The 72,089-nt window shown below is 36.7% G+C and overlaps 2 protein-coding genes across 3 annotated transcripts in view; both read left to right on the forward strand.

Annotated features, from left to right (window-relative positions):
• Positions 1-212: 212 nt before the first annotated feature.
• DCN (decorin) lies at positions 213-36,588 on the forward strand. 2 transcript variants are annotated; one of them, XM_047788304.1, is made up of 8 exons: positions 213-569; positions 4,404-4,650; positions 17,819-17,931; positions 22,513-22,726; positions 23,690-23,803; positions 28,002-28,095; positions 31,981-32,119; positions 35,880-36,588. In XM_047788304.1, the coding sequence occupies exons 2-8, from the start codon at positions 4,437-4,439 to the stop codon at positions 36,072-36,074; spliced, it is 1,083 nt and encodes a 360-aa protein (XP_047644260.1). In that variant the 5' UTR covers positions 213-569; positions 4,404-4,436; the 3' UTR covers positions 36,075-36,588. The 2 variants fall into 2 exon arrangements, with proteins under 2 accessions (XP_047644260.1, XP_047644261.1); XM_047788305.1 differs by lacking the exon at positions 213-569 and adding an exon at positions 3,458-3,631.
• Positions 36,589-71,331: 34,743 nt separating this feature from the next.
• The window catches only part of LUM (lumican), a 7,711-nt gene continuing 6,953 nt past the window's right edge, over positions 71,332-72,089 (forward strand). Inside the window, exon 1 of the mRNA XM_047788307.1 lies at positions 71,332-71,726. The gene's annotated coding sequence lies outside the window, so the exon portion shown is untranslated. The remainder of the gene's footprint in view (positions 71,727-72,089) is intronic.

A 72,089-nucleotide genomic window follows, 5' to 3' on the forward strand; every position in this document is an offset into this window, starting at 1 on the left:
TATTTTCACAGACCACACTTAAAATGATTTCACTCCATTTGCCGGACTTACAGATCCTGAAAGCAAGAAAAACTGTCATTTTGGAAGTATGATAAATGTGATTTATAAACAAGACTGGAAAGGGTGGGTAAAGGAGTGGGGGTGGGGGTGGGGAAAGAAACCCTTTAGTTACAATTTTAGGGAAATGAATCCACACAATAAAACAAATTCCAAGTCGTTGCTCCACTACTATACTCCAGAAGCAGTTTAGAATCTTAAGCAGATGCAAGAGGAATAAAGCACTTAAATAGGGAGAAAAAAAGGCCGATAAAGTTTCTGGCTACAATACAAGAGACATATCATTACCATATGATCTAATGTGGGTGTCAGCCGGATTGCGTTCATTGAGGGAAACCTTATTTTTTAACTGTGCTATGGAGTAGAAGCAGGAGGTTTTCAACCTAGTGACAGTCAGAGCAGCACCTACCCCCTCCTTCTTTCCACACCTGCAAACTCTTGCTTGGGCTGAATATTTAGTGTAATTACATCTCAGCTTTGAGGGCTCCTGTGGCAAATCCCCGGATTAAAAGGTATGGTTTTCAATAATTGTCCTGAACTCTGCAACAGACTAATAAAACTTTGATCAAGTTGAGAAAAAGGAATTATTTGGTGAGAAAAAAAAAGGAAAAAAAAAACTGTGCTAAACTTTGAGTAATGTTTATGCAGCATTTTAAACAAGAATTGCTTAAAAACAGAAACTAAATATTTGGTAAAATGATTGAATGTGTTGTTTCAGTTTTTTCTCTCTGTTCTTGCAAAGATGTTTCTTAAAGAAGCTATAACCTAACACCCAGACTTTCTCTATGGATATATTTTGTATTTGTACTAATTAAATGTTTAGCTCTTTAGGAAATGTTTATAGAGAAGTATTCTAGACTAACATACTACTCATCGTTGGATTATATCATTTAAGGATTGATTTTCCTCCTGAATTCTTGTATACTTTAAGAACTTTTAAAAGCTCAGAGAAGTGAACTCTGGTGATTAACTGTAGAAGTCTAATGCATGTTTCTTCAACCTAGAAAATAAGAAATTATCACCAGAGAGGTGAAAATAAACACTGAAATATTTATGCTGATTATTAAAGACCTAAAATAATCTCACGTTCAGCTGCATAACTCCTTAAAGGTAAAGCAGAGACCCTGCCAGCATTTTTGTTGCAAATGAAATTTTATTTTAGGATATGTTCACTATAAAATGAAAGTGTGGATTATCTTTCTTTCTAATTTCAAAACTGGGTAATATGATGACCACTGGTTAAGTGGACTCCCAGTGATGTAAATATTTGTGGCTTTTTCTCTGAATTGCTATTTTGACCAGAAAAATAATCAAATGCCTCCTACAGTAGCCCTTACTTATGGATGAATGCTGCTTTGATTGTTTATTTTAAAATTACATTACTATTATTGAGATTTTTTTTCATTCACTCAGTGCTGGGGGATTTTAATTTGCTCTGTTTTTACAGCTTCTCTCATCTCCTGAGGATTAAATTTTGACTTTGAAAGTCATACCAAAGGCATAAATGACATCATACAAATGTTGATCTGAATGATATAGTTAATTTAAAGGAGTGAAGTAGTTTGAGAAACTAGAAATGATTATTTTTGATAGAATACTGATAAATTATGGCATGAGCTTTACTGGAGTAGTGAAATTCTTAGCAATTAGCATTTGAGAAAGAAGCATGCATGTTGAGGATACTTAAAACAGCTGAAATTTTAAAAGTGTCTCATCTCAGTAATAGTCTCCTTGGTTTCTACAGGGGCAACGGCTGGGTTTTGTTTATTTTTCTGATTTATTAAGATAGGAAGGAAATGACTAAAGAAATCATCAGTATCAACAGCCCACATTAATTGTTTTAAGATGCTGAGTCTTCAAGTGTTATGGCACGAATTTTAAAGAAGCTATTTCATGGAGGAATTTTTATAAAGTACCTGGACATATTATTCTTTCCCAGGGCATTCAGGGTTAAAATGAACACACACACACACACACACACGAAAGGGATAAGTAGTGGAAGCTAAAAGCTGTCTGAGTTCAGCTTCACGGAAAAAGAATATCATGAAGAGAATCTGCACCATTTTAACCAGAGTAAACAAATATAAATGAAAATATTCCTCTGAGGTCATGTGAGTTGAGTTGGTAAACCAGGCATTTTCTGTTCTGCAGAAAAGATCAGAAAATGACATCTGCATTAATTCTGCTTGCTATTTATTAAATCTGCAATTACTTTGCTTCATGTTTCTCTAAAATTGTAAGACATTAAATATGCAAGGCTAGCAAACCTGTGGTAGACCGTAAACATTGCATTTTAATGTGAAACAGACAGAGAACCACTCCCTTAGAGCCAATCCAAGGGAACAAGGCCAAAACAATAGGGTCTCCTTTAAAAAGCAATGTGGTAACTGAGTGGGAATGGGTTTCTAAAGAAAACCTGATACTGAATTTAAAGGGGCAGTGCAAAGAATAATCTTTGTGGTATTATTTAAATGAAAAGCCATAAACCTGTATTGCATATGTGCTGCCTTAGACATGCTTCAGTAATAAATATAAACGAAGAATAAAAGTGTAAAAAAAATGTGAAAACATTTATTTCCCCTCTAGTGGCTCTAGGCAAACATTTCCAGAAGATACTCTAAAGTGAGGGCATACAAAGAAGTTTTCTGTATACACTACAATTGGATCATGACTGAAAATAATCCTCTAATTCCAGTTATGAATGTACAACTTTAATATGAACTCTTGCAAGTATACAGTTCAAAGCAGAGATGATGAGACTAAAGATAATGCCTATAATGTGTTATGGGAATATTCTGGCAGCTTCCATGGGGTTTGAAAATATAACAACTCAAAAATAGACTGTCCTCTAATGATAAACTGCTTTTTGTAATTCTGACTTACTTAGTTTACTTCAGCCAACGAAACCCACCTACTCAATAACATAGCTGTCTGTATATATCTATGTGCTTGTTGAATGAGTGGATAAATACTGTACAGATTTGTTGAAACCTTACTTTTTGTTTGTCTGTTCACAAAATATTCCTATTGGGAAAACTGGATAACACATAAATCATACAAAAATCAGATAAAATTTTCCATGCAAGTTTTTTGGTTTATGAAAAGGGTTTAGTTTGAGAAACTAGCAATAGATTTATTTTAAAAACTGAATCTTGCTTATTCCAAGTTGAGATTTTCAATGTAATATCTTTCTTATGCTATAAATGTGATATTGAAAAGAGATAATTGTATGATTAAAAATTAAGACATTGGTTTCCTGGAACAAACGGAATAACTCATATTGTTAATACATTGATAGTCAATTGAGTCATTTATGCACAAAATATTGTGCAAGGTCTGGGTACAGAACAAAGAATAATAAGACACGCCCTGAAGGAGTACATCTTCTAGTGGGGGGGGCAAACTAAGCACGCAAAACAAATTACAATATAATGTGATAAGTTCTTTAAAAGAGGTAAGAGCAACGTGCTTCGGGAGCACAGAAGAGGGGGAAAGCAGCATCCTGCCTGGATGAGCCAGGGAGTACACAAAGGAAGCCCATTATCTCATTTAGTCTTCAGGACACTCTTACAAGGTATGTATTTTAAATGGCCCTGAGCTCTGTGTGTCAGAGTTGAGGTGGGGACTGGGAGTTGAGAGGAAACAGAGAGAAATATGGCTTGAAACATCAGTGGGTATCAAATTATGAATGGTCTTATATGCAGAAAAAAAAGGGGCTGTGGATCTTATTGGCAAGCATAAGAAGTCAACAAAGGCTTTGCAGGAGAAAATTAACACAATGACTTAGTTTTTAGAAGATGACTAGGGCAGCAGAGTGAAAGATGACCTGGAGTAGAGGAAGTATTCAAGGCTGAGACCATTTGGAAGCTCTTGTTTAGGAAGTGATGAGAAGGGTCTGGACCAAGATAAATACAGTGGGATGGAGAAATGAGGTTGGCTTACAAAGATATTTCTGAAGCAGGAGTTGGAGATCTCTCATGTGTACAGACAAAACTGTAACTGTGGCATCGCTCATGTAGAGTGAGCATTGAAAATCCCAAAGTGATTTGTCATCATAACAGTTTTTCAGGTGGCTTGAATATATAATCCATGGTCTTCATTCGGACCCCAAATTCAACCAAGTAGATTTAAATAATATTGAAATTTCTCTTCATAAATAAATGTGTGATTTAGTCTCTAATGTACCTGATTACCTTCCAAATATATTTTTAATGTTCTGTTTCCTAACAATAAATAAAATGTTACTTTTTATGCTTTGCTCTTGTCCACTCTGCTGTGGGTGTTACATAAGAATAACACATGAACTAGGTCATGCTACTCTCCTAAACCTTTCGTTCGTTTTCTAGGTTCCTTGGTTGTGAAAATACATGAGATAAATCATGAAGGCAACTATCATCTTCCTCTTGCTTGCACAAGTTTCCTGGGCTGGACCATTTCAACAGAAAGGCTTATTTGACTTTATGCTAGAAGATGAGGCTTCTGGGATAGGCCCAGAAGACCGCTTTCCTGAAGTTCCTGAATTAGAGCCTCTGGGACCCATGTGTCCCTTCCGCTGTCAATGCCATCTTCGAGTTGTCCAATGTTCTGATTTGGGTAAGTGGGGTGTAGGCTCTCTTTACCTACCAGTTTTCTTTATGAGAATGGCTTCCCTGGGAGAGTAGCATTTTCAGTTTTAACTTGTGCAATTGCAAATGTGAGAGACAGCGCCACCTAATGAGGAATAAGGGAAGCTGAGGAGGAGAGAAAGAAGCAGCTTTGAAGTTAGGAGACTTTTTTTCTTTCTTTTAAGTCAGGGCTTAATCACTTTGCAATCCTGGCCAAGTCGCTTTAAAAAACAAACAAAAAAAGTTCCTGAGCTTCATGGCTCCCCTTCTGTAAAATAAAATCTCGAACAAAATAATATCTTTTGCTCTATGATTCCAAACTGATAGCTTATTTTAATTTGATGATTTGTTCTGATGAAATCTTACATATTAAGAAAATCTGGGTGATCTTTCTACTCTTGGCTTAGCCCAGATAACAGAGTTTGAACATTGCTAAATTGTAAAGTATGCAGAGTTATCAGAAGCAAAACAAGTAAGCTTTTAGAACTAAAATTTATCTTTCAAGTACCAAAATACTCCCTTAATCCCTGGGTCTTAATTTTGCCTCTACCTTTGGAATTTTGCAATGTAGCTGTTTTTATTCTTTAGAAAGTTTCAAAGGAAATCTTTATAACTAAGATATGGTGTAAATATTCAGTATAATCATGAAGCATATATCTTTAGCCTAACACAGTAAATACAGTTTGATTTATCATCTTTCAAGAAAAATTTAGTCTGGGAATTCCAAGAGCAATATACTCAGAAGATAAATCTCCAGAAAGTTTGAAGCCCCAGCAGTTGGGCCAAAGGGGAATGGATTTAGTTTACATGGCAGCTGATTCACATTCCTCTTTTCTTTTGGTTCGTTTTCTTGCTGGAAAGAAAAACAAACAAACAAACAAAAAAACCCCTCACAGAATGATTCTGCCATAGTGCATTTCCTTATGGCAGAAACCCCATAGCTTAGTAGAGGACTTCTTTCAGAAATCCTATATGTAGTTAGAACATGCTTTCTAGGAGTCTTTTGCAGGAAAATTTGCCACTAACTCCTAGAGTGGGAATAAACTATATACAGGAACTCAGGAAAACATAAAACATGTTAAATAGCAACAAATGAAAATAAACACTTCAAGAAAGACTCTTCAATGCTTGACATTTAAACCCAAATAAAAAGTATACAGAAAGGCTTTGAAGAGGCTATAAGATAATTCCATTTAATTAATTAACTAACTCATTCATTCACTGAATATACTGAGATCACACAATGGGTCAGATCTGTTCTTGGCCTTGGGGAGAAAGGGATGAGGAAGATAAATATGGTCCCAGTTCTTTTGGGTCTAATATTCTACTGGTGGTGATTATTGCTTTTTTGAATTGTATATTCTTGATAAGGGGGGTTAAATTACTCTTAAATTCTACAGAAACTTTTATAGAATCTAGAGATTACCTCCATTACTGGTTTAGACAGGAAAATATTAAAAATATCTGAACAAGGGAATCACCATATGATGGATATACTAGTGATAAAGTTTTCAAATGTTGCAAAAATGGTTGCGTTCCTAAGTAATGTGATGCAAATTGAATGTCACTTTACCTGAGCACAAATTTAAAAGGATTCACAGTTATCCCCACTGCATATATTATCAGCAATAATGAGTTGATATTTTTAAGAAAGTCTTGTCCAGTCACTTAAGCTGAAGTTTTATTTTTCTAAAAATATAGTCTTACTGTGATTTCATGATAAATAGTTCATAAATCTTGACTCTGATGAAAGCATTGGGGCAGTTTTCTAGTTGTCTATCATGAAGGAAAAAAAAAAAAAAATCCCATGTCTGTTGCCCAAACCTAAACAGAAAAACAGCCTTAGGACACATCAAGTTCATGGACATAGATGTCTCATGATACAGTTTTTTGGTTGTCCCTGTTACTATTTTGTTTTGTTTATTTTGTGTTCTTTCCAGATATGAAAGTTTTCCATGTTAACTCTCTTTTCTAAGAGTCCAAAGTGTATATTAATCCTTTGGGCTCACTGATCTTATATAAAGAAGCAGTGGCTCAGATTGTAATAATGATTCATTTTGGGGAACCATATTTAAAGAGGACCACTGAGTTCCAATGAATGATGGTCTCACCCAAGTTACTTTTAGACTTATTAATTCAAAGATGCATGTGTTTAAATATATAGTGTCCAAAAAATTTGGACAGATATTTCTAAAACAGAAAATGCAGTTTTCTTGGGCTTATCAGACACAACTTAGAATAGATTTACAAGGAGATCCTGCTGAATAGCATTGAGAACTTTGTCTAGATACTCATGTTGCAACAGAAGAAAGGCTGGGAGAAAAATGTAATTGTAATGTATACATGTAAGGATAACCTGACCCCCTTGCTGTACAGTGGGAAAATAAAATAAAAAAAAAAAATAAAATAAAAAAATAAATAAAAGGAAAAGCAGTCCCCTTGCCTTTAAAGAAAACTCTGTTAACATTTTCAACTCTATAGCCCCTGCTCACTTTATGATCATGACAAGCTGTTCAGAGCCTTGACATCTTCATCCGCAGAGAAATCACAGTCAGTCGTAGAGATGCTATCATCTGTGTGAGGTACCTGGCTCATAGTAGATGCTCCATATGTTTTTTTCTACATGATGATTATGTGGAGTAAAAGATGGAAGAAACACAGGAAAAAAGCAAAGAAGGGGAAATGGGCAACCTCACTCATAGCAAAGGCAATGCAGTGATTTTTTTTGTTCTAAGTTCTCTAGAGATCTGAACATGAAACTTGAGTTATTATAACAAAGAAAACAATGCAGTGCACTTTGAGATGAGAATTGTGAATGTACCACAGCCTAGTGTTTTCTTAAGAATTTTTCTTGCCAGAGCTTTTAATGAGCAGAGTAACCACAGTGTTGAAGACAGTAGTGCTTTATCATTTTATCTAAGCAATGTTTAATATAACAAACATTATTAAAATGTTTGGGTTCTTGCCACTAAGAAGTATTTCTGATGAGTTAAATAACATCACATTTTAAAATAGTTTCTTCAAAGCTAAGATATAAAGACTGTGAAACTGAAATTGAATAATTAGTCTATGGGAAACCCTGCCATGTTCAAGAAGATACATTGACTGTTTTAGTCCCCCTAGTTCCAACTTATCGGAACTATTATAATACGTTTTTCTAGAGCACAGGGGTTTGAAACACAAACATATATTTTAGCCTGTCTAAGAAAGTAATGAATTCTCCATTAATATTGGCCAATTTGGCTAAATGTGTAACTTGTAATTTAAACCAGAATTTTATGAGACCCATATCTTCTTTTCTTTCTTCATCTATCCTCTTAAGGCAAAAAACTCACCCTTAATTATAGCATTTATAAAAATTAACAATATAAAAATAAATGTAGGATTAGCAAATTCAGCAACCTTTACGTTTCCTTAAAATAATAAACCCACAACATAACTCATTCTTGCCAGATCTTTAAAAAAATATCCTAATATTAATCCTGTGACTGGATGATTTGTTTTATGTGCTCAGTGTCTTAAAGAAAGACAGTTCCCTTACTCGTGTACTCTGGCTCAGCCATCCATCTTTGGGTCAGGTGTCACCAGGAAGCATTATTTCACATTGACTTTCCTCTCATCAAGTAAAAGCAGATCAAACCCTAACAGCTGAAATAAGCATAAGCAAAGGTTTCTGACCATGCTCCCAAATTGAAATAATAGGTATTGATACATTTCTTATAAACAAGTTTCAAAAGAATTGAGATGCCCTTTAAAAAGATTTAATAGTGGAAAGAACTTGAGTCACGCCATTCAATACCTCTGAATTCAAGTCCTTCTTTATCATTTATTACCTTTAACCTTGAAACTTCTAAAACCTGTTTCTTCTCTGGGTAAATAGGACTATGTCTTATTTCATTAGAGAGGAATAGAAAATATTTGTAAAAATGTTTGTCATAGTATCTGTTATGTTCAGTTCACCATTGTAGACAAAGTCAACAAATAACATGTGGCTGTTTCTCATAATGTTCTTTATGTCTATATGAAACTGAGAAACACCAATAAGCATATGGCTTGCCAAGCTGGATACAAAATAGCACCTTCTCTCCCCTCCCCCTAAAGAAGGCGGTGTCACATCCAAATATAAATAGACAATAATTAGAAAGCTGTATAATTAGCCAAATAGAGTTCTCCAAACACTATTCCTTTGAACAAAATTGGTTTGGCTGAGTAGAGAACACAAAAGCATTTGGCTATTTTATAATTATAAATGACTCACAACCTGCATAGTTATCCCTCCAGAGATGATGCCAGAAGATGGAACATTTTAATTTGCCAAGGAAAGGTGTTATACGTAACTAATAGTTCCTAAAATGTACCTCATAACGCCAAGGATATTTTAATTTTTAAAAATTTCAGGGAAATATATAGCCCTTTAAATTTCAAAGAGTTAGTTTTCCTCTTTTTAATTATTTTGCTTCAACTGGTGAAAATTTTGTCAGTGGACACCGCTTGGGACATAAATGCCACAGCTTGTCTCTTATTTGGGGAAATGAGTTTTCCAGAAGCAAATCTTACGCATGAGGTAAATGAACCATTAGACTTCTTCCATGAAATTATCCCAGAAGAATAAATTAGGGCTATTTGTAGAGGGAACAGAGAGAATGCTGGAAGCTCAGTTGCTTCCACAACTTATATCTGGCTTCACAGCAGCAGAGATGTGAGGTGACCCTCATTCAGAGTTTCAGACGCATTAAACGGGCATCTTTAAGGTGTGGTACAAGGAAGCGGTGCACAGAGCATGCTGTGGATTGGGTGAGGTGGAATCTGACAAATCTCAGAAGCAGCAGGAGGAAAGCTCAGGTGGGATCCAGATAAACAAAGCCCCTGGCTCAAGGGGTTACAGATGAGGAGAGAAAGAGGGGGGTCAGAGAAGGCCAAAGGAAGCATCTGTCTCCTTGACCTGACTGACAATAGACATATCCCTGGTTTCCTTCTCAGTCCCAGAAGGGAGAGAAAGGCAGCTGTGTGGGATCAAGGCATTAGGTTAGACTGCAGCTGTGGTGCATTCTCTTCTGGAAGATCATTCCTGGCTCCAGAGGACAGGATGAGAATAGGTTAGCCAGAATACTAATTTCCTGGATAAAAGAGGAAATGCAGGAGACCCTCTAATCTTAACTTTTCTCCGGCAAAAGAGTAGCAGGAAAATTATACATTTCCTGGAAAATAAGGATAAAGAAGAATTAACCCAGTTTGCCATCCAATCTCAATAAAAGGAAAAAAACCCTATAGCAGTTGCACTGTTAACACTCAAGATGCAATTAACCCTTGACTTAGTCTGAAGATTGCTTTGAGGCAATTTCTGCACCTTGTCTACTGTGCTCACACTGTCATCTATATTTGCCTTGATGATTCTATAATAATCAGTTATAGATACATGTATAATAATTATTCATTTTAATTACCTACTTAAATATCTAATTTCTCTACCAGAAGAAAAGCATGGTGATCATTTATCTCTTGGCTCTCCACTCAAAAATATGCTTTATACTTGGTAGGCAAATATCAATAAATACTTGATAAATGAGCAAATGAACATATGCAGGACTCAGTGCTTGAATGAGTGCATAATTCTACAAATACTCTTGATTCTCTTGAAGAGAGAAAGAGGATGGATATTGGCTGACTTGGAATTAGGAGTTATGGAGCTGTGGAGTATCCTTTCTCATTCTTTTTTCAGGGTGGCTATAGAATCAGGAAGCTTAAACCTTTCTTAAGTTACTTGGAAAGAGAATTGAATTAAAGGGAAGATCTACTATTTCTGAATCCAACTGCCATTACAGGCAAAGCTGAAAAGCTTTTTGATGGAGCTGGGACGCCTACATATTATCTTGGTCATGTGCCAAAAGCCGAAATGTATCACTATTGTCCTAATTATGAAATTGAATACAGAAATATAAAAAAAATGTTGGAAATCAACAATAAATCTTGGAGTTTGGACCCCTGCCACAGGGCAGAAACCACTAAAAAAAAAAAAAAAAAGCATGATGTTTTAGGACAGCCTGGCCTTTGTCCAACATGATGTTTACCAGATTGCTGAAATTTGCTAGCAGAGAGAACAATACTATTCATCACTGAGAAAACCAGAAAGAAAGTACAATTCTTTTGAGCCTTTATTTCAGAAATGATTTTCTGGTCATGTCTTAAGTAGAGTTTTATTTACTAAAATAAATAACCCTATTTTAAAGAAGATAAAATTTCCTTTCCTGAATTTAGAGGAGCAGCTAATTCCGTCTAACCCTGAAAATAAATTGCATTTTAAAGGAAAATTTAAATTTATATTAAAGAATGCTCATTGAAAAATAATTACATTTGGGAAACTTCTTTGTTCCTGTTGCTTTTGCATAATAAATACTTCCTCAACACTTGGTGACTTAATAAATAATTTTATTTTGTTCCTGATTTCAGGGAATTTGAACCAAGATCAGAAGGGCTACTCTCACTTCGGGTCTCCCATGCAGAGACTTGGTGTCTCTGCATTTGCAGTCAGGTGTTGCCTGAGGCCATAGCCATGGGGAGGCTGGCCCAGACTGGAGAGCCAAGATAGCTCACTCTCAGGACTGGCCCTTGGTGCTGCTGTTGCCGGAGAGCTCAGCTCTTCCATCATCTGGAGAGCTTCAGGTGGCCTCTCCATCATAGTGGGCAGACTTTTTACATGGCTCCTCAATGCCCCAAGAGCAAGCATCCCCAAAGAACTGGGTAGCAGCTGAACAACCTTTTCTGACCCAACTTCAAAAGTCACACTGTGTCCACCTTCAACACATCCCATTAGTTCAGAGACACATGATAAGGCCATGCCAGATTCAAAGGGAGGGAGATTTGATGCCATCTTTTGATGGGGTTGGACAATTGTGTTTTTAATAAGATCATGTAGGATGGTAGATATAATTAATGCCATCTTTGGAAAAGGCACGTATCTATGCACTCAAGTTATTTTTAAGTGAGATCAAGTTGATTTAGAGAGACACACAGTTTGTAGGCAGAACGTGGTCCATCTCAAAAAGTACCTAAGTTATTATAGGCATTTCTAATGAGAAGTGTTAAGCACAAGTCCTGTATTATATATACAAGGCCCATAAATGTTACCTGTCCCTATGAAGTTCATTATTTAACAACTGCAAACTACTTAAAAGATCAAATCAATTATATTCAAGTAAATTTACAAATTTACTTCGTAGTTACTTAAACTTTCTTCTGTTGGTTGTGAGAAAGACCTTGAATCATATACTTGTGACTTTTTTTCCCATTGCAGAATATCTTTTTTTAAACAAAAAAGATTAATTTACCTGATTAAGATTTCATTTAAATTGCCTAGTATCTTACTAAGGGAGGGTGGGAGGAAGGAAGGAAAGAAGGGAAAGAAAAGAACAATCTAATACACAAATTTGCAAGAGAGTAGGATTTGCCACCATTAAACTAGGTTTAAATTGGCCATGAAACAGCTTTTGGGAGGTCTAATTATTTTTTGGGAATATGCGCTTGCTAGACTGAGGGGCTATCTTTCAAAGGTGGAGCTTGATGGACAAGCTGTCCAAATGTCTTGAATGTCAGGGGAACACTGATGATTGTCAGAAGACCTCAAGATGATCGACAAGAAAACCCCACACAAGGTCAAGAGATTTAGGTGAAAAGTCTGTGTGTGATACAATTGAAAAACAAATGGTAGCTTCCAGGATAATATGCATTGTAATTGTATTGAACAGAAAATAAAAACCAGTCATTTGTCACAGACTCAAAGACTAATAATTAGAAAGATAATGACAGCTTCACCCTCTCTTCTCCTTATTGATAATAATTAGGTACCAGTAATGGGGACCCTGCTATGCACTATGGTAGGAAATTATGTTATAGAATAGCTTGTTGAGTTCTTACAGAAATTCTGTGAAAAATGCAGAAAAATTGAGGCATAGAGAGCTTAAGCAACTTGCCCAGTGATTTTCAGGGTCAAGAAGAGGAGCAAGGATTAAAATTCAAATAACCATCTCATAAAATTGTCATAAAGAAACATTTTCAAATACAGAAAGTTTACAGAATGAGACTCTCCTGCACCCATCACCAAAATCCAACAAGTATCGATTAAGACCAGTATTTTGCTATATATCCCCTTACCTTACCCCCTTCCTTCTTACTTTGAAGGAAATTCCAGACATCATATCATTTTATCCAATAATATATCAGTATAGTTCTCTGAAAGAATAAAACTTTTAAATAGTTCCCATTGTGGTGCAGCGTAAACGAATTCAACTAGGAACCATGAGGTTGCGGGTTTGATCCCTGGTATCACTCAGTGGGTTAAAGATCCAGCATTGCCCTGAGCTGGGATGGAGTTTGCATAAGTGGCCTGGATTCCACATTGCTGTGGCTGTGGTGTAAGCCAGCAGCAACAGCTCCAATTAGACCCCTAGCCTGGGAATCTCCATATGCCACAGGTGTGGCCCTAAAAAGACAAGACAAAAAATACAATAAAATTTTTAAATAAAAACAATGACAACCAGATTGCATCTAAAATTAAAGGTAATATCATCAAATACTCATTCAATATACACTTTCAATCATCTCATAAATATTTTAAATGTTTTATTTTAGTTTCTCTGTATGATTCAGGATCCAAATGAAGTTTATATATTGCAGATATTTAAAACAGGTCTTAAGTCTCCTTAAAAGTATAGTTTTACCAACATTTCCTTTTTCCTTGTAATTTATTTGTTGAAGAAATTCAGATTTTGTTGAGTTCATTTCATTGATAGATTTTAGCATGTTCCTCCTTGACCTATTCCTTATAAATTGGGAGTTCCATCTAGAGGCTTAATTAGATTCAAGATTGTTTATTTGCTTGATTGTTTTTGACAATATTAATCAATAATGAGGATCTGAATCTACCTTCCAAAGGTTTATAATTCATCCCTCCCCATAAGACATTATCTGTCATGCAAAGAAATGGTTACACTGAATCCATCACCATGTTGGACAGAAAAGCCAGCCTTTTTAGAACATATATATGACAGAAATTTCCTCACAAATATATAAAAGACGCAGAGAAAAGTGAGAGCAGTTTTTAGGTACAGATAACTGGGATGGTATATTTAATGGTAGCATTCACATCTAAAAATATTCCTGGCCAAATAAGAATCAAAAAGGAAAGTATTATTATACCCAGTTGCATCCTAATATTTCTGGGGATGTATTGTAAAAATACATATCCTCATGAGAGAAGGATGTGAAGAGATGAAGGATGTGAAGAAAACAGCAGAAAAGATCTTGAAGCCATGACCATGAACTTTTTAACATTGATTATCAGAATAGACTATGATTTTAAAACTAATCAAAAAGCCACCTAAAATTATTTGTCCCTACTTACCCAGAAATTACCAAAAAGAAAGAAAATTAAAATACAATATCATACACAATAAGTTGATGCCTAAGAAGTCTGGAGAAGTTGGTTATCTAGAGGGGTTATGACAAATATTTTAGAGGGTGTGTGGGGGGAACATGGGTACACTTGAAAACTTTGTACAAATGGAAGAAAATGGGTGGAGTATTCCATAAAACACAGATTATATGCATAAAAATGAGTAGCTGGGACTATGCACAGTATTTTTCAAGGGACAGTATGTAGATCAGCATATTTTTTTAAAAAAATAGTGTTTACACACAGACATGGCACATCAGGTCATTCTGGAGTGGGATTCATGCCATCATGGTTTAGTTTAACCTTGTGGCCACTGCGTTTCTGTTTCTTTCTTTCTTTCTTTTTTTAAATCTATCTTCTTTTCATAAAGAGAGTGTTGGACCAGCTTAGAAGTTCCTGTGATCTGGGACAAGTAAAGTTTTTTGAATGTTGAACAAATTACTGTTTAATGAAGGTCGAAACTAAATCCAACAAAATAATGACAACCTGCTGTTTGTTATCAAAATCACTTTTTAAGAAGGTGTACTTAAAATGGAGGCAGAGTTCCCGTCGTGGCTCAGTGGAAATGAATCTAGCATTCATGAGGATGCAGGTTCGATCCCTGGCCTCACTCAGTGGGTTAAAGATCCAGCATTGCCGTGAGCTGTGGCATAGGTTGCAGATGCGGCGCGGATGTGGCGTTGCTGTGGCTGTGGTGTGGGCCAGCAGCTGTAGCTCTGATTTGACCCCTAGCCTGGGAACCTCCATATGCCGCGGGTGTGACCCTAAAAAAGACCGGAAAATAAAATAAAGTAAAATAATAAAATAAAATGGAGGAAGAAGCCAGTCTCAGAAATGTGTGTGTACATGTGTATGTGTGCCTGATAATTTATCTTCAAACCAACCCAGCTGCCCTCGTATCTTTCTGATTTTGACATAGACTGATAAGAACCTCATCACAGGAGTCTACTTGATCAGCATTTGGGAACCATAGACAAGCTGATACTTAATGGTCCTTCCCTCTGTGACATTCTGAGAACTTATAGCTGGGATAATATCCCCTTTTATGTTCTACTTATCATTTCTGAGTGAGCTGCTTAACACCCTGATGGCTGTCTAGCCCTTAAAGAGACATACAGCATGCTATTGGACCTGATGTCAGAACTGTTCTTGCTGGGAAGTGCAAATAGATATGACTGGGAAAAAGTCATCCTGTTGGGAGCCAGGAGGATGGTCTTTTCATCTGTATTTTCTCACTCCTAGCCGTGTGAGCTTGTTTGTGTCATCAAACTTTTTCTAAAAAATCATCTGGAAAAATGAAATTATCATACTGCCTTACCTATCTCACTGGATTGCTGTGAGGTAAATAACATACTTTCAGTTTTTTATACATGGTAAAGCTACATATATATACAGTTTTAATGATACAATACTGATTGATATATGAAGTCCCTCAATTAAATATGAATTTTTTAGTAATTCAGAGAAGATTATAGGGTTATGATTTTAATCATTATGACTCTAAGAACTAAGTTGCAAATACCACATGCCTGATGGTTGTTTTTTATGCTAAATCTTCAGGGGAAAAATGTATATACTTCCCCCCAGGCAGTTCCTATTATTATGAAATTCTTGGATGAGAGCATAATCAAAATTGTCAGCCATGCACATATATCATTCTTTTCTCTCAACAGCAGAAATTTATCTGCTCTTTGGCACTGAACAAATGTTAAGGGAGCCACTAGAATTTAGGTTTGACAACGTATATAAAAGTAAGCATAAATGGGATTTAGGACTTTGACAAAGAAGCCAAGGGAGTAATGATGAAATAAATGTAGGCAGTAACACTTTTCTAAGTAAAAGGCAATGTGCGTTTTCTTCATTGAAGAACACTAATTATCCAAGATTTGGCAACGTCTACCACTCCTAATTGCATGAAATTAACAAACTGACATTTCTGAAAATGGCAGTGATCATGACAATACAGTGCAGTGAAATATCCTCCTGCAGAGTAGCTGTTCTGGTGGTCTGCTGTTCATCACTGAAAACACGTCATTTTTATTATTTCTCTGTGAACTCTTTCTGTAATGAGTTCTTGGAATTTATTTATGCAGGTACAGAATTGCCCGCATTTTGCTATTCAAATTTATAACCCTAGATGGTCACTAAATTAGGAACTAGAATTTTTTCTACTATCAACAGAGCAATGATAACGTGAATAATTTTTTGGGGGGTGGGAGAAATCACAAGTAGGTTATTTCAGATACATTTTCTCTAATTTTCATGGACAACATGAAGATAGGAATATGGCTACCACGATAATTTACCTGTAGAGGCTTAAATAAGAGTCAAAACTGAAAACTTATCTTCTCAACATAGCAGCCATTATACACCCTCTTATAATTTACTTTTTAATTGAAAGCTGCAGATTGAATTCTTTTCTTCCCCATTGGATGTAGGCAATTTCTAGCCTGTTCCTGCTGTATCCCCAGGACCTAATAAAATGATGGTGTCTAGGAGGTATTCAATAAGTCTTTACTGAAAGTATGATCTTTTGCACTTCAAGTTTCAGACATGATGGAGAGGTTGAAAAGCATTTATGATTTATGTTATATAGTCTTAAAATACAAAGATGATCATATGAATTAGAGTTAGTAAAATATCAAATCTTTTGGCCACGCCCACAGCATGAGAAAGTTCATGGCCAAGGGTCAAACCCACACCACAGCAGTGACAAGACCAGATGGGTAACCACTAAACCACCAAGAAACTCCAAAATATCAAATTTTTGCTTAACATATTATATCAGTAGGGAACAAAGCCAGTGGAAGGGGGAAAGACAAAAGATTATATAATTTAATATTTTTCTCCATTAATGTTTATATGATGATTTGTTTTAAATGACATACCTATTGAATAAAAGCAGTTTATCCTTATACATCTAGTTGAATGACTATTAAAATTGTTTTATGTTTTCTAATGTTTTTTAGAGCATTTGGTTATTCAGTGTGTTTACATTTATAAACTAAAAACAATAACTCAGTTAGATCTAAATTTAAATTCCAAAAGTAATGGTTCATATAATAAGTTTTAGAGATATTACATTAGCAACTTTTATTCATTTCCTTCTGATTAGCTACATATATATTGGTCATAAACATTCCAATTAAGACTAAAAGAACTGTTCTCCCAAAAGTTTGGATAAATTTTCAGATTGTTGGCACAACAACACGAATGCATACTCATATAATTTTAATTTTATATGTAGACCTGTGACAGTGCTAGGTTTATCAAAAGGCTCTTTTGATGATTTGGCTAAAGTTCTTCTCTACTGAAAGGCTGTTTATGTAGAAAAGTATATAGCTTTACAGATCACTCCCACTTAATGCTTACCAAAGGAATTACTTTCTAAAACAAGAACAATGAGGTAGAACACACTGGCTACTGAAACATTTGAACACATCTTACAAAATATTAATTTTCCTTTTATGCAGAAAAGTAATTACATGGGGGGACATAACATGTTCTGTTTATGATTTTAAAAAAAATCATCTGACTTTTTTCACAAAGATAAAACAGATATTTTAAACTGCAGTTAATATAACTCCCAGAAGAACGAAAATATGGTGGTGGTAAAACTACCTCTGCAACAACACTGATTTCTTTGTAAAAATGTGTTTACACACAGTTCCTTTTTACTGACTGTACATTGCTTTTACTTTTATGCTAGGTCTGGACAAAGTGCCCAAAGATCTTCCACCTGACACTGCCCTGCTGGATCTGCAAAACAACAAAATAACTGAAATCAAAGATGGAGACTTTAAGAACCTGAAGAACCTTCATGTAAGAATTTTTATTTTTTGAGTTATAATAAGATCTGACTCAAAGTGTGTTTCAAAACAAAGCTGAGGTAAGGCCAATAGTACTACATGGTGATAAATAAGCACATAAGTGTTTATTAAATTCTCTTTTTAGGGGTAATGAGAGCAAAGCATCATATTCATTAACCCCTAAAAAACAGCCAATTTTCTTACATTTACCCCCCCACATAGCTTTAGTATTGGCTTCCTAAAAAAAAAAAAATACATTTTATCCTAGTCTTTTCACATGTTTTATCAGTAAAAATCTCTCATCTTCCCTATTAGATTATACTTTGATAGTAGAACAAAGCACAAAATCGACTGATGTTAGAATTATTTTGTTTTGTTTTTTGTTTTGTTTTCTTTCATTCATTTTCCAAGAGATGCAAATGACTTTCTAAAGAATCAAAGATTGGTACCAAGAGAAAAAACAATTATGTATCTTGTATATATATGTATCTATATCTTATGTATCCTGCTTTGCATTTAGGATGATGCATGCTGCATCCTTATATGTATTCTGATTTTTCACTTACCTCTACTCTGTTACAATCTAACACATCCAATCTACCAGTCAGGATTCCAGCAGAACAGAGATGGCATAATAATCAAGACAAGATTTAGTTATCAACCTTCTGACAGCCAAAATGAGGAAAGCAATAAACACTTATCCTTTAGGAGAAAATTTAAAATACCAGATTTTTAAAAAGAAGCAAAGAATTTTTCCTTGAGACTTTAAGGTTGCCCATGGAACAATTAATAAAAATAATAGCACATAATAAAATGGCATCATCAAATTAGTGAAGTATCCAACATTATGGACATTAAGTAATGAATGCTATGGGCGCCAAGTAGAAGATAAAAAAGACATGATCCTACATCATGTTACCCAGTTAGTACTTTGAGAGAATATGGGACAAAGGGGTTACAGAGGATTAGCAGAATTTTGAAAAGAGGAGGGTTTTCTGTTCAAGAGGAAAAGAAAGGTAGAGGAAAATAAACAGCAGGCAAAAACAGAGGATAGAACATGGCTAAAGTGAAAGATACAGGCTCTTAAACAGTGGAAGATAGAGCTTGAGCTAGAGATCTCAAACCCTGGACTAATAGGATCCTTCTCCACTGATAGGATACTAGATGGGAGTGAGCTGATGGAGATACCAACAAAGTTTGTCAGTGATTATCTCAACTATCATTGGAACAAATTAAAAGAGGGGATTGTTTTTAAGTGATTGTGCTAGTTTCAATAGACTGACATACTAAAAAGCTTCACTTTATTTGCATAAACTTACACTAACGCTGCTTTTATAGGAAGGAAAATTCTCTTAATCTCAACTTCCTATATGTTTAAGTATAATTTGAATAATTTGTTTAAACTCTTTATACTCTTAAGTAATAGGTATCTAGTCTCTGTGCCATCCTCATTAACTCTGGCGTTTGTAATAATGTGTTCTTTCTTTTCCATGTTTCCTCCTAAGTACGGTTTTAGGCAACTTATCATCTTGGTGGTCTCTTCCTTTCTTTAAAGTGTACACTGGAAGAAAAGAGAGTGTATTAGAGCTTCTAACCACTTACAGAATGTTAAACAGCTATTTTTCCCTTACCCACTCATGATTATTTCTACCCTTGTTATTATGCAAATAAACACTATAATTTTAGCCAGAAGAGCTATACTTGAATGAGAAGAGAGAGAAGTGAAAATTTACCAAGGATTAAAATAGAAAGAAATTAACATGGAAAATGTTCCTTTTTTCTCAATAATTTTATCGGTTTACAACTGTGACTCACTGTAAGTGATACATAATCCTTAAGAGTAGTTATATACTGATATATAGTAGAAAAACAACATAATTATCCTGTAAAATAATGTAACATTAAGTATTATAATGCCAGCATTCAACATATTTCCTTTAAATTAAAGTGTAATAAATATAGTAAAAAAGTTTTTTTTATTAAAAATAAACCAAAATTGGCAAAGGTTGAAAAATAGCAAACACTTTTTTAGCAATTACCATATACTAGGCACTATTCTTAATATCTTATATACATTAACTCACTCAGTTCTTTTTTTTTTTAATTTTTTTTTTGTCTTTTGTCTTTTTAGGGCTGCTCCCCGCGGCATATGGAGGTTCCCAGGCTAGGGGTCTAATTGGAGCTGTGGCCGTTGTCCTATGCCAGGGCCACAGCAACGCCAGATCCGAGCTGGGTCTGCAACCTACACCACAGCTCATGGCAATGCCAGATCCTTAACCCATTGAGCGAGGCCAGGGATCGAACCTACAACCTCATGGTTCCTAGTCAGATTCATTTACACTGTGCCACAATGGGAACTCCAGCTCACTTAATTCTGATAACTATACTCTCGATAGCACCGCATACAGATGAGTGTGCTCAGGCACAGTAAGGCTAAGTTACTTGCTTATTGTTATACAGCAGATAAGAGCCGGAGCTTGAGATCTAAATTCACGAACACTCTGACTTGAGTCTGTGCACTAATAATTGCCTGTACATATGATGGTAATGGAAAAATCCCTTAAAACAACACCTGGTACAGTATGAGTGTTACATAAGTAGCTTTGGAGAAAATTATACATATTAGGTCAAGTTTCAACATTTTCTCTTTCAGTGTTATGGAAATATAATTGATATATAGCACTGTATTACTTCAAAGTATACAGCATAATGACTTGGAAGACATGTACTGCAAAATGATAACCTGTTGTTTAGTGAACATCCATCATCTCATGCAGATATTATAACAAGAAGAAAAACAAATGCTGTCCTTGCGATGAGAACTTTCAGGATTTACTCTCTTAGCCACATCGAGGCTCACCGTCGAGCAGTGTTTGCTGCAGCCATCATGTTGTACATTACATCCCTGGTACCTGGGGGTCTGGAAGTGTGTGCCTTTTGACCACTTTGATGAAGGTGGTGAAAAGCTTTTACTCCTGATTCCACCCTATTTCTATTGCCAGTCACTTTTCATCACTTCTCCCGTACCCACCAGGCCAGCTCACTTTTTCTTTAGTTACCAAGGAAGTCAATGTCCTATGACTTTAACCCTCACGAGTTTTTGAACTTTCTGTAGCAGTCACTGACATTTTGTTTTAATCAACCGATGGACCTGTTAGGATTAGTTAAAAGATCATGTTACTTGTAAAAAGTTTCAATTAGTCAACTAATGTGAACTACATGAGGATGGACATGGGTTATAGAACCAGCTGTTCCCTTCAGAATATAGAGTCTTGAATTTCTGAAACTAAAAGTTCTCACTGTTCTGTTGCTCTAGTTCCTCTTTTGCCCCTCTGCATTTTCATCTGCACCTAAAAATGTACTATAGTTGAAAATATAACTTTATTAAACCTTGATAAAATTATCCTAAATTCCTTAGGATTGGTTAATAAATGACTTAAAATAACAACAGTAGTTCTGTAGACATATAGATCAGCAATGGAAGAGAATGAAGTAGTCCAAAAATAGGTTTAGCAATATCTACAGTAAAACAATAATGGATTGTAAGTAATTTTCTATATTTGGATAACTCAGAAACACAAATTTTAAAATTACCAAAAAATTAACATATTTGACTATATAAAACCCTTGTATATAAAAGGGCAAGTAAGAGAAAAAACCATAGTCTCTGCATGTCATATTATTATCTTTTTTCTGTAAACCAATTATTAAAATACATGAAAATTTAAGGAAAATGAGAAGTTTTGTGAGCAGGCACTCCTTTCCCTCCAAAAAAATGAAGTAAATGTTAGCAAAATAAAAGGAAATTTGTTTAACTTTCAAGAGACAAGGAAATGCAAAGTAAAGCAATGAGCTACAACATAATGTGTTCATCTGGCAAACTTTTGGAAAATGATTATATATACATTTATGAAGCTGCAAGAAGATTTCACTTTCTTGCATTGTTGGGATGGTATAAATTAGTGGTACCCTTTTCTAGTGGAATCCATGACAGTAGTCGATGAAGATGGACTTTTAGGTTGAAAGCTGACTAGGGAATGGACGTCTGTGGCACTGAATTCTTTTCATGTCACTAGTAATTTCGATATTTAGCAGTATTTATTGTTTAAAAATTAAATATCTAGCTTCGGTATTTTATCAAATTCCCCTCCCCCCCTTTAATCTTTTTTTTTTTTTTCTTTTTGGCTTTTTTAGGGCTGCACCCATGGCATATGGAAGTTCCCAGGCTTGGGGCTGAATCAGAGCTACAGCTGCTGGCCCACACCACAGCTCATGGCAATGCTGGATCCCTGACGCACTGAGCAAAGCCAGGGGTCCAACCCACAACCTCATGGATACCAGTAGGATTCGTTTCCATTGCGCCACAACAGGAACTCCCTGTCCCCTTTACTCCTGATGTTCAGGTCCTCATGTGCTTTTAGGTAAAGGATTCGTATTTGTTTAATTTTTTCTGTTTTCTTATAATTTCACAGATTGCTAGTCCCATGAATTAATAAACTACACACTTGTTTTATATACATATATATATATGTGTGTGTGTGTGTGTAGAAGGTTTTGAAATGAAGATGATGTTCCTTTTATTGACTCTCTATAGACACTGATTCTCATCAACAACAAAATTAGCAAAATCAGCCCTGGGGCATTTGCACCTTTGGTGAAATTGGAACGACTTTATCTATCCAAGAATCAACTGAAGGAATTGCCAGAGAAAATGCCCAAAACTCTTCAGGAGCTGCGTGTCCATGAGAATGAGATCACCAAAGTGCGAAAGGCTGTGTTCAATGGATTGAACCAGATGATCGTCGTAGGTACAGACATTCTTATAACTCTAAGGCCAGGATTCAAGGTTCACTTTAAGAGATTACAAGTGAGCTTCCGTTACAGGAAGGTACATTCACTAGAGCTTACATGTCTTAAGCCTATAGGAATAACAGTAGCAGGGCCAGGAGAAATGGGATTTTGAATCTGTGCCTTACGGCATTTTAATTCTTGTCCTTGAGGATCTGTGACTGTGGAGAAAGCTCTAGAGCTGATGTTACACTACTGCATTCCCAGGATATTCTAATTAAGTAGTGTTTAATTAGAGACATTAGGAGGACAGCCTTCCACCGTGGGAATTAGTTCTGTTCTGAACATCTGTAAACTATTTGCTTTAAAAATGAATTCCAATGTTTTTCAGATATTTGCAATTTTATAGTTGGTTTAAAAATGCTAGATTCAAATTATTTCACAACTTTTTTTTGAACAAGCTATTTTTTTAAATTATTTCCCCAATACAATTTTTTTTTTTTCTGCAGTACAGGCATGGTGACCCAGTTACACATACATGTATACATTCTATTTTCTCACATTATCATGCTCCATCATAAGTGACTAGACATAGTTCCCAGTGCTACACAGCGGGATCTCATTGCTAATCCAACAACATCTTAATGTATCTTAGTGGAGTATTGCCCCATCATAAGTGTGATTTGCAAATACTTGCTTTTGTTGATTTCTAGGCAAACTTGTGTGTGGACCTTAAATGAATTTCTTATTTCTGTTTTTGCTACTGTTGCTTTTTCATTAATCTTGTTGTTGTTGTTTGCTTTAATAAGGGAAACTTTTACGCTATTTTTCTATCCCTTTGAGAAACATGTCCTTTAATTTTTCTTTGGTTTTTCAGTCAAGTTGTTATTGACGCACATTTCTTCTTGTTGAAATAGGCAGTATTCTGACGTGCGGTATCCTAAAATTGTCCTCTAAAAGCTTTGCATTTATTGCATGTGTAGAACTTGGCACCAATCCGCTGAAGAGCTCAGGCATTGAAAACGGAGCTTTCCAGGGAATGAAGAAGCTCTCCTACATCCGCATCGCTGACACCAACATTACCGCCATCCCTCAAGGTGAGGAAAGGTCTCCAGAGCAGTTTGGTTACCTAAGGCTTTGACACTTAAAAAATGACTTTGGAAATTTACATGGTGATGACGCAAGTGGCCAACCTCATTTCCAGTAAATTCGCTATCACTCAAAGTGTTTCTGCAGAATCTGGGTGACCCCTGGGCCATCCAGGCTCACTGAAGAGACGGCTAGACTCTTTCACCTATAAAGTCTGTTCTAAGATGCGAGTTAATGCACAATGATTTCATATTATAGAATCATGCTATCACAAAGAAAAAAAGTAGTCATTTAAAAAATATTCTGAACATCTTGAGTGGTACTTTGTTAAAAAAAAATGATACATGGAATACCTATGAAATTGAGCCAAATTTTACTTGAAGTCTCCAGTCCCTTAGTGAATTCCTTTCCATCGTAGGACATCCCAGTCATCACTGTCTGAATAACAGGATCCATAGTGGCCACACTTGTAATTAAGAGTGGTGGTTGTGTGTTGTTAGTGTGGACTTTGGAGTCTGTTTGCTTGAGTTCAGAGTGTCTCTCACTGGCTCTATGATCTTGGACAAGTTATTCAATATCTATGCCACATTTTTAAAATCTGTAAAGTGGTTATAATACATCGCTTCACTGGATTATTTTGAAATTAAATAAAAATTAGCGAAATATCTGACCTTTCAAAAAGTAATAGATTAATATTACCTTCTATTATTCATTAAAAGTGTTTAAATACTCATTTTACTTAGGCAAAGTATCAAACACTGGAGAGAGGGCAGAGAATAGGACATACACCTGCCTTCAAGGAGCTTGCTGCCTGGAGGTAAAGCTTGGCAAGTAAACAGCAAGCATCCCACGGTCACAGGGCTAAGCTGACCATGCAAATAAGGCTTAGCCAGGAGAAGCAACATAAGCCAGTCCTTGTGACAGAAAAGACATCGAATCACCAAAAATGAGTTTCTCTAATTTCCAAATGTTTCTGGCCCCAGATTTTTCAGTCTCTATTCTCAAATTTCCCCCTCAGTCTGGGCCTTTCTCAACTTAGATGTCTTGTTCTTTTATATTGGATTCAAAATGTAGGCACACGTCCTCCGAAAACAATTATCCTTTATTGTGCTTCCACAGAAAACGCTTCTTGAGAGTACATAGTCCATAGACTGGTTCCTTTCTACCCCTCGCCCTCTCCCTAGTCCCTTTGCTATAGAGATGGTTTTGATGCCCATTCATAGCAGTTACTGCTACAGATGATGATGGATGGATGGAAGGAGACTGACTGGTAGTTCAAAAAGCAGTTTCACATTGAGCCTCTGACTCGTTAACATGTTAACAGTGACTTTTTTAATTCCCCAGTGCAGAGGTTTCATATTTTAATATATTTTTATTTATATTCACAATAGCACATTTTAAAATAAATGTATTTTTTACATTGTCTAAATATATCTTGCCTAAAGCTTTAGAACTTCAGGAGAAGTAAAGTAGCTGGAATTCAAAGTCTGTATGTTTTTCACTACTTCATGCTACCAGGTGAGCTGCAGTGAGCACAGTCTTTGATTTTGCTGTCCTTTTGCTTATTTTAAATATCCCTCAGTAACACATTTCCTTACTTAGTGATCTGTTTTCCTTGACTTCTTATATCTTCTCCCCATACTAAGTGCTCTTTTCTCATCTTTTCTAGCTTGCTTTTATTTACCAAACTCTTAATAATATTAAATTTCCAGTAACTCAGTTTTATTAAGCACTCAGGCCAAATGCTCTTCACAGATTCTGTCCTCCTGTGCCAGATGCTTTTGGCATTGTGCCACATACTTGTCAGGAATTTTGCTGTGATGAGTCTCAAAACAATCCTGTATGTAATATTATCACACCTGTTTTATAAATGAGGAAAGTAAATCTTAGAGCGAGAAAAAAAATAAATCATGCCTAAGGCCTTGGCTCTAGAAAGTGGTGCAGCTGAGGTGTGTGGGGCTGACATCAGAGCTCAGTGTTTGACCATTTCACGCTGCTGCCATCTTAAATCCTTCTCCGCTGCATATTCACACCGATGTCTTATACGAGTCTACTTTGCCAAGGCTGGGCTCTTATGCCTGAGCATCGCCACCTTTCCAGGAATCTTCACTTCCATAGATTATCTCCCATTACTGATGGACGTGAAAAGACAGTGGAGTGGACGAGAGAGATTCTAATCCACACTCTAGAGGGAGATGGGCCTGGGTGAGAGGCCTCACCCAGTGATTTAGCTGTTGGAGACTTTAGGCTAATTGTTCCTCATCTCTACAACTTGAGTTTTGTTATCTATAAAACGGAGGGACTGGTGATGCCCCTTTTCTAGGACATTTGTGAGGATTAATAGCTATAAATAAGACTTGCTGTGCACACATAGTACTTGGCCGAAAAGTAAGCTCTCAATATATTTTATCTTAAGTATGGAAAAGGAAAAGAAAATTAAGTAACGAGTATAGAGTCTTCGGCTAAAGGTTATGGTGGCAAAGGCTAATAATGGTCTTTATAAATTTGCTTTTCTGCATCCTATTGCAAACTTTTCTTCCACAGTCAAATTTTCCATAACTTCCCTTCTGGGAAACTGATGTCCCAAAAGGGGAGACACTTAGAAATGAGGTAAGAAGGATGGATGTGATGATAACTGGTGTTCCTGAGACACTACATGTTAAAACATGTCTTTTCATAGTGATTGGGAGGAAAGGATGTACATTCACTGCTTTGGAATATACTCCCTTGCTTTAGTTACAGGAGCATTTTAAAAATCTACATTTATTTATTTTAAGGCGACTCAAATGGTTGAAATCCCTCATTCCAAGAGTCACTGTGATTTCCTGATATTTATTCTTAAGAATAATGCCATGGGTATTTCATTTCCTTCAGTTAAGAGCATGCTGTTTTAGCTCTCTGGCCATCTGGGAGCATATTACATTCCCGACTTAGTAACTAGATAACCTACAAAATGAGTGATTTTGAATCTCTGTTTCTTCATAAATGAAATGGTATTAATGAAAAATAATTCATACATTGGAAAAAATAAATTAGCTAAGTAAGGAAAAGTGCTAATCTCAGTTTTGGAGACATGTTTAGTAAGTAGAAGCTCCCTTCCGTAGCATCTCCCACATAAATCATACTACGCCTGAGAAACTAATAGTTATTTTCAAATCACATATGGAATAAACTTTTAAATTAAATAGATGATCTTGACAGAATGCAGTGGGATGCAATGAAAATTTCAGATCAAACATAATCTGTGATTTTCCAACTTTGTTCTTTGTGGACAACACTTTCTGCTGAGCAGATGTTCCTGCTACATGTAACCAATTTGCTATTTTCTTTGTAGTTGTTGCTGTTCTTGTAAATGGAACAATATGTGGTTTAAAAACTCTGTAGAAATGTAACAGATCCTCTGATGGCAGGAGGAAATGAAAATAAAATATTTAAACTTTTATATATAGGTTACTAAATTTTTAGAAGTCGTAGCCACTCACGAAGTACTATCCAGAGGTTTAGAGGATACTTTGGATTTAAAGTTATTTCCCCAGGTGCCCTACATATGGCCGATCACTTGATTATGAGCCTCTGTACTCGGCTTATATAAAGAAACAGTCTTGATTTAAAAGGAACAGTAAGATTAAGCTCTTTGTACACACATGTTGCAAAGGCATTTGATGTTTTTTTATGGAAAAACTGATTAAAACTAAAGCCAACATGGTGTATACATGTTAGTTATTAATGATGCTTATTAATTAAATACCTGATGAAGTTTGTTTATAGGTTGAACTTATATATATAATCATTCTATTATAGTTCAAAAGTTCATCTCTTTTTTAGACTTATTGCGTTAGCCCATTAACAAAGGTGTAAGAAACTAATGAGATTCGGAGCTTGATTTCAGTTTTACAACTGTATCCTATCAGTTTCTAAGACAAAAACCTACACTATGATTAAAAAAAAAAAAAACAGTTCATGGTTTTTTTAAAATTAATCTCGGAGAAAAACAGACAGGACTTGCAGTACTTCCACAACATTTATGATTATAAAAGGGATGAAGGAGAAAAAATGAAAAACAAAACTGATGAATAAGATGAAGAACAAATCCTTTGAAACAGTATGTCTTTTGGAAAATTGATGGCATATGTCCTCATTAAGTCTTTGCACATTTTCTAATTGCATTTATCTGCTAATTTAACATCTTATGTTTCCATGTTGCAGGTCTTCCTCCTTCCCTTACTGAATTACATCTTGATGGCAACAAAATCAGCAAAGTTGATGCAGCTAGCCTAAAAGGATTGAATAATTTGGCTAAGTAATAATATTCTTTTATAACATTTTATCTGTAAAATGCTAGATGAGTGCCTATATATTTAGAATTAGAAACATGATGCTTGATTTTTTTTTTGTCTGTACATTTTTTGTTGTTTCTAACAACCTCAAACTTCATCTTCCCCAATTATTTCTTTAGAAAAAGCAAACAATGAAATAGTGTACTTATCATAACCCCATCTAAGATCAGCCTTATATTTTACGACTACCATACTGGGTTTTAGATGAATTCATATATACTATATGTACCATGTGTTTGGTTAAGTCAGTATGTTCATTCAATAGGTTCTAACTTGGGTGCATCAAACAGAAGGTTAATAATAATAACATAGTGTTCAGAAATTGAAAATGTATCAAAATGAAAGCTACCAGCTCATGGAAATTTTGGACATCTTACACTGCAGTGATAGAACAGTTATCATGAGAGTCTCTAACTCCTCTTCTCTGAAGAGTTTAAAATGTCCCTGGACACTTAATGTATTTTCTCAAATGTTTTCTTGCCCCTTCTTAACGTTTCTTTTCCTTATAGATGATCACTAGTGTCCATCCCTTTCTAACCTAACTTCAGACTTTCTTTATTTGCAATCTGGTGAAGCAATAAAAAGAGGAGGGTGGGGGCAGAGCCTGTCAGTTGTCTTCAAGGACAATCTGTTCTTGATCCACATAAACTGCTGAATGTTCTTACAGAGAAACACAGTGTTATGCCAAACTGGCTCACTCTTCTTTTTATGTATAAGTTTCACAGTAGATAAATAACATACATAATTTATCACTGAGCAATACCTAAGACCAGATGGATATACAGTGCAGTTTTTCCCATTTCTGTGGGTATCCCCCAGTGACCCAATGGAGGGTGTGGGCTGAAGGTCTGCATATGCCTGTGACAACAGCTGCAATATATGACCGTGGTGTTTCTAAGGATTAAAAACCTTTATCTAAAACTACTTCAATTACAGGCTCTAATGGAGAAAAAAAATTTGTTTAACTAGTGCTACACATCACCTACTTTTCTATGTGATTAGGTCTCTCCAGCTGGAGAAAAATGTGGGAAGACAAGTTGCACTGCTTATTGTGGTAGAACTTTCTTTAGGACAGCTATTATTATTGGATTATTATTTTTAGGAGGAGGAGTAGCAGTTGGGGTCAACAACAGTCTAAAGTTCTACAAATGGTAAATCATTCATCAGATATGTGTTTTAGAAAAATAGGTTTATTTTGTCCTGAAAGTGGTATGGAGATTTTGAGGTTCTTCACGTTAATGTTAACATATGCTTTGTATCATATAGAAGCATAAGAGCTAATAAACTTTGCAAAGGTCAATGGAAACAAAGATTTCTGTTTAAATGGATTTTGAATTCCATTCATTAACTTACAATACATTGCCCCACTGGCCAGGTGAAATTTCCCCACTCTTGAGTTTATCAAACACATTTCTCTTTGGAATCAAGTCCAAAAAAAATCTGTCTATTAAATTATCAAATCCTTATGTTGTTTGCTCCTCCTGATGTTGGAACATGAAAAGCATTTTGGTGCTGAAATGCAAAACTGTGAAAAGAAAAGAAAAAAAAAAAAACATAGCCACTGATCTCAGAACATTGTTTCAGGACAAATATTCCAATTAATTATTAGGAACAAGTGAAGAAAAAATACTGTATGTCCCTCTGCAAAAATATAAAGCGGTTTTCAGGCAAACCTCCTTTTTCTTACTGAGCATGTGTGGCATCATCTCTCCTACTAGATAGAGTAATCTTTGATGGAAAATATCACGGTTTTTGGGCCATGTATCCTCTGCCCTCATAAGCCTAGGATGAAAGGCATGAACAAATAGGTTCTCAAAAACATTTGATGAGTGAATATAAATTAATCATTGAAACAGTACTTTCCTTCAACAGATTATTAGGAATATTATATCCTAAGAAATGTATTAGCCCAAATAGGACATGGGACTTGAAGTATTGAAAGAAAGAAAAATAGGACATGATGAAAAATATTATCTTTTATAAGATATATTAAGATTCTTTGGGTTGCAAGTAAACTGAAAATTAAAAGAAAAAGAAAAAGAAAGGCCTTGGAGTTCCCTTCGTGGCTCAGCAGTTAATGAACCCCACTAGGATCCATAAGAATGCAGGTTCGATACCTGGCCTCGCTTAGTGGGTTAAGGATCTGGCATTGCTGTGAGCTGTGGTGTAGGCCGGCAGCTGTAGCTCCAATTCGACTCCTAGCCTGGGAACTTCCATATGCCACGGGTACGGCCCTAAAAAAGCAAAAACAAAAAACAAACAACAAAAAAAGAAAGGCCAGAAACACGAGATGGATGTTTAAAACTGAGGGAAAAACAAAATATTATGATGCTAGGTTAATAAGCAATAGGTTAGACAAGCTAGCTGTACTATTAATAGCCTAAAATCAGTACACTTCAAATTCAGCTATTTCAAATATCAAGTCACGATTAATCTTGGGAGACTGGTTACATAAATCAGCATCTAAATCCCTAAAGGGCTCAAAGATCTCGACTACCTGAAGGCAAGTAAGAAGCATCCAACAAAAAGGGCCCAAGTCTTTTCCGCTAAATTTGAAGGAATCCAAATTTGAATAGATTCTTCTGCTTTCTCTCCCTTGGAGCCTTCTGTTCTCTTCCACCACCTTGTCTCCTCATCTTTCTCTGCCCATTTGGATTGACAGCACCCTGGTTCTGACATAGATTTATTCCTAGAATGTCACATACACCAGTTTCGTCTTCAAGTCAACTTCTTCTGTCTTTTGAATCCCATTTACTGTGAGGGGACATCATAGCTACAGATGCTTATTAATTCAATTAAACATTTAATTGAAAAAAATATAACCCAAAACTTTGAGTGGCACTGTATGACAAATATCAGAGTGGCCAAGATCAGGGTCAGAGTCAGGGCTCTAGGGGCCCTAGCTCAGAGATCAGTGTCGGAAGCCAGGATATCGGCGTCAGGCGTATTCTGACAGTAACAGATGGTCAATGATAAACTCTCAAATGAATGCAAAATGCTAATTCCATTGACTTTTCTGGCAGATTCATTGATTCATTAGAATCCTGTACCTTACATTTACAACAACTAAAGTTGTTTAATATATATGCCATTGCTTTGTTTATAAAGGGAACAAAATGATGTGTTCTTTTTTATCTTTCTTGCAAGTGGATTCACTATATTCATTACACAATCAATTCAACAGCTATTCATTGATCATAACAAGTCTGTGTTAGTACTGGATATACCATAAGACAGTCACCTTTTTCTTTTTTCTTTTTTTTGTCTTTTTGCCTTTTCTAGGGTCGCTCCCGTGGCATTTGGAGGTTCCCAGGCTAGGGGTCTAATCAGAGCTGTAGCTGCCGGCCTATGCCTGAGCCACAGCAACGCGGGATCTAAGCCTTGTCTGCAACTTACACCACAGCTCATGGCAACGCCGGATCGTTAACCCACTGAGCAAGGCCAGGGAGCGAACCCGCAACCTCATGGTTCCTAGTCGGATTCGTTAAACACTGAGCCACAATGGGAACTCCCAACAGTTACTTTTTTCAAGGCAAGACACACACGTAGACAGTCCCTTGAATTTCATAAGAGGGTGATGACAGGATGCTCTATGGGCATTAACTAAGAGTCCACATCCAATCTGGTACCGTCGTAGAAGCTTTAAAGAGGGTAACACTAAAGCCTTAAGAACAAATGGGCTCCATGCAAGCTCAGAAAGTTTGGAAAAAAATGCACTAGCCAGGGGTAAGAGTAAGTACAAAAACAAAAAGCAAAAAATCCTCTCCTATGGGCTTGATTAATCGCACAATGCCTCTAAGAAGGCATCCATGTGCAGTGTATCCATTCACTGCTGTTTTCTGTTGCAGGTTGGGACTGGGTTTCAATAGCATCTCAACTGTTGACAATGGCTCTCTGGCCAACACTCCTCATTTGAGGGAACTTCATCTGAACAACAACAAGCTTAACAAAGTGCCTGGTGGGCTGGCAGAGCATAAGTACATCCAGGTAATGTAACGCCACTAACTGAATTGTGAGGAAGATCTAGGAAGCAAATAGGATACTACTGGCAAGCTAGGAAGCAGGAAGCTCTGCTTAGAAAATTTTTTGCAGTGAGATATTTTTAATGTTTCTACATAAATATTCATTCTGGTTTTGTGAAAAATATATGTTCATTTAGTATTAATTTTTTGAAATTAGGACTACTGCCTTGAACTTACTATAATGCTTGCTCAGAGAATGTCATATTTTTTAATGATGCAGAGTAGTTGCATGTCACAGATCAGTGTAACAAATACATGTTGGTTGGAAAAGACGATATTATCTGTAATTCATAGGTATGGAATAACAGTATTTTCAACTTTTAGCTTCAATAGATGTCATATAGGTCAAAAGAGAATGTTTTCCAGCAGTATGACTGAATTAACTTTATTTAAATCATCAAATTACAGTATATTCTTAAGGATAAAAAGAAACAGTTCAAGGAGCTCCCAGGTGGCCTGACAGTTAAAGATCTAGCATTGTCACTGCTGTGGCTCAGGTTCCTGCTGTGGTATAGGTTTGATCCCTGGCTTGGGAATTTCTGCATGCCACACACAAACAAAAAAAGACATGGTCCAGTGTTAGAACACTGTAATACTTTCATTGTTACTTTGAGGAAATTAAACATTATTTAAATTGTATATTTAAAGAAAAATCACCAATGTGCTCATCTACAGATTTTACATATTTGTTTATTTTTTCTAGTTTTTCAGCTTTTTAAAAGGTTATATTTGAATTGTTTCTTTCAGAAATTTACATAGTTATTTAGTTCAATCATGGTGATTCAGAAATTATACCTTGACACTGACACTTTCTTATAAATAAAACTATTTTATAAAGTTGCCCTTTCTGTAATCAAGTATCTCACCTTCTTTGGTTTATCTTTTGCTCTGCTGTCAACAATGTCAATAAATTTCTGACCTCTTTTATCTGAGTTATACACAAAACCCCAAATTTAATTGCTGTATCATAATTTACATTAGCTAGATTTTAAAAAATATAAGAATTATAAGTACATAGAGGACATTTAAAGGAGTTCCCATTGTGGCACAATGGAAATGAATCGCACTGGTATCTACGAGGGTGTGGGTTCAATCCCTGGCCTTGCTCAGTGGGTTAAGGATCTGGCATTGCTGTGAGCTGCAGTGTAGGTCACAGACACGGCTCAGATTCCACATTGCTGTGGCTGTGGCGTAGGCCAGCAGCTGTAGCTCTGATTTGACCCCTAGCCTGGGAACGTCCATGTGCCAAGGGTGGAGCCCTAAAAAGGAAAAAAAAATGACAAAGACATTTTATTTCATGGTGATCCTTTTTCATGGGTCTTCCGTGGTGGTGGAGTAGTGAGTAAGCACAGTTTAAAGCCACAAGCAAAACCAGTACACTGAGAAGACCTAATGAGAATAACCATCATTGTCACTATTAAGGTTTTTTTTGTGATGGTGGGTTTTTGTTTTTAGATCTCAGAACAATAATTTTTATCTTTTTTTTTTTGCTTTAATTTTTTAGGGCTGCACCCACGGCATATGGAAGTTCCCAGGTTAGGGGTCAAATCAGAGCTACAGCTGCTGGCCTACACCACGGCTACAGCAACACAGGATCCTAGCCACATCTGCAATCTATACCACAGCTCATGGCAACACAGGTTCCCCAACCCACTGAGCAAGGCCAGGGTTTGAACCCACAGCCTCATGGATATTAGTTGGATTCATTTTCACTGTGCCACAATGGGAACACCAATAATTTTTACCTTCTTAGTTGCTGTTTTTCAAATTTCAGTCTGGACCATTATTGAGTTCATATAATCACTTTAATGGGTTCATTAAGAATTATAAAACTTGTATGCTAAAAATGACAAAAATTTCTGTGAGAAATTGAAGAAAAAATAGAAATATATTCCATGTTTACAAATCAAGAGACTCAATGTTATTAGAATGAAAATTCGCTCCTAATTATTCTATAGATGCAATACAATCCTTAGCAAAGCCCTAGAATCTATTTTTGCAGAAATGAACAAACTGATTCTAAAATGTATATGGAAATGCAAAGAAACAAGAATAGTCAAAACAATTTTGAAAAATAAGGACAAAGTTAGAAGACCTTCATTCCTAATTTCAAAGCATAATTAAAAGCTGTAGTTACCAAAGGAGTGGTACTTGCAAACATATATATACATGTGGTATATCCATATGATGAAATACTATTCATCAATAAAAATGAATGAAATACTGATATTCTTGTGAGAATCATAAAAAAATACTCACAGAGGAGTTCCCGTCTTGGCTTAGTGGTTAACAAATCCAACTAGGAACCATGGGGTTGCAGGTTCGATCCCTGGCCTTGCTCAGTGGGTTAAGGATCTGGCATTGCCATGAGCTGTGGTGTAGGTCAAAGATTTGGCTCAGATCCCGTGTTGCTGTGGCTCTGGTGTAGGCAGCAGCTACAGCTCCAATTAGACCCCTGGCCTGAGAACCTCCATATGCCACGGGTGCACCCCTAGAAAAGACAAAAAGACAAAAAAAAAAATACTCACAGAGGAGTTCCCGTCTTGGCTTAGTGGTTAACAAATCCAACTAGGAACCATGGGGTTGCAGGTTCGATCCCTGGCCTTGCTCAGTGGGTTAAGGATCTGGCATTGCCATGAGCTGTGGTGTAGGTCAAAGATTTGGCTCAGATCCCGTGTTGCTGTGGCTCTGGTGTAGGCAGCAGCTACAGCTCCGATTAGACCTCTGGCCTGAGAACCTCCATATGCCACGGGTGCACCCCTAGAAAAGACAAAAAGACAAAAAAAAATACTCACAGGTATTGTTTTGCTTTTAATATTTTTTGATTCTGATTTTGTAAGGCATCTATTTTTCTTCTTTTAAACCCTTTCTTAAACTAAGTCTTAAGATTTCTTGGTGCTGGCCAGACCCAGGAGGGGATATGAGAATCCTTTGTTCTTGAAGCTGCCCACCTAGGTCTGGTCATGATGTTTCTGTAAACCTCAAACAAGACAAATGTTATTTTCTGTTCTTTGACTTTTTATCTCTATTTAAAGGAAAGGTGTTATGGTTTTAAAGGTCAAGCCTGGGAGACAGAGCCTTGAAAGGAGCTATTATGTGTACTTTAGACTACAGACAACATTCTCTTACTGATTAAGGAGACAGAGGTGCAGAGTCACATGACTAAGCACAGGCAACAGAACATATAGGTTAGAGCTAAAGGAACAGACCCGATATGGAGTCAGGTTTGTTCTTCTGTTATATACACAGACACAATTTATGAAACATCTATGAATTCATTTCATTCATTCATTTATTGAATACCTCCTCTGTCCAAATAGACACTGAAGATATAGTCGTGAATAAAACAGAACAGGTTTCTCTCCTACAGGATTGTAGGAGTAGGGATGGGGAGAAGAACTGGATTATATGTGCATTTCGAGGGCAGCACTAGCAAGATCTATTGATGGTTGGGCAAAGAGTGTAAGAGACAGGGAAGGTCAAGGATAATGGCAGATGTTTTTACCCTGAGTCCTCTGGAAAGACTGAAATACCACATCCTAAGATGAGGAGGACCTAAGGAAGGGAAAGCAGGATTAAGAAGGGAGAGAGAAACCATGAGTTTGATTTGAGAAGCATTAAGCCGTTTAAACTGAAGGATGAGTGCACTGAAAAAAGAATAAAGTATTTATGTGAAGGGCCTCAGTATATTTAGAGGAACTAACCATGCTCCTTTCGTCCTGCAGGTTGTCTACCTTCATAACAACAACATCTCTGCAGTCGGCTCTAATGACTTCTGCCCGCCTGGATACAACACCAAAAAGGCTTCTTATTCGGGCGTGAGCCTTTTCAGCAACCCAGTCCAGTACTGGGAGATCCAGCCATCCACCTTCCGATGTGTCTATGTGCGCTCTGCCATTCAGCTCGGAAACTACAAGTAGCTCCCAAGAAAGCCCTCATTTTTATAACCTGGCAAAAATCCCATTAAGGTCATTGCTCAAAAATAAAAAATAATAAAAAAAAAGAAAGCTAGATATTGAAAACCTAACTTCAATGTGGATGTTTTTCCCACATGACCTATTATTCGTAAAGCCAAATATTCAGTTTAAATAATTGCCTATAATAAAAAAATATTTTGCCTGTCATTTTCAGAATCGTTTTTTGATGCTTACTGTTGCTGTTAACTGAGTTATTGCAGATATTCTTATCTCACTAAATGTAAAATTTAGAGTTAACGACTTAGTAAAGCTTTTCACTTCCAGAAGGAATCAAATGAAAATGGTATTCTGTTAACTCATAGGGGGGTTAACCCCTTTGACATAGTCCAGCAATGTACTCATCTCCATTATTACTGATTAAGTCTCATTTGAGTGTGTGAATTCAATACAGGCTATGTAAAATTTTGTGGATGTCATTATTTTGGAAAAAATAAATTCACAAGTACATTTAAAATTACTAATGGCATAAATGCATACTTGTACATCTTCCCTAAACTCAATTTTCTGAGGAGAGTACACATTTCTGTCTTGATTAAAAAAAAAAACATATCTTTTCAAGTTCTTAGATATGTATTCTATCTCTGTGACATTTGTCTGTTATAACTTTATCTACGATTAGTGTTAAGCTGATAAGGCACAAAGCTGACTTTTATTTATTGGTCTAAAAAACTGATATTTTTCAGTTGCTAAAGACTAAATCATTTTAAAACGCTTCCGTGTATAATCAGACTGCTCACCTGACCATTTCTATATTTACTGCATTTAGTTAAACTTTTGATTTTAGAATTTTTTTTATGCAGGATTTAGAAATAGCTATCGAAGCATACCATCAAAAAGTGAGTTTATCAATATCTAATAAGTAAACATGTGAAAGCAGTTTGCCTTTTCTGTAACCTTGGATGTTTCCTGGTTGCAGATACTGAAACCAAGATGCACACTGGTCTAAACTATAAAGGGAAATACAAAACAGTCCTGCAACTACATGAGCCTTTAGCAGAGTTTCTCTGTGATTCTTTCAGCTTTGTCTCCTCTCATTACATTTTCAGTCTGGCTTCCCTTATGGTTGCAAGATATGAATCTCTTCCATCATTTACCCCCCCACAAAAGGCTAGTAACACAAAATTTCAGGAAAATTGATGACATTCTCTCCCTTTCTTACATACAGACTCCACAACCCTATAGAGTTAATGAGCAAATACCACTGTTATTCCCATTTTGTAGAAAAGTAAAACTGAAGTGAGGTGAAATTTAATAACTTCCCCATAGGCAAATAATAGTAAATACCTGGCAACAGAGCTTTGTCTTTTAACCTTTGTACTAGTCAGGGTCTGATAGAAAACAGAATTTACCCCCTGAGAACTTCGATGAAGAGAATTTAAGGAAGAGACTGCTCTAGAGAGTGTGCAGAGTTTGCTGTATCAAACAAGAGATGGTGAGGTGCCCGGGGATGGGCAGTGGAGGAATCATTCCCACCTGTGTGGCTCAAAGAACAGGAGAAGAACTTGAGTTTCTGGAGCCGAGTGAGAGGACAGCTATGGAAGTAGTCCATGTCCAGGGAGCGTGGACCAGAGGCGAAGTACCGAAGCAGGGTGTCTACCTTTCTTTCCTCTACTTCGACCCTCCAGCTCATCAATCCTAAAGGGAAAACAACTACCAAGAAAACCAGAGAGACTGGGCCGCCTCCTGGGGCAGAGCAGAAAAGAACAACTAGCCCAAACACAGTAATTGTATCTATAGGATCACTGAACAAGCCCTACCAACCTCAGCTAAGCATTACATTTACATCATATATCATCCCAGTCACTTCTGAACTTTTCTGCATGGATCAGAGGTACTAAAAAATACAAAACTTTTTGATGAAACTTTGATTTTCCATTACAAAACACCAGACTGTTTTTATAACGGCTTTGATTAAAGCAGAATTTACTTATTGAAAGAAATATGGTTAGTGTTAAAAGTTGAAGTGTAAACAGAAAATGTGAACTGTCAAAATTAATGGGCAGTCAGTTATGTATTTGGCAGAAAACCAAAATAATATTTGGATAATCCTAAGAATCATGAGAATCGTATCTGTAGCAATAAAAGTCATAGTTCCCCTCATACCAGTTACTGCCTGGAGTGTATAAAGCACTGGATGAGCTAATTAATTACGTGGAGGACTTTCATGAAGTGAGCATGTTAGTGATATTTATTCATGTGTATTATCAGTCAATAACTGGGAGTCTGTTTATTGGTTTAGCATACTCCATTCATTTGTTCTTTCATTTATTCAATAAGCTAGCACTGAAGATATTGCCGATATGGCATAAGTCCTGGTAGAAAGATAAAAAGAACAATAGTAGCAACAATAATAGATATTTATTTCCAGAGTTTATTCAGTGCATGCAACCAACTGCCAGTTTCTGTATTTAGCACTGCTCGGACCACATCTTCTTACCACAAAATTCCCATAAGAATGTACTATTTCTATTTCATAGATGATAAAATTGAGATACAGGAAAGACAGAGTCAGAATCATAGCCCTGATCCAGTTAAAGGTCAGCCTCTGCTTTTACAACAGTTTATGTAATTCGCAGCATGCCAAGACCAAAGGTGGTGATCTTGACAACTATCTGTGAGAATCTATCCATGGCTCTCAGCGGTTCCTCAGCATTGTGTTAACAGGCTGGAGTCTTGAAGTTCAGATGCCATAAAGATAATAACTATCATTTACTGAATACCATGTCCCCTTCGCTGTATATGCAGTATCTCATCTAATACGTACAATAAACCTGTGGGCTATGCTTGGTTATTTAATATCCCTTTTACAGATGAGCAAATAGAGTCCCACGGAAGTCAAGTGATTTTCCCCGGGATGCACAGAAGTAAATAAGAAAGGCAAACGTTTTCTCACTTCAGTGTGTTGCCTTCTGCTGCCTTAGAAAAGAATTTTTGCCCAACAATGAGGAACCACTGAACATCCGTAGCATCTTCCATCTTCTCTGCAGTATTTTGCAAGGCTCTAAAATAGTGGGCATCACCACCAGTCCAGAATGAGTGTTTTCACATTTCAAAAAGGATAAATTTGTTCCTAAAAACTGAAAATATTCTACAATAACACTGTTCAATTTTGAAAATATTCTATGTCAGGATGGTTCAGTATTGGATACACTAGTTACCTATGGCTATGGAACGCTAGAAATGTGATAGAATCAAAGGACTTAATTTTAAATTGTATTTAAATTTTAAATAATTTAAAGTTATATCCATATGTACCTAGTTGATATCTGTATTGGATATCCTATTCTAAATATTCCTAATGACGTTAAATATGATTTTCATGATACAGAGTGGGCTTCTATTCATGGAAAATTGTTTTACTTGGTCTGTGCCAGACACTAAGGACAGAGGAATGAATAAGATGCCATCCTTGACTTTAAGGTAATCATAGTTTAACAAAGGAAACAGTCATTTAACCAAACAACAGAAATAGAGAAGGATAATTTTTTTCATAGGCATATATGCACGTTACAGCAGTAGCTCAGAAGAGGGGTGATAAGATCCTCTAAGGATAGTAAAGTAAGCACAGAGGGACATGGGAGATTTCACTGAGGAGGCTGAAGAGGGTTTGGTGGGTGTGTGAGAATTCAACAGGGAGATTTGGGGAAATCAGAGATCAAGCTCAACCACTCAAAAGCTGGCCAAAAAAAGTGGGTCTGCGCTCCTTCTTTACCTTCTTCTGAAGCAGAGGCAGTGGTTTATGTTTACATTTGATTATCCGCAGAGCTGAGGATAACCTTAGGGGAAGCCACCCTTCTTTTCTCTTTCCACAGTCTTGCTGGCCCACGAAACAGCAATGTCCCAGAATGTTCAATAGGCGGGAAGAAATGTCTTTCCTCTTCTCTCTTATACCTCCCAAGAGATCCCACTCTCATGATAGCAGTGAAAAGGTACTTTCTGTTAGAAGGCATTTGGTGCTCAAGGCCTAAGTCATTTCTAGACACTTTCTTTTTTTTTTTTTTCAAAACCAGACTTTGAATGCTTCACTCTCCTGTTCAGGCCCACCTCCTTCATGCTGCAGCCTTCCTCTTGGGGAGCGTTCCTCTTGCCGTTACCCTGCTGCTTTACCTACAATAGAGTGAGCGGTGGATAGAGGCATGAGGATGGGGAGACTTTTTTGGACTTTGCTCTGCAAGGCAGATCCTCCACCACACTTTTCCAAGTAGTAAGCTATTCCTAATTTTGTTCCAGATCTAGATGAGAGAGAGGCCTGATCCTTCAGCATCCTACTCTTTAAGTGTCAGTACAACTTCTTTCTTATGCATCTTCCCTCTGAAATAAAGATAAATGAAACCCACTTCCTGGACTTCAGCATGTCTATGGACATGACTTAGGAGAGTTACAGAACCTTTCTGTGACTCATTTCTCTGTCTGTGAAACGGGAATAATAATAATTCATACCTTATAGGTTAGCATGGAAATTAAGCAGGTTAACACAGAACATAGCTTTTAGCTCAGAAAAAGGGCTAGCACGTGAAAAGGGCTTACATATGTTGGTGGCTCTTTCTGTTATTCCCCAGGTTGCATAGTTTGGGCTGCCATCACCTCAAGGGAATTAGGTCTCAGGTTGAGGGTGGGGCCTGAGATTGTGCATTTCAAACACACTTTCAGGAATGCTGCTGTTCCTTGGTCTGTATTTTGAGGGGAAAAAAAGCAAGAGAATCCCCTCAGTTCCCACTGGACCATGTCTATTTCTTCTCTCCCACTACTTGACCCTGTGAGAACCCCCTCCCCCCACCGTATTAGTGTCCTGGGGCCACTGTGGAAAAAGTACCACAAGCTGGGTGGTTTAAGATAACAGAAATCTATTCTCCCACAGATCTAGAGGTTAGAAGTTCAAAATCAAGGTGTGGGCAGGGCCATGCTTCCTCCAAAGGCTCTAAGGAAGACCCCTCTATGTTTCTTCTAGCTTCCAGGTACCTCCAGGTGTTCTTGGTTTGGGGCAGCATAACTCTAATTTCTGCCTTTGTCTCCACATGGCCACTTTCACTTGTGTGTCTGTTTCTTTTCTCTTCTTCTTTAAAGGACAGCATTTATATCAGATTAAGTGCCACCCAATTCAGTATGATCTCATCATTATATCTTCAAAGACTCTGTTTCCAAAAAGGTCACACTCATAGGTACTAGGGATTAGATCTTGAATTTTTCCTTCTTTCTTTCTTTCTTCCTTCCTTCCTTCCTTCCTTCCTTCCTTCCTTCCTTCCTTCCTTCCTTCCTTCCTCTCTCTTTGGCCACCTTGTGGCATATGGAGTTCCCAGGCCAGCGATCAGATTCAAGCCACAGTTCTGACCTAAGATGTAGCTGCAGCAATGCAGGAACCTTAACCCACATTGTCAGGCTGGGGATCGAACCTGCATCCCAAGGCTCCCAAGACACCACCAATCCTGTTGTACCACAGTGGGAACCCCTTGAATTTATCTTTTGAGAAGAGGTGGTTCAACCATTAACACTTTTTTTTTTTATCTTTCTAAAAATGCGTACTTATTTTTTTGTCTTTCTTTTTACTAACACTTTTATTTGTGTGGTTTAGATAAGAAGTTAAAAAGTGTGAATTTGCCTCTGGTCCTTCGTGGTTGGTTCAGTGCCCTTCATACATTTATGCTGGCCCAGGTTGTATACCTTTTTGTCTTCAGGGCTGTCCTCTTACCATATCCAAGTGACCCCAAATTTCCAGAACACAGTATTTATGTTCTTTTAACGCATTCCTCTTGCATGACCTTGATCTGGCAATGAAAGTTACTATGTCATTCTCGTCGTATAAATCAGGCATGACCTGGGTGTCTGCTTTTTTCCTGGTTCATTCATTTTACTGAGTCATCCTCAATCCTTTTCTTTTCTTTTTTCTTTTTTCTCCATAATACAATTCTAAGGAACTCCTCATTCCACAGTTTATTGCAAATCCAGGATCTCATTGCCTTAACTTCCAGGCAAACAAAGAGATGTCTGATCCCTTATGTAAACCCCAAATGTATATACAACAGTTTCTCATTCATCCAAAGTTCTAGCAAAGCCTGTTCCAGGACTGCTCCAAAATCCACACTGTTAACTCTTTCCAAGACTTCACTGCCCTTCAGATTCTGATACTGCTCGCACAGGTGTTACATAGGTTGCTGAGCTGATATTTCATTTCTGACTTTGCTGCTCATTTTTTAATTCTCACATTTATTGCTAAAGAGTTTCTTTCAGGGGTTTTGTTTATGTATCCTTAGTGCACCATCTGTCACAGTTATTTCAAGTCACAGGTCCACGACAGACTGTCAGTTTCACACTACAAAGTATAACAGTGGAAAACACAGAAAAACCAAGACAGGGAAAACACCAAACTTATAAAAATCCAGGGATGTAAAACAACCTTCAAGTGGAATTAAATAATTCTGAGTAAGACAAAGTCCTTGTGTCCCCACCCAGTGCAAGACAACCAGAGAAAGCCTGGATGAGACACCCCCTGAGAACATGATTCCCAGCCACTAGTTGGCCACTGATAGTCAGAATACCAAGCTCCTTATTCCAACAGGGACAATCAATGAGGGCTAAGTTAATGCTTCCAGGCCCTCACAGACAAGCACAGAAATACCAATCGATTTTAAAATATACGTGAATACCAAAATAATCAGCCCTTCTATCCAGGCCCGACATTTGTGTTAGGAAGCGCATATCACTTCATTCATTCAACACATATTTATTAAAGACCTCCTGTGGGTCTGACAGTGTCCTCGTGGCTGAGATAGAGCAATGAACAATATCTTACCCTCATGTAGCAGACATCGCTGTGGGAAGAGGCCTTTGAGGGATGACAGATGAAAGGGAGGAAAGAAAAGAAGGCTCACGGAATCGGAACATGAGACAATGGGACTCGTCATTTTATAAGGGATGGTCTGAAAAAAGACCTTCTGATAAAGTAACATTTGAGCAGAGATAGAAAGGACAGAAGGAAGAAAGCCCCCAAAGGGAGCCCAAGGTTAGGAAGATGCACGGGAGGCTCCAGGAACAGCAGAGAGGTCAAACGTGCAGAGGTAAAATGAATGAGGAGAGGCAAGATGTGGCTTGAGGTCAGAGAAGTAATGGGAACCTAAATTCTGTCGGACTTTTAAGGCAATTTTAAAGACCATTTCCACCCCTTCCCTCCCCAGCAGGACTGGACACTATTTAAGTGTTTTCGGCAAGAGAATGACTTGATTGCACTGCCTGTGAAAGGCAACCTCAGGTTGCACAGACTCCCGAGGGACAGGGAGGGACCCAGGGTGGGATATTTAGGACACGACTGCAATAAGCAAGGGATGAGGATGACGGTTTTGACCCAGATAGCAGCAGAGACGGTGGTGAGACGGGGTTACAATATGGAAGTGTTCTGAAGATACAGAGGACCAGGAAGCTCAAATGGGTTGTGAGAGAGAAAGAATAGAGACAGAGACGGCTCCAAGAATTTTGGCCTGAACTGCTGGGAGGATGAAGTCACCATTGACTGAGATGGGAAACACTGAGAGGCTGGGGTGGAGGGAGGCTGAAATCCAAATCTGGTTTTGGATGTGTTCATTCTTTCAAGATGCCTATTCCCATGTGGAGGTATAAAAGAGGCTTTGGATCTAGGAGTCTGAACTTCAGGGGAGAGGGGTGGGCTACAGGCATAAATTTGGGAGATGCCAGAATATCGATTGCTCTTCTTTATCAGGGCCGAAATGCCTTAACTTTATCCAGACTGAGCAGGCATACTGTACATGTTAGTAACACATTTTACAGGGCCAATTCTGGCCTTTTGCAATGTTCTTGTGGTTTCTAAGATAAATAAACATATTATATGTTTCCCGCTGGATGCCTTTGCTAAGATCCTGTCAGTATTTCCAAAACAGTCCTTGCTTAAACAACACCACAAAAAAAAAAAAAGAAAGAAAGAAAGAAAGAAAAGAAAGAAAAAAAAGAAAAACTCTTAAGGAGAAAGAATTTTATTGTTTTGAAAACATCCTTGTGTTTTCTCTCATGAGCTTAAAATTGTATAAAAACACAGTCTAGTTTCTGTTTCCCTTAAGAGCTCACATTAACAAAAATATAGCTTGGTGCCTGCTTGAATGTGGGTTGATAACTTGCTGGTGGTTTGACAGTTATGAATAAACAGTCCTGTGCCATAAAGAAAGCATATTCCTGAAATTGCAGGAGTCTCAGGGGGCCTCAGGCACTGTACCAGCATATTTAACTAGAAAACCATGGAAACACATATAAATTTCACAGCTGAGATCACTATTTCATGGAATCCTAGCATAGACAATGCTGCTATTGCTTATATTGATCACTAGTTGATGAAGAATCCATGAGGTCACTTGACCTGGCACTGGAATGTGACAATATGAAACATTTCTCTTGGAATAATTTACTTTTTCCCATCTTTTCACAAAACCAGTTACATGTTCGTATGCATTTGGGGGTATCTTATTGTAATCTTACTATGCTCACATAAGAGAGAAATGTAAAATTTTAATTAATTTGATCATTCATCCCTATATTTATTTAATTCACATATTTATGGAGGACTCAGAAAGTGAGAGAAATCATGCCAGGTTTGGAGAAAATAAAAACAAAAAAAAATATGTATTTTATTTCCTGCAGTCAGTAACAGTGGGATGTGAAGGTGAGATATTATTTTAATAACCTTTAAAAATGAATAAAAATATAACATCTGAGAAGGTGCTGAGAGGAAATGAAAGTCAAAAGTATCACGTCCTGTTCATGATTAAAAATTATAATGTTAAACAAATTTCCTGTGTCTGTCCTTGACTTCAGGAGAAACATCTGGAACACTGTGAGAAATACCAGGCCACCTACAACTCACAAAGCTTTTTCTGAGGCCTAGGAAATGATAAACAAAGCTTATGAGACCAGATGTTCCTGAATGCTATTTTGATTAACATCCTTTTCATACCATCTGGACTGATAGATGGATTTTTTTTTCCCTTGGTTATTTCTTCCTAGCTTTAGCAACTCTCATTGACAAATATACTAGATATCTATTTACCTAAGATGAGTGATGATAGAGTTCATAGATTCTGAAAGGGAAGGTTAGTGCAGAAACTCAACTACTCATCAGTGGGCCCTACATTTTAGCCTGGGTGCAAATGTGGCTGTCACATCCACAAAGCCTACATTTTCTCAGATATGTAGGGTCCTCTTTAAACTCCTTTCTGAGAGAGGATGCCTCAGGTTCTAGTGGGCAAAAGTTGGAAATCAGGTAATAATGTAAACAGTCATCTCACAGGTTGCTACAACTCCTTGACCTTGGTCCTTTTTGATTCTACAAATAGCAAACTGACTTGAAGTTGCATTGGCTTATTTTTTCACATGGGCAAACATGAATTTTTTCCAGAGTTTCTTTGAGATGTAATTTGACATATAACATTATATAAACTTAAGGCATACAGTTGACCCTTGAACAATACTAGTCTGAACTGTGCAGGTCGTGGGTTTTTTTCAATAAACACATATGGTACTACATGACTGCAGTTGATTGAGTCCAGGGGTGCAGCACCACAGTTTCAGAGGACTAACTAGGACTTGAGCACCCATGGATTTTGGTATCTGTAGGTCCTAGAACTAGTGCTTTGCAGATACCAAGGGACAACATAATGCTGTAAACAACACAATGATTTGATGTTTAGAAAAGGTATATATTTGTGAAATGATTACCACAATAATGTTTGTTTGTTTGTATTTGCTTTTTTAGGGCTGCACTCACAGCATATGGAGGTTCCCAGGCTAGGGGTCTCATCAGAGCTGTAGCTGCCAGCCTACGCCAGAGCCACAGCGACGCCAGATCCAAGCCACCTCTGTGAGCTACACCACAGCTCATGGCAACACCGGATCCTTAACACACTGAGCAAGGCCAGGGATCAAACTCACGACCTTATGGTTCCTAGTCAGATTTGTTTCCACTGCACCATGACGGGAACTCCGCCATAATAAGTTTAGTTAATATCCATCAGTTTATAGCCACTCTCTGGGGTTTTGTTCAGTAGCATTAATAACAATAACAACAATGCTTCTTTGCATGACTATGACAGCTTTTGGTTGACAAAAATATTCACTGATACAACTGCATCGTTGTTTTACAACAAATAATGGAACTGGTGTATATTCTAATAAGAAAAAGAGACAAGGAATAAGTAATTTAAAAGGCTTTGATAGACAAATGAAAAAAAAACATAGACCTACACTGTTGGTGGGAATGTAAATTGGTATAACCACTATGGAAAACAGTAGGCAGGTTCTTCAGAAAACTACATATGAAACTACCATATGATCCAGCAATCCCACTCCTGGGAATATATCCAGACAAAACTATAATTCAAAAAGATACCTTCATCCCCATATTCATAACAGCACTATTCACAAGAGCCAAGACATGGACATAACCTAAACATTCATCAACAGAGGAAGGGATTAAGAAGATGTGGTACATATATACAATGGAATACTACTCAGTCATAAAAATGGATGGATAAAACTAGAGAGTCTCATGCTAAGTGAAATGAGTCAGAAAGAGAAGGCCAAATACCATATGATATCACTTAGATGTGGAATCTAAAATATGGCACAAATGAACCTATTTACAAAACAGAAGCAGACTCACAGACATGGAGAACAGACCTGCAGTTGCCAAGGGGGAGGGAGAAGGGAGGGGGATGGACTGGAAGTTTGCGGAGAGTAGATGTAAACTATTAGATTTCAAATGGATAAGCAATGAGGTCTTGTACCACAGGGAACTACATCCAGTCTCTTGAGATATAACAAGACACACACACACACACACACACACACACACACACACACACACACATATGACTGAGTCACTCTGCTGTACAGCAGAAATTGGTCCATCATTATAAATCAACTACGTTTCAATACAAAAAAAATTAAAAATTAAAAAAAAATAAACATAGGCTTAATTCTTAGCTCGGGGACAAGGAGTTTTAATGCTAACAGAATTGGAGGAGAACAAGATCTCTTTTCCTGCTTCATATTCTTACCGGTATCTCCTCTACCCCTTCACTGGCTTACTCCCTCAATCTCCTTCCCTGTTATGGACTGAATGTTGGTGACATTTCAAAATTATGTTGAAACCCTATCCTCCAAGTATGATATTAGGAGGTGGGCCTTTTCCCCTAAGATTATCAAAAAGTAAGAATGACTCATCTTACCATTTCTAGTAACCATTGTATGGAAGGTACTAGATAATGCAACAGACAAGAAAAATAAATGACATGCATGAAGATTAGAAGGAAGATGTAAAACTATCTTAATTTGAAGATGATGTGGCCATGTCCATAGAAAATACTAGGATAACAATAAAAGATACCTACTAAAATTAATAAGTGAATTTAGGAAGATCACAGAATGGAAGGTTAAAATATAGGAATCAGGTTTGTTCACTAGCATCAAAAACCTAGATTTTTTAAAATTCTGTTTACTTTAAAAGAACAAAATACATGTTTGAAAACATATGAATAGATTTAACAGGAGAGATGTAAGACATACATATAAAAACAATTAAAATAGAAATTGAAGAAGCCTTTGGCAATGGAGACATACAATATACATCATTTGAAGATGTGATATTGTAATATAATTGACCTATAGATTCATCACAATTTCATTCATTATTCTAATAAAACTTTATATAGAAATTGACAAAGTTTACATGAAAATGCAAACAGCTAAGCAGACACAAGCTTTTTTTCCAAGAAAAAAAATTGAGGATTTACACTTTTACAAAGTTTTGTGAAGCTACAGTGTGGCATTAACAAAGGGATGAATATAAAGACCAACTGAGCAAAAGATAGAGGAGCCCAGAAAGGAGCCCCAACATATACAAATGATTTTCAACAACAGTGACAAGGCAATTCGAATTGCAATAACTGGGTATTGGTATGAAAAATACTGCATATTGACCATTACCTTATACTCTATGTGAAAATTAACTCAAAAGGGCTCATAAATATAATGTACAACTAATACTATAAAATTTCGAGAAGAAAGCATAGGAGGAAGACTGTGTGAACCTGAGGTAAGCAAAAATTTCCTAGATAAGCTACAAAAACACTAAACAACAGAAAAAGCTGAAGAGTTTGATTTTATCCAATTAAACACTCTAACTCTAAAAGAAGCTATAGACTGAGAGAAAACATTTACAGTACACATATTTAAAGTCAAATACAAAACTGGATAAAAATGATACATCGTATGTAACAATGTTAGTTTGCAAATAGACAGGCAATCCATCATTATAACGTCTTATAAAGGCTTTTGTTTTGTGTATCTTGGTAGAGCCACAGAAATGATGCACTTTTTTTTCCCTTTTTTTTTTTTTGCTTTTTAGGGCCACACCCACAGCATATGGAAGTTCCCAGGCTAGGGGTCAAATTGGAGCTATAGCTACTGGCCTATGCCACAGCCACAGCAATGCCAGATCAGAGCTGCATCTGTGACCTATGCCACAACTCACGGCAACACAGATCCTTAACCCACGGAGCAAGGCCAGAGATGGAATCTGCATCCTCATGGATACTAGCCGTTAACCACAGAAGCATGATGGGAACTTCATGATGCACATTTGAATCTCTAAGTTATTTTTGAAACTTTCCCCTTTTCATTGTATCTGGAAAGATAAGATGACCAGGAGACAGAACCTGTAATTTCCTCCTTAGCTTAGCAAATTCTCATACTAAAAGTCACTGTGAAAGACCAGAAGGCTGCACAGCACCTAGTATCTCTGTTTAATATATAAAGGGATTGTGTTTTTTTAAGCCCAAAGAAAGAAAAAGACGATAAGAAGAATGTGAAGGTTTTGTTGATGGGCAAAATGCCCGTCTAAATAGAAATCACTCAAGGATAAGAAAACATTTTTAAAATAGGTACAACTTTAGGAAAAAGTCCTATAACATGCAATAAAAAGGAGAACTGGAGTTGGGCGGGGTAATCCCTGCTTTTGAAAGCTGGAACACACTCTTACACCATGTACAAAAATAAACTCAAAATGGCTTAAAGGCTTAAACGTAAGACAAGACACCATCAAACTTCTGGAAGAGAACACAGGCAAAACATTCTCTGACATCAACCTTACAAATGTTTTCTCAGGCCAGTCTCCCAAGGCAACAGAAATAAAAGCAAAAATAAGCCAATGGGACCTAATCAAACTGACAAGCTTTTGCACAGCAACGGAAACCACCAAAAAAAAAAAAAAATTACAAAATGGGAGAAAATTGTTTCAAATGATGCAATTGACAAGGGCTTAATTTCTAAAATATACAAAGAACTTCTACAACTCAACAGCAAAAAAGCCAACAACCCAATGGAAAAATGGGCAAAAGACCCGAATAGACATTTCACCAAAGAAGATAAATAGATGGCGAACAAGCACATAAAAAAATGCTCGACATCACTGGTTATTGATCAAAACTACCATGAGATACCACCTCACACCAGTCTGAAAGGCCATCATTAATAAGTCCAAAAATAACAAGTTCTGGAGGGAGTGTGGATAAAAGGGAATTCTCCTGCACTGTTGGTGGGAATGTAAACTGGTACAGCCACCATGGAGAACAGTATGGAGATACCTTCGAAAACTATACATAGAACTACCATAGGACCCAGCAATCCCACTCTTGGGCAGATATCAGGACAAAACTTTCCTTGAAAAAGAAGCATAGATCTGTATGTTCACTGTAGCAATACTCACAACAACCATGACATGGAAACAACCTAAATGTCCATCAACAGATGAATGGACTAAGAAGATGTGGTATAGATACACAATGGAATACTACTCAGCCATAAAAGGGACAAAATAATGCATTTGCAGCAACATGGATGGAACCAGAGACTCTCATATTGAGTGAAGTAAGTCAGAAAGACAAAGGTAAATATCATATGATATCACTTATATCTGGAATCTAATATATGGTACAAATGAACGTCCCCACAGAAAAGAAAATCATGGACTTGGAGAACAGACTTGTGGTTGCTAAGGGGGAGGGGAAAGGAGTGGATGGACTGGGGACTTGGGGTTAATAGCTGTGGACTATTGCCTTTGGAATGGATAAGCAATAAGATCCTGCTGTTTAGCACTGGCAGCTATGTCTGATCACTTATGATGGAGCATGATCATGTGAGAAAAAAGAGTGTATACATGTATGTGTGACTGGTTCCCTTTGCTGTACAGGAGAAACTGACAGAACTCTGTAAACCAGATATAATGGAAAAAAATAAAAATCATTAAAAAGAAAACTATCCAGAAAACAGAAATTTTGAAAAATTCTAAATAAATATTGAAAAAGTAGCATGTATGAAAACAGAGACACTGAAATAGAGGGAAAGAGAGAACTGGATGACAGGCAGAGTGTAAATAAATGAAGATACATTAAGAGAAAAATAAAGTTTCAGAAAGATTAAAGTGGTAAATCAATGCTGCAGAAAGAAGGCAAAACAAAAAGACAAAGGTATGAATAAATCAATAGGCTGACAAAAACAGAAAGAGGAAACCATCCCATGGGTAAACGCTGTTCTTTAAAATGACACTAAATCAAATAGTACAAAACAAAATAATCAAAGGCTGAATGGGAGAGACATTATAGTTGAAGACAAAGGGAGCCATGAAATATTAATGAAAAGAAAATAAATCTTAGTAAAACTTGGTAAAGTACTTGGATATCAAAAATGAACACAGTACTAAACCACCAAAAAAAAAAAAAATCACACAAGTATAATGTGGGTCAAACAACAACAAATAAAAGTCTATCCACAGAAGAAAAACTATCATACCTGCCTTGAATTTCTTATAGCATTAAACTTCAGAAGAACGAGGTCAACTTTTCAATATTTTGACAGAAAAATTTGTGACTATGTCTATGTTCTTTTTACGTTATTTCCCTGAAATATGGGTTATATTAGGCAATTGATAAATATTTGTTATTTGAATTAAGAAGGGAGAGCTATGAATGTGAGTAGAGCAAGCCTTTTAAAATCACTAGGGGAGTTCCCTTGATGGTGCAGCAGAAATGAATCCAACTAGGAACCATGAGGTTGCAGGTTTTATCCCTAGCCTTGCTCAGTGGGTTAAGGATCTGGCATTGCTGTGGTTGTGGCGTAAGCTGGGGGCTACAGCTCTGGTTCGATCCCGAGCCTGGGAACCTCCATATGCCATGGGTGCGGCCCTCAAAAGACCAAAAAAAAAAAAAAATCACTAGGGAACAGAATAGTGTACTGTAATAAACCAACTGAATTTTAAACAAGGAGTATGTGTTGTATTTATTAAGTAGTAATTAGTGTACTTGTTTTTCAGCTAATCACAATTAACATTCTTAGCTTTTTTTGTCCAAGAGAATGTAATACCACTTTCACTCTCTTCATGTTATCGAAATGAACAGAGGCTGTTTCTTGTCAATATGCCACAAAGCCATTGATTAGTTCACTCCAAATTTGGGGAGCTTTTCTGGCAATCCATCAGTAAGTACCTCCAGCATAACACCCAAAGTATACCCTCCATCAGTTCTCTCTTCATCGACTATGCTATCAACCGACTCAATACCATATGTCAGAATACATCACCATTGGATATAAAACATTCTGAATGATTTTCCTGCAACCACACTCCCCCTTCCTTCTACACAACACAATCTATGAGGCTTTACACGAATACGTCCTTGTCCAAATCTCTGCACTTAACTCTCACCACTAACATGCCAACCTGGTCCTACTTCAGGACATTTATACTTGCTCTTTTCTCTGTCTGGGATACTTTGATCTATGCTGAAATGCCATTTCCATGACTGCCATTTATAAGCCACCATATAGTCTTGTAACTTTCCATTTTTTAACTTTATTTTTTATAGTACTTAAATTATTTTCTGGGATTGTCTTGTTTACTTATTTATTACCTTTTCCCTCCAAATAGATAAACTCCTCAAGAGCAGAGACCTTGTATATATTTTCCATTGCTATACACCAAGAACCTAGGTTAATTCTTAACATGTAGTTGGACATTCCATTTATCTTGAGTGAATGAATGAAATTAGATAAATGAATGAATGGCAGAGCAAAGGAGATCATTTGGTTAGTCACACAACTAATTATTTAGAAGGTTTGAAATTATCAAAACTGTGCAAACCAGCTGCTTTTATTTACCTTCTTTTCCCTTAATTTAGAGTGTTCAGGGTAAAAATCTAATGGAAATATTTTATAACATGGATTCTCAGAAGATTCTGAGGGGGTAGCTTGGATTCTAGAAGGTGGGGGCAGGAACTAAGTTCAAGGTGACAAAATAATAGCACATTTAATAAAGTCTTCATCACTCCTTGTAAATACCCACAGATAGTGGTGTTGTGAAACAGGTATATGCCAACAGTATTTGTGATCCTGAGAATTTACTTGTTTCAATAAGACAGGTTTCTACAGAACAAGTGACAGGAGAAATGTGAGAGAAGGAGAAGGAGGAGGAGAGGAGAAGGAAGAAAAAGAAGGGGAAGAAGAGGAGAAGGAGGAAGAAGATGGAGGAGGAGATGGAGGATGAGGAGGAGGAGAAGAATTAGTGGTAGTAGAAGGACAAGGAAGAGGAAGGGGATGAGAAAAGGGAGAAGAAACACTGGAGAAAGGAAGGAAGGAAAAGAGAGAAAGCAAGGAAGAAGACAAGAGGGAAGGCAGAAAGAAAGAGAGAAAGAAAGAAACATGAAAGAAAGAGGAAGGAAAGATTCCATGTCAACAGCTGGACCAAATTAGAAAACCAAATGAAATCTCAGGGTTGGGTTCTGAAACCCGAAAACTGCAGTTGTGGTAAAACATCTCATTATTTTCAGCAAGCAAAATGAGGGAAAATAACATCTGTAGTACTGGGTTCTGTAAATGTTGGGGAGTTAGACAGATACCTAGGGGAACAGTCCTCAAGAATTCTAATGTATCCTTCCTGATGAAATGGAAAACTAGAGTTAATGAAGGTTAAACGCAGTCACCTCAAAGATTCCTTTTTGCAAGCTGAGCTGAGATTGTTTGAGGCTGGCCTGTGTTTACATGAGGCATAATGTCTGAAAAGCCTTCGTCAGACTGTGCATTTATTTAAAAGTTTTTTTTTTTTTTTTTTTTGAGGTGAGGCAATGTTTTCTGAGTACCTGGAGTACTTTCTTCAAAATAAATATGGGCATAAAATAACAAGGGAAGATGTTCTTGACATAATATATCATAATATCCATCACATTACTTGAAAATGTGAAAGAAATTTGCAGCATGTATAATTTAAATTTTTGATTTTATCTTTTCTCAAATTTGAAATAGAAAGTATAATTTCATTTCAAAACACTTGTATAATTGTCAAAGCATAAAAATTCAAATGAAAACGTTTCAAGGTTTTATCCAAAATGCCCACATAAGCTTAATAAGCAAACTCTTCACATTATTTCTGGTTGGGATAAGAATACATAAATAAGATAGAGAATTAGATCATAAAATACTAACGAACCCACAAATTCATGAATTCTGTATCTACGCTTAGGAATTATTCATTATGAGGAATAGCTTCATAGTAAAATGATTATTTTGATATTAAGTTGTGAAAAATTATGAGACTAGAGATTAAAGGAATCTTTGGTTCAAGGAAATAATAGTGTCAATGACTTGACTTTGAATTAATGCTTCATTGGCAGGTACATATGCCGATGCTAGAGGATACAGTTATATCACTGCAAATAGAGATTATGCCTTCATATTCCACTTTACTGATTTATTTGAATAAAAATGTCTCCTCTTATTATGTAATATGGGCATAATTTTAATAAAGTATTTCATTTCATTATGTGATTTTACAATAGACTCATTTATACATGCTTTTTCTCTTCTAATTCAGAATTTCTAACTTTCTATTACTATATAATAGTATATTACATAATGTTGAAAAATTACATAGTGTTGAAAAACGTATTGTCCTGATTACAATTCAATTAATAATTTTGATATCTAGATATGGGGATTACTGGATCAAGGGCTTTGAATGAACATTTCATTACATTTTGTCAATGAAGAATTCCTTCTTAAATTCCTGTTCGTTCTTAGGTCTAAAATGGTAACTTATTTTATCTGCTTACTATGTTTTTTTTTTTTTAACCTAGTTATACTTTACTAACTTCACTATAATAATAAATATTGTAAAATCCAAAGAAGTCAAAAAGCTGTCTGGGGGGAAAAAACAGGACATTAGTGCAAGAACCAATCCTACCACCTGTTCTCAAGTCCTGTATTTGTTACTACTTACATGCAACGCTAGTGTTAATAGCATGTTTTAAAATGGCGATGAGACACTGTCAGATCTTTGAGATTCATAGCATGAATTTTTTGAAACGCAAATTCATTGAGAAGCAGAAGTCTAGAGACCACTGCTGATGTAAAAGGACCTGGTTTAAACGCTTTCTTGACACAAAGACGTGTGGGAAAATTCAGCTTTTTCCAACCTTTTGGAAGACTTCACACAGTCCCAAGACAACCTCCATGATGGTTTAATTTTTAAAAGATATTCATCAGACGCCTAGTTAAATTCAGAACCCTTTAGCATATATAATATTTTAGCTATGAGTGGATTAAACCATAAATTGAAAGTATTTGTTTATTCGTTCAACAAATATTTAAGCTCCTACTCTGTGCAGAACATAGTGATAGATGCTGGGGGTATTAGAGTGAAAACAACATGAAAAGCAAGTATGATCTTATTCTGTTGAGGAACACACACACACACACACACACAGAGTAAGCCAAAAAATAAATAAAAGGCAAATTGTAATAGGTGCTATGACGGAAACAAGAGACAAAGAGACGGACACTCAACTGAGAGCAAAGCCCCAGGGCAAGGCTTACTTATACCATGTGCAGTGAAAAAATCTGAGTTGAGTTGGAGGTGGGGGCAACTGCTGGTGAGAGAAAGAGTAGCCAAAGGAAAATGGAAAACGTGAGACAGTATCTCCTCTTTCAGGGACGGTGGGCCTGAGAAGTCATGAAATGTGGAGGCAGATGTTCTGTTTCTGAGGCCTGATTTTCCGCATCTTAACATAGACCTAATAATTTGTATTTCACTGGGTTTTAATAATGATCAGTTCAAATAATATACATGAAAGGGCTCTCTATGTTGCAAATCACTGAGACATTAGTGATCTTATTACCTTTGTCAAGAATGGTAAACCGGTGAATTTCTCTAGATATCAGATATGAAGACATCCAGCATTAAAATAAACTGCTTAGGGAGCTCTGCATCTATAGTGAGATATGTTTAGAGAGATCTGATTAGACCTGGTACTTTAGAGTGACCATCTTCAAACACATAATAACGCCTTGGACATACTTCACCACTTCAAATGGAGCAACTGAACAATCCCTCTGTGGTGGAAGAGGGGAGACCTTGGAATTTCATTTAGGAAGCAAGTGACATCTGAAGTCGAGGAGGGAGGCACAGAGCTCCAGTTCAACCACATAATAGCTATATTGCAGAAATACTTACTTTGCCTCTTTTTTCCTAAGGAAGGCCCCCCCCCCACTATATACTATAACTGTATTCTTTAAGCAATACTCATACAGAAAAGCTAATAAAATTGAAGTACTGAATTTAAAAGTGGGGATATACCCTCTCCCATGGTTCACTTTCTTGTTCTATTTACTATTCATCTGTGTGGAAAGCATAGGTGCTACATGTATATGTATGTTTTCTAGGTGTCATTACATTTATATATGTAAAAATTACATAATTATAAAATACTTAAGTCTGCATTATATATAATTACATTATATGTATGTATTTACACTATACATAAAGCAACAGCAGGTACTGCCTTTATCACAGCGTGATGAGAGGAGGAGTGAAGGGAAATATGAGTGGGAAGCAGGCAGACGACGGGGAAGGAGGGTGTCAGCGTTAAGAAGGATCCTCGTAATGTTCATGGACACACTGATGTTAGAAAATTGAGGAAGTGTTTTCAATGGTTGTGGCCCAGGATCCAACACAACCACTCTTTTTCTCTTTAGATACTCATCTCTTTTTTCTGTTTTCTTTCCCTCCCCCCCAAGTGACAAAATGAGATCTGAGTCACTCAGGGATGCCCCTCTGAGTCATGACCCTGGAGGTCATGGAAATACATGTAGACGTGAGAGCACACCCCCACCTCCCTCTTCTGGTACCCAGTCTAGAGCACATCACTTCTGGGAAAAACAACCCACATGCCCACAAGCAAATGTCTCAGCGTATTTTTTAAGTTACTCCCAAGTCTTTTCCCAGAAAGGACATTAACCAGACCCAGAATAATTTCATTATAATTTTGTTTCCCCTGGCTTCTGAGAGAATATTCAACACATAATTGGGCGATGTATAACAGCCTAATCACACTAATAAAGGGCATATCTCAATTCAGCTTCCTAGCTGGATAATAAAAGCTAAAAAATGTAAAATCTAATTCTCTAATGTTAGAGCATAAATTAGGAGATACTATGGGATGTGGCTATAACTGATTTTTGAAAAATCATTTCAAACATATCGAAGGTCATAGATCCAAAGAGCAGAGTTTCTTCTAATCGGACACTTTTGGAGAGTGTTTAAATCAAACTACAGTACCATTAAAGGTTTTAGAAACTGCTGTAGGCAAAATAGTGGCTTCTCATACTCATTCCCGGAAGTTGTGAATATGTAAGTTACATGGCAGTGAGGCGTTAAGGGAGCTGACAAAATTAAGGATGTTACTCAATTGACTTTAAGACAGATGATTACCCAGGATTATCTGGGTGGGTCTCCTGGAATCACGGTATCCTTAAAAGTGGAAGAAGGAGTCAGGAAAGTTCATGTCAGAGGGGCATGATGTGAGAAAGACCCAGCTGACCATTGCTAGCTTTGGAGATGGTGGGCTGAAGAGACAAAAAATGTGAATGTCTCCAGAAGCTGCAAAAGCCAAGGAAATGATTTATCTCTTAGAGCTTTCAAAGGAACGCAGTCCTGCTGGCACCTTGATCTTAACCTAGGGAAACTCGTTTTGGATTGCTGAGCTTCAGAATTGAAAGATAATAAATCTGTGCTGTTTTAAGCCACTGAATGCATGGTCACTGCTTATAGCGCCAAAGGGAAAGTAATCCTGGACCTCATCTGGGTCCCTTCTTCCCTCCCTCACTCTACTCCAGGCCCTCTGGCCTTGTTCTGTTACTGCAATAACTGCAGAGTCAACTACCCAAGGCAGGATTTGTTTGGCAGTCAGAGCCAGACATCAGGAAGCTACTCAAAGCCAGCCAGACATGGTGAGATATGAGTCATCACGGAGGACTGAAGGGAACAGGATCCACCCCAGAGAGAAGAGGCCACAACCTCCGGAGCCACAATCCCCAGTTAATGGAGTTAAATAATGACAACACGAGAGGAACCAAACCATCACGGTACAGATCCTAGTAGCTGCTCCTTCCCTGCCTCAGCCCCAGACACCAGGCAGATTCCACCCCTTGGAATATTACACTGAGGGAGTTCAAGTCTGGAAGTCTAAAAGGAGAACCTAAATTGACTGGGACGTTTTAAATAGATGGAGACTAACAGAATGCCAGTGACTAAATTCAGATTTCCTACCATCCAACGTTGGTGGAAAGGAGATATACAAAGAGTTAAAAAAAAAATTCCAATTTTCTTTGTCCGTCTGAATACAGTGTATTCGTTTGTCATAAAATGAGTAAATATTCTGTGACTGATTAGCTTTTAGACTTAGATTTAGCTTTTAAATCAAACTACAGTACCATTAAAGGTTTTAGAAACTGCTGTAGGCAAAATAGTGGCTTCTCATACTCATTCCCGGAAGTTGTGAATATGTAAGTTACATGGCAGTGAGGCGTTAAGGGAGCTGACAAAATTAAGGATGTTACTCAATTGACTTTAAGACAGATGATTACCCAGGATTACCCATGGGTATGATTACCCAGATACCCATGTCTGGACCAATAGAAATACTCCTGAAGACCCTGAGCCCTTAGCATCTTCTTTCCTCAAATTTGCATTGTTTATGGATGGAACAGATAGTCATCAGGAGAGCTATGATGAAATCTTGACTTCCCCCATGGGGTCTTTCTGATTAACTCACCCTGAATTGCCTCCATTGGAGACACAAATGTTTCACTAAAAACAAACAAAAAATAAGCAGAGACACTCCCTCCATAAGATAACAGAAAAAGCACAAGGATTATGAAGGGGTGAGAGAGAAGCAAAAACAAAGGAATGAAGAGAACATAACTTAGGCTCATGTGATTATCACAATCACCTTCGGTACCATTTAAAAATGCAAATTTCTTAATCACACATATATTGTCAGGATCTCCAAGGGAAATATCTTGGGAATCTGCATTTTTTTTAAAGTTCCTTGCATGGTTTCAATCAACAACCAACTTTGGAAATCATTACCTTATTTTAAAATCTGATTTATGGCCAATTCTAACTAGAGAAACCAAAGAATATGGCTTTAAAAAAATACAGAAACATTTAAATCAACAAATCATTGCCAAGATTCCTAAAATGGATCTGCCCCATTTTTGTCTTGGAAAATTTAGAAGGCCTTTTATTGACATGGTAATTCCACTGTTGTGCAAAGGAGGAAACTGGGTGTGGGTTGGAATATAATAGTTTTGGGTGATTATCCAAAAATATATGTTCTGCAGAAGGGAAGCATAGAAGGACATTAGAGTTTTCAATATTGAAAAAATTATCAAAAAAACTTTGTGGCTTATGAATAAGTCAACTACAACTTGTATTTTAAAACCTCAGGGCTATTTTCTACAAATTCTCTTCTGAAACCTAGGGGAAACCATATAGCCCTGGAAAATGCGTATCATCTGAAAATGTATTAAGTGCTTAATCCTACAGGTCAAACATTTTCTTGCACATGTAATAGAGAAAGGATATGGGGAATGAAGGATAGATATTAAATTTCAGGACTGAAGTTTTCAACACTAAAATAATGAGTACTTAGGCCATTTGCTGTTAGAAGTTAATTTGTTTTTAGTGGAACCTGTTTCATAATGAGTCAATATTATGTCATTTTAAAAATATGCCACATGACTTTGGTGCTAAAATACACTTTTGGATTAAGTTTTCAAAAATGTTATAGTTTTATGATATGCTTACTGGACTCTGAAGAAAATGTTCATTTATAAGCAGGTTAAGACCAAAATATTTTTAAGCTTTTATGCTATTTGTGCATAGTTAAACCCATGGTTAATTTAGCTCCTTGGAAAACACTATGTTCTGAACCATCATAGAGGTAATCAGAAGAAAAATAAACTTATTTTTAACTTTTAGTGTATATAAAGACCTCCTATTCATGAATTCATTTATGGGAAAGCTGTTGATTCCCAAAAGTGTATGCTCCTTTATCTTTTTTTTTTTTTTTTTTTTTTTTGCTATTTCTTTGGGCCGCTCCCTCGGCATATGGAGATTCCCAGGCTAGGGGTCTAATCGGAGCTGTAGCCGCCGGCCTACGGCAGAGCCACAGCAACGCGGGATCGGAGCCGCGTCTGCAACCTACACCACAGCTCACGGCAACGCCGGATAGTTAACCCACCGAGCAAGGGCAGGGACCGAACCCGCAACCTCATGGTTCCTAGTCGGATTCGTTAACCACTGCGCCACGACGGGAACTCCCTCCTTTATCTTTTGTACCTTTTCAAAACTTTCCCAGAGTTCCCTGGTGGCTAAGCAGGTTAAGGATCTGGTATTGCTATTGCTGTGGCTCAGGTTCAATCTCTGACCAAAGTTTGCATGCCACAGGTGCAGCCAAAAATGAAATGAAATGAAATGAAATGAAATGAAATAAGCTTTTCCTCTGCCTGCAATTGTGTGAACTATTCTCCCCTTGGCTAACCTCAGCTCACCCTTCACTGTAAAGCTTCATCTTGATTTTCACGTCCTAATGTGAAATCTTCTTCAATCATTCAGGCCTGATTCGGGTGCCGCTGCTCTATCCTGTTCACTACTCTGTAGGAGACTTGGCCACACAGCATCATAACTGCATGTTTACTGGCATCACTTCCACCTCAACTCCGTGCTTCTTGAGGAGGAGGTCTCCAGACTTAGGACTGGTGCCTAAGTCTTTATAGGAATTTATATGTGGACTGATACATGAATAATTTGGTTTTCCTTCAAGGGGCAAATCCAAATTTTTATAACCATCTTACGGTTATCTGATAGATTTCAATTGATTTTTAATTTGAATTGCATGTTGGGGAGTAGCTCCATAAAACTTTTTTTCAGTGCTTACAATCTCTGAAGTCATTCAACTACCTGCAATCACCAGTGTCCCAAACGAATGACGAGAGGAAGGAGAAAGGCCCAATGGGTCACAACTGCATTAGTCCAGACAAGAATTGAAGATGGTGACTGGAACTAGAGATGACATGGATAAAGAAGATATGGTACATTACACCCAATGGAATATTACTCAGCCATAAAAAGAATGAAATAATGCCATTTACAGAAACATGGATGCACCTAGAGCTTATCATACTAAGTGAGGTTCGACAGTGAAAGACAAACATCATATGATACCACTTATATGCGAAGTCAAAAAAAAAAAAAGATGTAAATGAACTTATCTGCAGAACAAAAGCAGGCTCATAGACTTTGAAAATAAACACAGTTACTGAAGGGGACAGACGTTGTGGGGAGGGATGGACTGAGGGTTTGGGATTGACAGATGCACATTGTGATATACGGAATCACTGGCCACTGGGGACTTGCTGTATAGTACAGGGAAATTCACCCAGTGTCTTGTGATGGTCTATGTGGGAAAAGGATCTGAAAAAGAATTGATGTGTGTCCATGTGTAAGTGAATCATTTTGTTGTACAGCAGCAATGATGACAATGTTGTAAATCAACTATAGTTCAATAAAACTTTAAAAAATTAAAAACAAAAGAAAGTCCAAAATGTATAGTATGGACTGTGACGACCAGTGTGACCTGGTCATCATTACAGGCCCAATCGCAACTTCTGTGTCGCATAACCACCCAGCTTTTACCATCTGCCCCTCACTCAAAAATTCTGAAACCTCTGCACTCGTCTTCATTTTTTCCTCCTAGTTTAAATATTTATTTATCCAGCAGAGAGGTTTTCTCTGCTTTCCAGTGCTTGTATTCTCTTTCACTGCATCTTATTAGTTTATCTTATAATACCTAAGATAATTTGTATTTTAATTTGCTTTTTCATGTTGTTTAATGTAAATATTAATGTAAATACTAATCAGTTATGGATATTAAACTTAGTCTGGTATGTTTTAGCTTACAAAAATAAATCACTGTATGCTTACAATGTTCTAAGTAATAAATTAACTATCTGATCATCTTACCGTGCCCCATGATGGAAGTAATTAATTCTGTTCTACAAAAGTGGAAAATGAAGCTTAGTGTTTATGTACATAGAGTTAGTTGCAGAGCAGACAACAGAAAAGACAGAAGCAAAGATTCCATCTCAGGAAACTTGCTGCTCCTACATAATGTGCTTACCTTCCATGTCACTCCCTTTCACACATGATGAAAGTGGTGGACCTTGAAAACAGTCGTGATAACTAACATTTAAGATCACGAGCAAAGCTTTGTAAGCTAGGTGCCATGACCTTTCCCATTTTAAAGATAAGCAAAGTAAGGCAAAGTGAATTGCTCAAAATCAAACAGCAGATATGTTTTAGAACACAGCTGCCAGAATGTATTGGGTAAATATACACACACACACACACACATACACAGGTTACTGAGGAGAAGAAGAAGGCAGGATTTCTGATGTCTTCACTTTTCTAGGTTTAGTTGTTATAATCTTGATGCACTTTTTAAATTTTTGTATTTAAATTATTATTACACTTCCTATTTCACTCTACTTACATCCCTTAATATGCATAATCATGAGATACATGATATTAGACATACAGACCATAATATCTGGCAGATGTGCTTCATATTGCAGTGGCCTGAATCTGCCTTGTGAGCTTTGGAGGACCCGTCAGATTAACTTGTGGAGGGGTGGGAGGGATGGACTAGGAGTTTGGGACTGGCATATGCACGCTGAGGTGTATGAACGACTGGCCACTGGGGACCTGCTGTAGAGCACAGAGAACACTACCCAGTATATTGTGATAATCTATGTGGGAAAAGCATCTGAGAGAGAACGGATACATGTATATGTATGATTGGGTCACTTTGTTGTACAGCAGAAATTATCACAACCTTGTAAATTAACTATACTGCAATAAAACTTCTTTTAAAAAAGGAGAAATGTACCAAATTGACCCTAACTGATGGCCTCTAGATCAAATTTAACTGGCTGAACCAATAACATGCAGTGATCAAGAGAGTTATGTGCAAAGTTCCAGTAAGACAAGGAGAAGGAGAAAACAGAGAATTAATGTTCATTAAATGTTTACTTTCGTCTAAAACAAAACAAAACAAAACAAAACAAAAAACATACTATAATGCCATGAGCACATTTCTTGTGCTTTGGCAACTGTCATGAAAAATAAAAGGAAGTTATTGTTGCTTATCCTGTACAACAAAATTGAAATCCATTCAGCATTGTAAAGTATAGAACTGTATCCTCTAGGTTTGGTTGGTTCAGTAATAGAAACAAGATAATCTGGAGAAAACTAAATCTGAAAAAAAAAAGATTAAAAATACACGATTTTAGAGTCTCCAATGGTTAAACTAGGATCATATTCCATCATAATTCTGTCAACAGCATGGAGTTTTCAAAAGTTAATTAATTTCCTATACAGATTCAGTTAAAAGCTAGGTATTCACACTCACAAAAAACCCACTTAGATAAACGCTAAAACAATTTATACTTGGATATACAAACATAATATTTTAAAGATGTCAACTTCTCCTCAACTGAGTCATAAAATTGATGTGATTTCATTCAAATCCAACAGTATTGTTTTTGCTATAAACATGTAAATGAAAATTCATCTTAAAAATGGACAAGTTCAGCACAACGTGGAATATTCCTGAAAAGTATTTTGTTCATTCAACAAATATACATGGAGGACCTGTGCCAAATCTAAGGGACCAATAAAGTCCTTATTTTTGTGGAAATGATAAAGTTATAAAAGACACTAATAAAAAATAAACAACCTAAAAATAATTTCAGAGAGTGGTAAATGGCAAGAAATGATGATATATTAAAACAATAGAGATTAAGTCAAGGAAAGTCAATGACTCCTCAGTTTGGGTGCCAGAGGCAGCCAGACCTAAGTGACAAGTAGCCCACAAGAAAAGGCCTTGGGCAGCAGTTCTCAAAGCTGGATCATGAACCTCAAGACTGTCAGGGAGTTCATAGGGCAAAAATTACTTTCATGACAACATTAACATGTTATTTGCATGTTTCATAGTAATTATCTCAGAAGTGAAAAGTACTTTTCCAGAGACTACATGACAGGTGGTGGTGGTGTGCTGATGACTAATAATCTACTTGCCTGTGTGTACTTATGTTTTCTGGAATTTGCTCTAGTCATAGGTGTGGGGTATGAATGTATTTTTAGAGATTTTTTCTTTCTTTCTTTTTTTTTGTCTTTTTGCCTTTTCTAGGGCCACTCCCGTGGCATATGGAGGTTCCCAGGCTAGGGGTCTAATCAGAGCTGTAGCCGCCGGGCAAGGCCAGGGATTGAACCAGCAACCTCATGGTTCCTAGTCAGATTCATTAACCACTGAGCCACGAAAGGAACACCTGTATTTTTAGAGATTACTTTAGGTTGTTCTCACTAAGAATACTGAGCTCTTGCTATCCATCTTTCTTTACATCTGCTAACAATCTCTTCTTAGCTATTATTCAATAAATCATTGTTTTGAAATCCTCAAATTGTCTGTGTGTCTATAAAAGTGAACAAAAAGAAGTAAGTATACTTTGTGGTCTTGTTTTGCACTAGTATTTGGAAACTTTTTTTTGTTAATGCTTCTAAATTTTTAAATTTCGACTAAAGTTATTAGTTTTTTGTTAGTTTGTTCATTTTTTTCTCACCAGGGCCAAAACAGAGAAACTTAGACCTAGGCCTTAGACCTTAGACCTAAGCCTTCAGCCTTAATTTCTTATTCTTTTTTTTTAATAATTGTAATCAATTATTTCCCTAATACACTTTTTTTCTACTGTACAGCATGGTGACTCTGTTACACATACATGTACACATTCTATTTTCACACATGATCATGCTCCATCATAAGTGACCAGACATAGTTCCCAGTGCTACACAGCAGGAACTCATTGCTAATCCATTCCAAAGGAAATAGTCTGCATCTAATAACCCCAAGCTCCCAATCCATCCCACTTTTCAGTGTTTCAAATTTAATGTTTTATTTTACAATGAAATAAAATCAATATATTCTTGTATTTCAAGATGGATCATTGTAATTAGCAAAGAAGATTAAGACTTTCTTTCTCAAACAACAGCTGCACTGCACAAAACTGGCGTATCAGAGAATTCTCTAAGTCAAGAGAAGGAGGAATCCACTCTAACAATAGTGAATGAAAACGGAAATAAGCAAAAGAAATATGATGAAAGTCACATTATTTCTCGTATTTATAGATATCAATAACTTATTTTGTCTTATGCAACAGAAAATATTATTTTATTTGTTTTCTAGGGCCATGCCCATGACATATGGAGGTTCCCAGGCCAAACTGGAGCTGTAGCCAAATGGGAGCTATAGCTGCCAGCCTACACCACAGCCAGATCTGAGCCTTGTCTGTGACCTACACCACAGCTCAGAGCAACGCCAGATCCTTAACCCACTGAGTGAGGCCAGGGATTGAACCCGCATCCTCATGGATGCTAGTCGGGTTTGTTAACCACTGAGCCACAATGGGAACTCTGCAACAGAAAATTTTAGGTGGTTTTATAGTATCAGTTGAGTTACGGCATCATCTCGAGAACCATCATTCAAAGTTTAAAGAAAAAATGAACTTTTAAATATTTAACTGCAAATGTAAGAGACTCTAAATGTCAAAAATTGTTTGTCATATCTTTTTTTTTGTCTTTTTGTCTTTTCTAGGGCCACTACCGTGGCATGTGGAGGTTCCCAGGCTAGGGGTCTAATGGGAGCTGTAGCTGCTGGCCTACACCACAGCCACAGCAACGCGGGATCCGAGCCACGTCTGCAACCTACACCACAGCTCACAGCAATGCCGGATCCTTAACCCACTGAGCAGGCCAGGGATCAAACCCCCAAACTCATGGTTCCTAGTTGGATTCATTAACCACTGAGCCACGACGGGAACTCCGTTTGTCATATCTTTTCAACTTAGAAATGAAAAGTCATTGAGCATTTTACTGGGAAAACTATACTGCATGGGCTGAAAAGTGTAGACAAATGCTGAGAGACTAAGCTGACATTGATGAATGCCCACTGGATGACAAGTCAGTGAAAGAAATCATAGTAAATCATCCAGATAAAGATTTATCCAAAACATTAAGACTGAGTTAATATCATATCTGAATAATTGTACTTTTGTCTTAAAAATGAACAAATCTAGATGACTCTAGCTGAATCTACTTTTTTATGGAGTACTATTTTTAATTGAAAGTGTGATAGAATTCCCTTGTTGCAGAGTGACTTAAGTATCTGGCATTGTCACTGCAGTGGCTCAGGTCATTGCTGTGGTGTGGGTTCAACCCTGGCCTAGGAATTTCCACATGCCGTGGGCATGACCAAAAAAATTAAACAAAAAAAAAAAGAAAAAAATATTGATTGACTAAAAACTACGATTTGTTAGATTAGGCTATTTCACAAATATATTCTCCAAAACCAAAATGTATCTTTAAGTTTGGGAAAAAACATACAATATTTGATAAAGTTGAGACTTTCAAGCAAAAAATATGAATTTTAGAAAAAACAGTGTAAAAATGTTCTTTGACATGACGGCAGTTTTCACGTTACAGCCACCATTTTTACAGGTTTGATGTTTTATTAAAGAAGAGCATTTGAAACTATCTTTAAGAAGCTATAAATACACTCATTTTCCCAAGTAAATATTAGAACAAAATTTTCTTCATATGTTCTTAGACACAGCAACATAAAGCAACAGATTGAAGAAGCAGCTATAAGAATATAGTTCTTGCCTATTAAGCCCTTTATTAAATAGATTTGCAAAAATATAATTTCTCTCCTTTAACTATGTGTATTTTGGAAAATGTAGGGTGTTTTTTAATAAAAACATTATTTATGTTAATACGTAATGAATTCATTATTGTTATCTTAAGAAATAAAGATGGGAGACTACAATGACCAAATATTATTTAGTAAATAAAGCTCGAACAAGATCACAGAAACGCTAAATTTGAACATATCCAAATTTCATAAATGAGTGGTGAAAATATATCCTCATATACCATCGATGGAAGTGATAATCGGAACAACAATTAGACAACAACCGCAAAGTCTTAAAATGTACGTGCATTTTTCTCCAGAAATTTCACTTGCAGAATTTTCCTAAAGCTGTGTTGCACTAGTGCACAAAGTTTGCTCCACACAACATTGTGCGTCATAACAAGTAAATACCAAAAACAACAAAGAGAAGACATTGAAACCACTGAAACACTCAGCATTGAGCAAAAACATAAGTAATTTTTGTTATACCCATGCAATAGTGTTTCATATAAAACATGATGCAGAGATATATGTACTAATAAGATAAAATAAGATAAATATTCTAGGTGAAAATACAAGACATGTAGGAAAAAAGGGAGTAAGAAATGGAATTCTGTTGAGTATATGGAACATGTCTGAAATATCTGAAATAATAAAATCTAAAACAGCAATTATTTTGGGGGAGTTAAATTGGAAAGTCAGTTGGGTGAGAGTTATTTTACATTTAACTTTAAATCCTGGTATGCTGTTAAATGTTTTAGCATGTTATACCATACAAGTATATTACAACGCAAAAAATTAACGCAAAATATAATTGATATTATAATATCATTGATAATTCTAAAAATATTTTTTCAAGCAAGTTGCCAAGAGAAAGGGAAGCAATTGTAGAGTTGGTTTAAAAATATACATCCATATAAGCATAAGGACTCTGAAGATGAAAGGAAGTTCCGTGGTTCATAAGAAATGCTAAAATTAAGAATAAGTAATAAAATAAGGTTACTTATAATAAGATTTATGTGAAGAGAGAAAAGAATTCAAATCTACTCCTTTATTGCCTGATTTGATAAAAAAAATATAAAGTACCTACTAAAATGGTGTTTTCATTTAAAATGTGTCTATTGAGATAAGCAGAACAGACAAATTAGGAACTACCAATTTGAAGAAAAAATTCCATTATATGTGACAGTGAGTTACATATTACAAGAGAAAGCAAGCATTCATTGTAATATTAAAAAATAAGAACTATATTATGGCATATTTATATAACAAAATTTAAAACAATTAATTAAAATTACATCAGAGAATAATATTTAATGTTAAGAAAATTATCCACAACTTACTGTTATGTGAAAAAGATTACAAATCTTTAACCTTACTGTTGTAATATTTTTGTGAAAACCAACATGTCTGTTGGTTTGTGTGTGTACATACTGACACTCTAAGAAAAAAACACCAAAAGATGGTTATCTCTAGGGTAGAATATTCACTTTCATTTCTTCCCCTCTAAGTATTTTCCAAATGTTCTAAAATTCTTATTTTCTTATTTTTCCCTTGCATTTTCTAAATGTGCTAAAACAAACAACTTTTATATTTATAATTAAAAGATACCCCAATGTACAAAATGATAAGAATAGAACATTCTTCTGGATTAGCAGGGAATTGTCATTATATTTCATTCTATTCTGGGCTCTCAGATGACTTCACTTATGTAGATGCATAGTCATGAATCAGTATGTGGAGAAACAGGGAATGCCATCCATCCACCACAAAGGGAAAACAATGTTGTAGCTTGTTTGGATGCTGTACTGGATAACTTTTCACATGAGAAAAGAAAAAGACCAGCAGCAGAACATGGGGAATTGGTTTTACAGAACCCATTGATTAGATGATCTCTGAGATTCATTCCATTATCTGTGGTTCTATGACTCTATGAATAACAACTAATAATATCTATAAAATACTAACCATTTAAATGTATTACACACTTACATTACCAAGCCCTACACCACGGACTTTATACTTATGACTCTGATGCTCAAAATTCTTCCTAAGGAAATCATTCCACCCATTTTGTTTGCTTGTTTTTGTCTCTTTCGGGCCTCACCCACAGCATGTGGAGGTTCCTCGGCTAGGGCTTGAGGTGGAGTTGTAGCTGCTAGCCTACACCACAGCCACAGCAATGCTGGATCCAAGCCTCTCTGTGACCTACACCACAGCTCATGGCAACACCGGGTCCTTAACCCACTGAGTGAGGCCAGGGATTGAACCCGTGTCCTCATGGATACTACTTGGCCTCATGGATACTACTTGGGTTTGTTAACCACTGAACCACAATGGGACCTCCCATCACACCCATTTCATAGAAGAAGACACTAAAGCAATCAGATCACATACTTTCTTCATTTTCACTCCTTGTAGGTCGCCTGAGAAAGTTTCTAATCTTTACCTTTCTTTGCACAAAATGTGGACTGTTTACTACATTCCGACTACTACTTTTCGGTCATACTTCTCAGAATGGTTATGACAGGAAACAGTCAAGTGAGCCTGAGGGCTTCGAGGTTGGATTTAGAACCAGGTTGGTGAAACAGTCACATTTCTCATCATCCTCGCTGGTCACCTGAGGCCAATGGAAAGGAATCCAATTGGTGGACTGAGGGGGCCACTTAATCATTTTAACATAGATTCTCATGAAATCTCCACATCCATCACTCCAAAGGACCTGATCTTCATCTGAGACAGCCTGGGACCTGGGGCTTGGGATATTTTGCTGCAGCAGCTGCAGTGCTTGCACCTGGACAAACATCTACTCTAGCAAGAAAATACAAAGAAACTATAAAGTTCTAAAAATAACTGAGCGCATGCATAAATTATAAACAAGAGTATACAAAAAACCTAAAAAAACCAACTGCCACTTCTGAAGATCAAAGAGCAAAAGCAGGATGTGCTACATATGGCCCACATCCTCCAAAAGGGTGGGCAAGCCGCCTAAGCCACTCCTCTGGACCAATCCCTGGACCGTATAAGGAACCAGGTCATTCTCCCTCAGAGAGTGAGTGAGCAAGAGGGCATATTGCTTGTTTTCAATCCTTCCAGCTACAGCAGGGGCCCCAATAAAGCCTTGCCTGAGTTTCTTGCCTTGCCTCTTATCAATTTCTATTGATTAAGGAGGATAAGAACCCTGAACAGTAACACATTCACCAGGATAGAAAGCTCAGACATCACCCAGAAGGTCTAAAGTGTGCACTTGGGAGTGTGGGTGAATGTGAGTGTGTGATGTACAAAGAAAGAAACAATTGCTTAATTTTTTACCTTTTCAAAACTACTACTTAGTTAATATTTCAATCTTTTCTCAACTGATAGTAATAGTGCCTATAAAAGATTTCAAACTGATCAACTATCTTGTCTCAGCTCCATCCTGTCCACCCTCTTTCCAGTGGGTGAAGGTGTGCAGGATTTGTTCTTCCATTTGTTAGGTGACTTTTAGTGAATCATTTAGACTTTGTGAGTTTCTATTTTTACGTCTTTGAAAATGTGATAATAACTCTTATATGGGTTTTAAAGCATGAAATTTAAACTTAGAAATATGTGAAAATTCTGAAAATAAAGCATGGAATAACGTAGATACATTGTAAATATTAATTTAAACTATTTCTAATAGACCCAAGAAATATGCCTTAAAATGTGCAACATTATCCAATGATTGGTCTCACAGAACTAACTTTATAGAAAAAAGTATATATGGACAATATTAGGTTCACAATGAGCTAATCCATTTAATGCATTTAAAACTTTATTATAGACACCACAATACATTGATTGCTTCATAAAGAAAAATCTTTGGAGTAGATAGCTGGAATTTTTCAAACAAAATCTCAGATTATAGTTTCTGACATACTTAAAACTTGATGCTTAGCATTGTTTTTGCTATCTTTTTTTACAATGAGATACTGAATTATGTGTGATGAGCCTATTTGACTTTTTTCCTTGATTTCTTCTAAGGTTTTTTAATGTCCTCTATTATAAAACTGAGGCCTTTATAAAATTTTCTTAAAACACTTATTATGAATCACCTTATAATTCTATGAGTTACTTTCAGGATTATCTTTTGTTTTTTAACATTTCTCTTACAAAAACGAAGCATTTATTCTAACATTAATTTTTCAGGCAAATACATTAGTGATCATGAAGATTAAATAACTTTCAACAGGTCTGAGTGCTAAAAAAAGGGACATATTTAAGTTCTTTTAAATGGGAAAAACTTATAATGGGACAACTGAAAGTATCTGATTCTAAGATTTCTTACTTATAAACATGAGGAAATGAAAGTTTGGAGGGAAAAATTCCTATAAATAAAGCTGATACAATTGCAAAATGAAATAGACAAGGAACTGAGTAGATCTCATTTTCTAGAAGTATGCATCAGGAAATGATAAGGAAAGATACATCAAGCCAGGCCTTTGGGAGATTACAACTTTATATAACTTTTAGTTTTGAAAAAAAAAATGTTGCTAGCATGCAATGACAGAGTACTGTGTGAAAAATGATTATTTTGTGATATTTTTACTATACTTTTTTTATGTTCTTTTATGTTTTTTGGCAGCAAGCTATAGAATTCTATCCCCAAGTAAGGGTTTTGGATGAATTCCTAAATTAAATCCACAAAATAAGAAACAGGCAGAATATTACTGATTGGTTCCAGATCTGATCAGCATAAAATGAGCTTGCTTTAACATAAGTAAACTGGAAATGTTGCTATTTAGTCCTTTGTATCAGAATATATATAAATGAAGCATTTCAATATTTTAGAAATCAATGTAAGTTTCCCTCTTGGTCAAAAATTAAGCTAGTCCAAATACATCAACATAGATTTCAAGAGTAATGAGAAAAAGGATTCAAATCCTCTGGGCCTGCTCATTTGCATTTTCCTGAAATTGTTTATTCTGTTGATTTTAGATGAACAGGCTAGTTGGCTGAGAGAATTTCACTGAATTGTTGCCACAGCTAGAGAGGGAAAGGGCTTTGTAAGAGAAATGTTCTCACTGTAGATGCCTCATTTGCAGCAGGACTCAATTTGGGGTTAAAAGCTATGGTATTTGGGCTAGTTCCAGACACATGTATCTCTCCCTTATTCCATAGGGAGGGAGCTGGGCTGTCCTTGCTCACCAAGTCCACCTGCACTTCGTTAGAGAGCAGTGTTGGCATGCCACACCGCAAGATCCCCACAATGACATAACTCCATTCAGAGACTGGCGTGACTGGGCTGGGTTTCCCCCCCCCCCCTCAGCTCTTGTATCACTGAAGAATCTGGCAGCCAGTTCCGTCCTGACAGAGTTTACAGCATATATTGGTGGATTCTTGTCCATAGTGCATCTGCTTTAAGAATTAACGGAAGCAGTGTCAAGACAGTAAGGTAAGTGCTGTTTTAACTATAGCACTGGGGATGCTGACTGTTTGGGACAGTGTTATTGTAACAGGAACAGAAAAAAAATTCCAGAGCAACTTTGCCAATTTCTATTCCACAGCAAATCCACAGTTTTGAACATTTACTTCCACGTTGTGCTTAATAGACTTTCCATGATTTATGGATTTGAGATACATTTCATACAGTTATATACTGGGTTGCTTAGCAAAGGAAGTTATAAAAGTTTCAAGGTTGGAATGAGAAAAGTAGACATAATGAAAAAGTATGGCATTTAAGATGTTTGCTATTTTATGCTAATTAGTTATATATGTGACTATTGTTAGTACCTAACTTTGGAGCAGAGAAAGGCCA

The sequence above is a fragment of the Phacochoerus africanus genome, chromosome 7, assembly GCF_016906955.1.
Source record: "Phacochoerus africanus isolate WHEZ1 chromosome 7, ROS_Pafr_v1, whole genome shotgun sequence".
NCBI lineage: Eukaryota > Metazoa > Chordata > Mammalia > Artiodactyla > Suidae > Phacochoerus > Phacochoerus africanus.

What these genes read in the sequence shown, in the direction of transcription:
- DCN (XM_047788304.1), top strand. Translation starts at nt 4,437, where the DNA reads ATGAAGGCAACTATCATCTTCCTCTTGCTTGCACAAGTTTCCTGGGCT. An exon ending in AGAACCTGAAGAACCTTCAT is followed by an intron (nt 17,932 to 22,512) that starts GTAAGAATTTTT and finishes GACTCTCTATAG; the next exon opens with ACACTGATTCTCATCAACAA. An exon ending in CATTACCGCCATCCCTCAAG is followed by an intron (nt 23,804 to 28,001) that starts GTGAGGAAAGGT and finishes TCCATGTTGCAG; the next exon opens with GTCTTCCTCCTTCCCTTACT.